This window comes from Poromitra crassiceps, assembly GCF_964638095.1.
Source record: "Poromitra crassiceps genome assembly, chromosome: 1".
In the NCBI taxonomy this organism is placed as follows: Eukaryota; Metazoa; Chordata; class Actinopteri; order Beryciformes; family Melamphaidae; genus Poromitra; species Poromitra crassiceps.
Genome location: NC_139623.1, coordinates 18,099,697 through 18,171,785, shown reverse-complemented (window position 1 = coordinate 18,171,785; position 72,089 = coordinate 18,099,697). Strand labels below are relative to the sequence as shown.

Here is a 72,089-nt window from a genome sequence, read left to right as displayed (position 1 = left end):
GCAGTGGTCCGCTAACAGGCAACTAAAAAGGTTTGACTCAAAAGGAGCATCCTGGCTCCTGTTGATTCTGCTTTCTGATTAAGCAACAGCTTTATCACAACATAAAGTGTCAGAAACAAGACTAGGCAAGCCTAGTTAAGCCAGACCCGGACTGCAGCTCAACAGTCACGCATGCGTGTTTCAACAGGGGCGAGTCAGTCAGTCAGTCAGTCGAGCAGGCAGGCAGTCAGGCAGTCAGTCAGACAGTCAGTCAGTGAGATGTTTCTTGGCAGGCCCAGTGTATGTTGCATTGACTGATATAGGTTATTGACGTGTGAATTAATCACACGTCAATAATACCAGTGTGTAAGGACCTTAACACCTGAACGTGGCAATAAGTCTTGTTGTCTGTCCCCCTATTCTGGCGCCAATGAGTGGAGCACCAGGTAACTCCAAATCCTGTTCAGTGTGCAACACTGAGAGCCGTTTACAGGTTTTGGTTTTGGTTTTAAATTGGAATGCAGTGACTGAAAAGCAACTGGTACATTATAAGTCATCAACATTCAGAGCAGGAGTTTCTAACACAATAAAATGTATGATTTGTAGGCTGCATTATGGTTAGATCCGGGGTACACTGCACTTCAAACTTAACTTCGGTGGAAAAAAATTCAAAACCTGAGCAGACGTTTCTGCTCTGGAAAACCTGCATAATAAATAAAGGTAATTATTATTGTATGACTTTGACCTTTTTTCCCTCCTGATTTTTCACCAATTTTCTCCCCAATTGCACTTGGCCAATTTCCCCTGTTGTCCCAGTCGTTGCTCCACCCCCTCTGCCGATCTGGGGAGAGTTGTAGACTAGCACATGCTCCCTCCAATACATGTGCAGTCACCAGCCACTTCTTTTCATTTGACATAATCAGGATCACGCTATTCCCCCCAGTTCACCTCCCCAATGCACATGTACACTGACCGACCAGAGGAGGTGCTAGTGCAGCGACCAGGACTCATATCCCACCAGCTTCCCACCTGCAGACACGGCTTGTCTCTGACAATCTGTAATTGTTGGTGAATTACCTTCTGTCTCCTTTAGCGCTCGCTGTGCTGCTTGTTTCCTTGATCATGGATGTCTGACCAACAAACAAACAAAAAGTCTGCAGAGAGAGAAATAATGTGTGCTGGACTCAAACTGCCTGAAGATAACAGCTTGATATTTATTGGATATTAACAAGCAGCTTACCCATTCCTTTGTGCACAGCAGTCATATACAGCATCTTTGTTTACCCCATTGTTATTCGGGGTAGGAATGTAAATGAAAAAGGAAAAAAAGGAGAACCAATCACTGCCAAATTGCATGCCTTGTCTGGAGAAATCTGATTAATGGTCTCCTAACAAGCGCTCCAAGGAGGCTGTGCCACTCCTGTCATGCAGGAATCCAGTGTCAATGAACAAATCAAGGAGGCTGTGCCACTCCTGTCACCCAGGAATCCAGTGTCAATGAACAAATCAAGGGTGGCTGACCTTTTCAAATATGCTTGTTCATTATGACCAGAGATCTGAAACTCTGTCCTTAATTTTGATGCACACACACTTCTGGCACACAGGCACAAACACATAGAGTAATTATGCATTATCTACATGCACATATTTCTCTTGCACACATCACCAGGTCCCTGACTGGAGTTTTAGAAGGTTTTAGTTCTGCAAACATTTCTCGCAGACAAAGCTGCTATGGAAGCAGAAATAATCTGATTGGTTGAGTACATAAATGCCATGGTCATTAATGAATGAAAAAAAAAGGTTATTGCCATTTATATGCTTTATATTTTGAGTTCCTTCTTTGCCATTCAAGTTTGCCAGTTAACTAGTCTGACTCACTGGAAGCAGGCTGTGGGTCTAAGCTCTGCCATCGATGTCGACCATTTCAGTCAGAGTGAAGGGAAATCCCTTTCCGCTCCCTACATGTCGCTCTCAAATGCCTCCGCCGCTGTGAAACAACACTAGCTAGCAAGCTAGCATTGCTACAAGATTTGGATTGTGCAATAAAGCAGGCCTGCTTGGTACTTTCGGTGCATGGTTGTAAAGATAACAGAGCATTTTCCCCTGCTAGACCACAGTGAGAGTTAGGGTGCTTTCAAACTGGGGACCCGGGAGCGGAGCCGAGCACACTTGTCCATGCCCGGAACAGCGTACCATGACAGGGTCCACTTGAAAAGGTGGTCTGGGGAACGCTTTGGCGTGCCCAGGGACAGAAGACTTGCGAATGTGAACGCCAACCGTACCGAACCATATAGACAACACACGGACGAGGATACACTCTAGGCGTAGTTGACGATGCAAGTGTACTCTGCAAGTGTTCTATTCCCGAGCACAGAAGAAATTTTCTAATGTGAAAGCTGACCAGCGGGGGAGAGGGGAGCAATTGTACTCGGGCACGGAATGGAATTGAAGCAATCGTTCCCAGTGAGAAAGCACCCTAAGAGAGGAGCCAGACTCTCTGCTGTGCTGGTACAGTGCAAAATGGAGATAGTCTGGCAAGCAAGACTACCAGCTAACTTGTGCTCATATAAACTGTTTTTGAGATTTATTTGTGACTCCTTTTAAATATTTGTAGAACTAAAACTCCAATCTGCCAAATGATTGTTGGTTCCATATTGGTATCTCTATCAGGTTTGCATGTATTCATAGTATTCCCATGATGTCACATGCATTTCCTACCAATATGGCGATTTACAAGACACACAGCTCATTGGTTGTTTGTCATTTGATTGTAATTGCCTATAAATTGATTTCAATCACCTGTTAATTTCCTACCATGTTTGATGATGTAACAGAATACTATGAATAGGTGATTCACTATCCACTGCCAGCTGCTTGTTTGAAAAACAACTAAAAGTAATGAAGGAAGTAGTGAAAGTCATCAAGTAGGCACAGTTTCTTGTCTCTTCATTCCCTCAGCATACATCTGGTTATTTATGATCTATCATTCTCCCTGACGGAACACCACTTACTTGATACATTTTGCCTGTGGACAGCAGGGAAGTACATTTCTGCTCAATGCACAACCCAATCACCAGAATGAAAACGCTGACATTTTACCCGTCAAGGGATATGTAGAATATCGACGTAATTTTGAAATGCTGTCAAAAACTCTAAAACGTGGCATTTTACTTCTCTGCAAACCTACAATCTCAACATAAATTTCAAACCTTGCTGCCTTTCCAACATTAAATGCAAATAAAACAACTTTAACAACTTGGTTATGTTTAATGATATGTACGTACCAGTGGTACGTACATACGTATCTAGAAACGTGATATGCAACGTATTTTGGTTCAGAAATGTTCATATTCTACATATCCGTGGATTGCAGAAACGTACAATGCCGACATTGTATTCTGGCAACCAGGCTACAATGCAATCAGTAAAATATTTAAATTACTTGGGTGTCTAAGGACGCTTTCACACCTACCCCATTTGGTCTGGACTTTTAGGTATGAAAACGCCCTAAATTATTGTTAGATATTCATGTATGTATGACATTATTTTATTCCCCATCCTATCTATAGAAGTTTGGCTTCTATCGATATAGAGGAGTGTTTTAGAACACATTCTCACACTCAAGTAACCAAACAGCAGTGTTGGGCAAGTTACTGAAAATTGGCAATTAGTTACAGTTACTAGTTACTTCTCTCAAAAAGTAATTTAATTACTACTTATTAGTTACTAGTTACTTCAAAGTAATTAGTTACTAGGGAAAGTAACTTTTGCGTTAGTTTTAAAAGTCTGCTTCGATTGTTATTAATGCACACATTATGTTAGTGTTGCTGTGCCACAGTGTGGCATTGAACATTCACTTATTGGGGAGGCTTATAGCCTACCCAAGGCCATTAGCCTCTGGGGCTTATAGCCTATCAAGGTCATTAGCCTCTTATCTGGGGCTCTGGCTGCAGCTGCAGCTCTCCCCCCGGACTAGGTCTGAGGATCATAAACCGGATAATCTTCTGAAGTTGTCCGTTATTTTCATGTCCTAAAGTAACTAATAACTAGCCTAGTTACTATTTTAGTAACTGTAACTGAGTTACTAAATTTGCAAAGTAATTAGTTAGATTACTAGTTACTGCAAGAAGTAGTTAAGTTACTTAGTAACTAGTTGCTCCCAACACTGTCAAACAGTAACCCTTGGGCCTTGTCGTCAGTTTTTCCCGTCCGGGGTACCCCTCTCTTGTTATTTTTCAAGTTCAATTCACAATGCAAGCTTTGCTCATGTTGTAGTTTTGGGTGCATTTACAGTACAATTCATCAAATTTCAAATGCAGTTTTCAAAAAATATTTCATCACTTTGTAACTGGCAGACAACTGGTCTACTCTGGTGGCAGCCTATGACCAAAAAAAAAAGCGCCAACCATTTTTGACGCAGCAAGGAATAGCCTACCAGAGTTTGCCCTCCAAGCTTCCACTGCCAGTGCAACAGCTGGATCATCTCTCAGGTCATGTCTACATTCACTGATAATCAGAAGGAAAAATTACGTTTCATTTGAATATTTTAAATAAGACTGAGTATTGAGGCATTCCTTTTGTATTGGGAACTAGGAATTTCCCAGTTGAGTGATGTCACACCCGAGCTGACCGCATTCCATTAAAACCGTCGGGAAACCAGCCAGGGTTAATTACCTCTAGCCAGGATAGCCATTGTTAGCAATAACAGTTAATTAATAAACAACACATTTCACGGTATTTTGAGCATACAAACACTGTAGCAACATGTCCACAGATAGAAGTTAGAAAGTACTGTGTTTATGACTGATTTAATGAGACACAAACAAGACAGAAGTGCTAATAAACAGTACAACTTTCACTACTGTTGAAGTGTGGACCTGCCATCTTGGATTTTGAGGTCGGGCTGGTGAGGCTCCCCCGTGCGTTATTATGGAAGCCACCGCGGTTCCGGCAAAACCACGCCCTGTGCCTGCCTATGCAGCATGTCAAGCGCCGGGATTGGCCAGGAGGGAGTCTTTTGTTCCCTTTTGACAGCTCTTGCCTCTTGAGAGCTCGAATCTCCCACACCACAAACACTGCGCCCCCAGCCCGGCGATTTCATTAATGCATAAATCATAGGCAGCGCAAGGGCATCACGCATGGGACAAAAGCACATAAACAGCTCGACTTGCACTATATGAGATAAGAAAGGCAACATCTGCCCATGAAATAAAATATTAAATTATGATGCATATGTGCTCAAAATAATTATTATAATTATCACTGGTGTGGCCAAATTGAGATGGCGTTGTGGCCGCTGGTAGATGCGTTCCATACCATAACACACAGTCAGTTATTCTGTTGCCCACTGAATGTATTCTGTTACACACTGTTAATGAGTTAATTGTAGCAATATACAAGTTCATATTCTCGCTTGTAGCATACGAATCGGGGGCTGTAACAGAGATCAAAGCGGCTGGATCAGGTGAGCTGGTGCTGCACAATTACGCACAGGGGGGAGACCATGGCTTCAATGCGCAGATTAAATATCATCAAAGTTGCCAATTGATTTGTACTGCCGCCACCCACGGCTCATCCAACGGGCGTTTCTGCACTCCTCCAGTTTGCCCTGGCATGGATTTATTCAGGTGTTTGTTGTTTTTCATCCTTTGGATTTTTAAAAGAAGTTCAGTCATCAAGCCTTATTTCCCTATTGAGTGACAAGCTGCGAGCATTAGACCTCATTGGCGCCTGGCCAATCCGCGCTTGACTGCTGCGTAGGCGGGCACAGGGCGTGGTCCTGCCGGAACCGTGGTGGGTTCCATAATAACGCCTCCCCCGCAGGTGATGTCACTGACCTTTGAACTGTGAGATTCCTAGTTCCCAATACAAATGGAACAGGGCATATTATGTCAGCTCTAGCTTTCAGTCATGCCCACAAGGTTTTAATACCCTCACCATTACAAACCAAGAGAAATTTACTTTTTTTTTCTTTTTTTTTAACCACAGGGCAATCTGCATATTTAGCTTAACTGCTTTACTAAGAATTATTTGAGTGGGTAAGATGACAAAGCCCTTAACCATACAGTCACCTCCAAAATACTCATTCAGAAGGAATGGAAGTCCTCCTCTCCACCTTCTTTTCAGGTGTGGCTGATGGACATGATCTCTGTTGGACAGATGGAGAGACTCAGGTCCCTGAGAACCAACTCGGTTAAAAGGTTCTCAGCTGTCTGGGACCCGTTTTTGGTTAAGAATGACTAGTGACTGAGGTTGGGGGTAACGGATGGCTCGCTCGGCAGGTATCTCATGGACCCCTTGTGTGGGTTCCCATACACATTATCTCTTAGAATAAATACATAAGCACCTTATGCAGCTGGTAGCTCCATGTTGTAATTTTGAATGTTGACGTTTGCATTTTTCCCCTTCATTTCTTTTCCTGTGTCTGAGCCTGTTTGTCCTGTTTGTTTACTGTTCTATAAAAAATTGAAAATAAAAAACATACAACCACCTCTCCTGGGACAGTTAAAGTTATCACTACATAACTCAAGATGATTACATGGATTCTAACTTGACGTAAAATTCAAACTCAACCAATGGGCCTTTGTAGTTTTTGATTCTGACTCCACTAGTGAAAAAACAGGGACTGGTTTGTGAGGAGCTGGTTTGTAGGGGAGGACAAAGGGCTTTGGAGATCCAACTTCACCTATATGTCTGCAGACCCTGCCCTCTGGTGGCGAGAACACAACATTTGAATTTATAGTATTCATATTTATAGCATCCCTGCCTTCCACCCGGTCATTACTACTGTAGGATAGCCCCCTTGCCCTCTGTAACCCCTTAGGGAAATGGACGGATGAACTGATAGTAATCCCAAGAGAGGAAATTCATCTGTCTATCAGATGTATTATGGATTAAACATCTACTGTCGCTGGCATGCTTCAGTTTCACATTTAAGGAAACGTATCCCCCTCTCAACAGGAACGGTGGATCTCCATTTCACTGAAATCACAATAATAACTTATTAATGATTATAATAATAAAATAAGTAGAGACATTAGTAGGCCTACAGTATAGTTAAATACACATAACCTAATATAGTTCACATAAATGTTTTATTCTTCTTACAAGGCAGGTATAGTATGTAGTTGATAGCATCTGCCAGCCTTTTGAGATAACAATAATCTACTAAGCTACTGATAGAAGATTTTGTGATAGCATTTTGACAATGATTAGATTTCTTTCATAAAATCCCTAAATCAATTGGATGACTTGCTCTCTGTCCAGTATAAAATCTGTATATGCAAAGTAGCCTAATTAAAACATTTCTCTATTTAGAGGGTTGCCCTATCCTCACACTAATTTACAATGACAATTTAAACTATTGGGAATAGGTGAGATTAGGGTATCATATAGAAGCTCATGGAATAACAACAAAAGAGGTATACAGGTGATACTCTTGTTACAACCATTTTACTGGTGCAAATGTGTAAAAGCCAAGGTATAATAATGTGGATTGGATCAATGAAAGAATCGGTATTACAAATCGAGGACATATACCATAGGCCTACCTATTTTTGTAACTACCAGGTAGGCTACCTATTCTGTTGTTATACATATAGCTATTTTTGGAACTACCGGGTATTTTGTTGTTACAGGGTACGTATGACCTATGAGAAATAATCATTTAAATTTAGGAGAACTTATAGGCCTACTGTAGTTGTTCTTTAACATAGCCTATGTTATGTTAAGCATAGGGGGCTGTGGGCCTATAAGCAATGTTAATTCATACTACATGTAATTATAGGGTAACTACAGGGGCGCAGGCTGTATTCTAAAGCAATGTTAAGTCCCTCCTACTTACATGGTTAGTTAAAAAATAACTACAGTATAAGTTATCTTTTAATTCCTCTCAAAACTCTAGGTTCTATGTCAGTCTGCCGCACACACATGTAATAATTGTTAGAACTGCCCAGGCTGGCCAGTTCTGCAGGCTTGGGTACTCTCCAATGTGCTGAAACCCTGTCCAATGCTGTGCATAACCCACGGCGGGTTTTGAGAACTGTCCGAGGTGCCGTCCACCGTGGGGCAGAATATGCGCCAAGTTTCCGAAGACCCAAAGGCTCTCCAGGCGGGAGTCAGCAGCCTATAGGAGATGGGTAGCCATCAGTCTGCAAATTATCTGTGATTTCATACACCTGTTGTTTACCGGCGCATTGAACTTGTTGATCCACCGACTGTCAGTGCCGAGTCTTGATTCTGATACTTGCTGCAAACACCACGGATCCTCACCACCTCCATGTCTCCAGCAGTGGAACCCCCGTGCCAACCCCAGTCTGTTTCATTGACCAATTGACTTTTTGTTGTTGCAAGTGGCCTGTCCCCAGAGTTAGCCTGGAGGCTTTCTGTTTGTTTTTGAACTCTGTTCAAACACTCCAAACCCTGAAGCTTGTCAGGATTTTGAAAACTCTGGATTCACCCTGTTTGACTCTGAACAGTAAAGCTTGTTTTCTGTCTTGGGATTCGGGAATTGAATTGGTAACTGGAACCCTCAGAGAGACACACTGGTCCACTCCTTCTCCAACCCTGACCGCTCCACTTGGCTGTCACTTAAAGGCAACTACCGATGTGGACGGTGTGCACAATGTAACAATACTGCTGATTGTAAGTTCTTTACACATCCACTGACTGGTAAAAAATGTCAACATAAAAACTTCATCAACTGCAACTCCACCAAAGTGGTATATATGCTAACATGCCCTTGTGGCAAAGCATGTTGGGCAAACAAAAATATGTCTGAAACAATGCATCTCTGAACACAAAACTGCAATCCGCACAGGAAATGTAGAATATGCTATGACAAAGCATTATCTTGAAGCAAACCATGGCTCTCCATCCACCCCAGGTTTGTTGGAATAGAACACGTCACTGCTGCACCTAGAGGGGGAAACCTCCCCAAACTCTTGTCCCAAAGAGAGATGTTTTGGATCCATCAATTGAATAACATGCAACCTAATAATAATAATAATTCATTTATTTTATATAGCGCTTTTTCCAGACCCAAAGACGCTTAACAGAGAACAAGAGACAAGCAACAGGGAACAGAAACAGACTAAGGGACTCAATGATGACTTTTCATAATAAATGGATAGGTGGCTTGGGTATAGTTTCTATTTCTGGTTCTCCTGTTTCTTTGGATTGTCTTTGGGACCCATACAGCTTGCTGCTGTTGATATTTTGCCTATACTCTACAGCTCTTTGTCAATTCCTGGTCTGAGCACATTGTCCTTGATTTATTATTGTATTTTCTACAGTTCCATACAGGAACAGCTGTCTGTATGACTTGATGTTGACTCAAGTGTCCCTGAATTTCAGAACTCTTGTGAAACCTGATTTTCCTAGAATATAGCCTAATCTCACTATTATACAAATGTACCGTCTTTATGCAACTTTTCATGAACTTTTCACTGTTATGAAAACCTTTTTCTATTAAGTGCTATATTTCTGTTGTATTGATTTTAAACAAGTACCTCCCCCTACGCAGGTGGGGATGATTGTTTTAGCTGCATTATAGCCTACTGTAAAAAGAGGCTGATACCATCATTCTGTATGATGCTCTGATGAAGGCACACGTCGAAACGCGTTGAAAAACCCTGAATAATTGTTTTTTAATTTGAGCAAAGTCTTGCATTTTAATTTTTGGAGTGCTGCTATTTCCACTCATGGAGTGATTTTCTACAAGTATCTTCTGTAGCTGAGCACCCACAGCCAAGCAGGCAATTGAGGAAGCGCACCTGTTCTGCATCCCAACCTGAATCTGGAATCGTATTTGTGTTTATCATTTTGAGTCAGTAAAGACTTTAAAACACTGCACTTTTTTGTCTCAGTCTACTGCATCCTTGGGTACAGCCTTTACACAGCTACTACAACAATAGGTAGCTAGGCCGACCTGAATAACTACAAATTATCTTTTAATTCCTCCTGAAATTCTAGGTTCTAGTTCAGTCTGCTGCACACATTCTGTATAAATACCCGATAGTTCAAAAATAACTAGTAGGCCTACAGTATAAATTCACCTAAATTCCTCACAAACTTAAATTAAGATGATTTGTCATGGGTCATACTACCCAACAACAGAATAGATACCGGTAGTTACGGTATAACAACAGAATAGGTACCCAGTAGTTACAAAAAGTCTAAGTTAAGTCCTCAATTTGTTACTCCCTTATTCCATAAATTCAGATTTTGACAGGTCCCTAATTACATATGAACACCGGTGTTCATATGTAGTTACATGGTACCGGACCTGTAAAATGGAGTGAGTCTATTCAACTGTAGTGCATATGTAGTTACATGGTACCAGACCTGTAAGAAGCTATGGCCTGGGACAGAGATTGCTAAAATCCAGTGGTGGATTAGAACCAGTGAACTTATTATTGAAAGCACGCAGCTTTAACCACTCAGCCACAAGAGCTTTCCGACTTTTATAGTGGAGTTTGAGAGGATAACTGTATGCCAGTCAGATGTAGTTGTCGTCACTTCGTAGCTTTGTTATTATACACAGAGACTTTGGAAAAAATATTTATACTTTGTTAGTTGTAGATATGAGTTTGTCCAGAATTCCCATACTAAAGAATTAAAATAAAATAAAAGTATTGTAGGTATAGAGGTTGTTGGGGACCCAGTCAAAGCCCCTCAAAGACCCCTGTGGTCACCAGACCCCTAGATCATCTCTCCTCAAAGTTTACCCCCCCCCCCCCCCCATCTATAAATCTCCCCGATGTCCCCCATAAGGGGGGAACTACCCCCAATTTAAAAATAAATGTTAGGCCCTGTGCGGGGGGAGGTTCACAATGACAAAGCTATGAAGTGACAACTACATCTGGCTGACATACAGCTATCCTCTCAATAATAATAATAATAATGCATTTATTTTATATAGCGCTTTTCAAGACTCAAAGACGCTTAACAGTAAAACAAGAAACAAGCAACAGGCAGCAGACACAGGCAACAGATACAGGCAACAGGCAACAGATACAGGGGACAGGTACAGATAACAGTGACGGTTCAGGGCAAGGTTGTATGGAGAAGCAGAGGAGAGGAAGAGAACAGGAGGGAGGGGCAGGTGGGGGGGGGCGGAGGGTGATGGTTTGGAGGAGGTGGTCAGGGGTAGGGGAGGTTGTAAGCTTGGGAGAACAGATCGGGTTTTGAAAGTGGGGAGTGAGGGAGAGTCTCGGACGGTCTGGGGGAGGGAGTTCCAAAGTCGGGGTGCGGCGCGGGAGAAAGCACGGTCACCAAAGGTTTTGAGTCTGGATGGGGGGACGGTGAGGGTGGCAGTAGAAGAGGATCGGAGTGTACGTGAGGGGCGATGGGGGATGAGGAGGTCAGTCAGGTAAGGGGGGGCTAGGCTGTGGAGGGCTTTGAAGGTGAGGAGGAGTAGTTTGAAGTCGATGCGTTGCTTGACGGGGAGCCAGTGGAGAGAGTGGAGGACAGGGGTGATGTGATCGCAGGACCGGGTGTGAGTGAGCAGGCGGGTGGCTGAGTTTTGGACCATCTGGAGTCTATGGAGGGAACGGGAGGTGATGCCGGTGAGGAGGGAGTTGCAACTCCGGTGTCAGAGTTGGAAAGCCCTTGTGGCTGAATTGTTAACGCTGCGTGCTTTGTGATCAGAAGTTCAGTGATTCGAATCCACCACTGGGTTTTAGCAATCTCTGTCCCACGCCGTAGCTCCTTTACAGGTCTGGTACCATGTAACTAATTACTGGATTACTGTGTAATTACATTGGTGTTCATGTCTAATAGTTATGTAGTAGTTCATATATAACTACATGTAACTACATATGAACTATTTGTAATTAGACATGAACATCAATGTTAATTACATTGGTGTTCATATGTAGTTATGTAATTATGGACCTGTAAAATAAAGGGTTACTTACAAGGGTAAATTGCACATTCCCTCAATATTTCAGTTGTTAGTCTCATGGTGTGTAGTGTTATGATGATGTTGGAGTGGTGGTGATAGGAACTTCAGTTCAGTGATGGCTCTTGGGCCAAAACCATTTTTTAGCCTGAAAGATGGGAGCAGATAGAAGACATGATGATGATAGAGGTGAGTTACATCCTTCAGAATGCTGTTGATCTGAAGGTGTCTTCCAGTGAGGGCAAGGGAAGACTAAATAGTTTCTGGTTTGTTTATGATTCTTTTGAGAGCTTTCCTGTCTGCTGCTGAACAGTTGGCCTACCATACTGTAATACAGTATGTCACACTATTGAGCAGTGGTAGAACATGAACAGCTTCGCTGACAGTTTTTTAAGCCTCTCTCTCTCTCCTTGCTTTCTAGTAGACACTGTCCTATCCAATAAAGGTGAAAATGTAAAAAAATAAATAAGAGGAAAAAAGGAATCTGAGTCATTAGATTATATTAGGGATGTGCATCTCCATGACTGAGGCCCACTGATACGCATCTGATCTCAATGCATTGCCAAGGATCTGATAAATTAAAGATACATGAAGCAACGACCAATGCGATTTGACATGATTTGTTTCAACACAATGCGATGCAAAAGAATGACGCTATACAATTCAATATGATACAGTTTGAGTTTAATTCTTAAGCAGCAAAAACTGATGCAAAGAAGTTGTATCCCAAATTGTATCCGATGCACTTTTTTAACTGGTGCAATTGCAGCTTGAACTTTTATGCCGGTTCACTGATGCAAATCGATCAATATTACAATCCCTATTGCATACAGTGGAGACAGACAGTAATGTCACCCAATAAACCCATAAGAATTGTGAGATATCCTGAGCCTTGAACTGCCAGGATACCCTGATGCTGCCCTGGCATATTAGTTCCTGTGTTCCTTAGTTTCCCTCTAGCCATTACAATTGATGGACCATTATTCTCAATAAAAACTAGAACGACCGCAACGCAGACTTATGCCTCCGCTGTTAGTTAATTCTTGAGTCCAAATTGCCATTTGAGGCAAATTGGTAGAAATTCCGTCAAGGCGCTACTGAGATGTTGCGTTACAGAGCTTGGAAATTGAGGTGTGTGAGGTCACAGTGACCTTGAACTTTGACCACCAAAATGTAATCAGTTCATCCTTGAGTCCAAGTGGACGTTTGAGCCAAATCAGAAGAAATTCTATCAAGCCGTTCTTGAGATATTGCGTTAACCAACTTGGGAATGGCGTTCGTGAGGTCACAGTGACCTTGAAGTTTGACCACCAAAATGTAATCAGTTCATCCTTGAGGCCAAGTTAATGTTTGAGGCAAATTTGATGAAATTCCGTCAAGGCATTCCTGAGATATGGCGTTAACAAGCTTGAAAATGGCGTTGAAAAGGTCACAGTGACCTTGACCTTTGATCACCAATATTTAATCCTTTCATCCTTGCGCCCAAGTCGACGTTTGAGCCAAATTGGCAGAAATTCCATAAAGCCGTTCTTGAGATATCGCTTTAACGAACTTGGGAATGGCATTCGTGAGGTCACAGTGATGTTGGCCTTTGACCTTTGACCACCAAAATCTAATCAGTTCATGCTTGAGTCCAAGTCGATGTTTGAGACAAGTTTGATTAAATTCCGTCACGGCATTCCTGAGATATCGCGTTAACAAGCTTGAAAATGACGTTCGAGAGGTCACAGTGACGTTGGCCTTTGACCTTTGACCACCAAAATCGAATCAGTTCATCCTTGGGTCCAAGTCGATGTTTGAGGCAAATTTGATGAAATTCCGTCAAGGCATTCGTGAGATATCGCGTTAACAAGCTGGAAAATGGCGTTCAAGAGGTCACAGTGACCTTAACCTTTGACCACCAAAATCTAATCAGTTCATCCTTGAGTCCAAGTCAATGTTTGAGACAAGTTTGATTAAATTCCGTCAAGGCATTCCTGAGATATCGCGTTAACAAGCTGGAAAATGGCATTTGAGAGGTCACAGTGACCTTGACCACCAAAATCTAATCAGTTCATCCTTGAGTCCAAGTCGATGTTTGAGACAAGTTTGATGAAATTCCGTCAAGGCATTCCTGAGATATCGCGTTAACAAGCTTGAAAATGGCGTTCGAGAGGTCACAGTGACCTTGACCTTTGACCACCAAAATCTAATCAGATGATGATTTCTAAGTCGATGTTTGAGGCAAATTTGATGAAATTCTGTGAAGGCGTTCCCTCAGATATCGCATTAACAAACATCGTACGGACGGACATGCGTACGTACGGACGGACGGACAACCCGGATCCATAATGCCTCCGGCCTGGCTATCGCCGGCGGAGGCATAAAAAGTAAGTAATGATGAAATGAAGGGAACTGCATTCATGACAAACAGGCACAAAGTGATGATGGTGAACTTCAGAGGACAGTTTATTTCAACTCCATATCATTACAGCAGTTCCACTGGAACGGAGAAAAGGGTTTGGATGGCGTCCTAGGTCACATTAAAACTGTGGTGCTATGTACAGGGAGCAGAATGCAGCTGGATAGTGCAGAAGGCACAGAAGTGGCTGAATACTTGCCTCTAAGCGCTGCTAAAACAGAAAGGAAAACAAGGTGGAATGGCCACCTTGCATTGGAGACTGCTAACGCCTACTGTCAAGCCAAGAGTACAATGTGATATTATGTGACATTGTTTGACAGGAGTATGGCTCCCATGTTACTACTGCAGTCCTTGGTGACATACTATACTGTATTAGTTTAGATACTATGACAGCAAGCATCTAGTTCATTCAAAATATATTTCTCTACATTTAGACTGTGAACAAACCTGGTATACTCGAGGTGAATGTACCTCAGCTGAGCAGAATTGTTTTTCAGGGCCATGTGCGTTTGTTGAAACTGGCAGACAGGGAGGGATAAAAGTCGAGGATTATTTTTTCGTAAAGCCAATATGTTGTGCAATATGTGATATCGTATGCGAAACTATGAAGACACATTTATGATCAATAGTCAAAGCAAATTTCAAATAAACTGCATAATGTTAAGGCAATTTGGAATTGGGAGGTGCAATTTTAAACAGAGGAAATCAAATCAAATACGGAGGGATAGGTAGCAGGTATGTCGGTCACTGACATTGACGATGAGTTTGGCACATCTTCAAGTCCCCTTCATTCACAGACAACCCCCCCCCCTAAACAAAACAAAAAAAACTATCCGACCTGCTGTGAGCTGCCTGATCTTCCAAGAAAGCAATTGTCCTCGACTGTACTGTACTCGACAGTGAAAGCACAAGACCTAAGAGAGAGTGATGACATAAAAGCGACAACAGATTCATACTCAAGTATGATAAACATCTGAATTAGGAAGACTTCACATAACCATAGAATTATTCAATGTTGGAAGAGGGTAAAAAAAAAAGATCAAGGTAAGGTATTGGGTCCCTCGGGACCTAAACCCAAGACTTTTGACTCATAAAGAACTTAAATAAAATCAAACAAGAATGTACAATCTGTTTGAAGAAATTCAAGAAATTATTTTTTTGCCACAAAAAAGCTAAACCCTATAAATGTGCTATTCTAACTCATAATTCAATTCAAGTAAAGGCTTTCAAACTGAAAAAACAACTCAAAACTACATCCAATTTCAAACCACTTGGAATTCTTACATTTGATTTTTTTTTTAAATAAAGGTTGCATCTCGGCTTTAGATTACGCTGCTTTTAAAAAGTACATTCAATAGGTACATCAATTATGGAACAAATGTAAAACACGGAGGCAAGTAAAATGCATCAAGAGTAGCTATTGAAAAAAAAGTCTCACGTAATAGACAGTAAAGGTGGGCTCAGACAAGTTTTTTATTCCCTGTAGTGGGCAGTTACTCCGCCTTTTTTTTTTTTTACTTCCTCAAGAGCGTACGGGAGATTGAGTTTCAATCACTATACGTTCTCTGGGCACAGAATGTGCTTTTTAAACAAGCTAAGAAGACAACTTTAACAGAATTGCGTCTAGACAACACAGTGTGTAATGGTCAATGATTCCAAATTCTGACACCCAATGAACAAATCTGAACCAAATCAAATCAGAGTAATAGACTGTGTTGTCTCTTCTATGGTGAAGTGATACGAGTTGTATGTGTACATTTGGAATATATGATTGTCAGAGTCGGCAATGCTCTCAAATTATGATCCACCATGGGAGAAGCATGAATTTTATACTTGAGGCAAAAGAGTTAGAGAATTAGCACAACTGAATGAGAGTGCCAACAATTTGTGTGAAAATGTGCAAACCTCTGCAGGGAGAGAGTGAGGGCAGGAGCCAGCCAGGGCAATCCAGGGTTCACAATAAGTGAAGCATCATTTGAGTAAGCGATGCTTAATGTTTTCCTTCTGTCAAGATTTCAGAAAACCAAAGTCTAAGGCCGCCTTTCATTCCGGCATTTACCAAATTATCTTACATTCCCACACCAAATGCACAAAGTTGTGAGGTTTTTTTGTGAGTTGAGTTTTTGCACATTTTGCTGTACAATAACACAATTTTTGAATTGTTTTTTTTGTATTTTAATTAGTAACAACTGAACCAATGCAGCTGGACAGTATACTTTGCCACACCAGAATTACACATTCACCTGTTTTAGTGTAGATCTCGCACAACCAAAATCCAAAAATAAACAGCACAAAATGTGCAAGAATTCAAGCGGTGCAGTCAATTATACAAACACGTGCAATTGCTATTGGTTTACTTAAAATAAAAGCAGAAGTACTGCGAAAATGCAATTACTCAAGAGCCATTTGACATTTACATCATTAGGACAAGGAAATCACAAGTTTGATTTCAAGCCACAGGCTAATCTTACTGGAAGAGAGAAAATGAATAGGATGGATGTGGAAGGAGGGACTGGCCCGTTAATGTCAGAAAGAGAGACAGTTATCTCCCACCTATTTTCACAGCAAGTCCATTGTAGGTAAGATCATGTCTTGTTTCATCCAGGTGCAAAACAAAATGTAGAAGCTACAAACATAAAACTGCTGCAGGCAGGGCGGTTGACAGCAGGTGAATGATGAAGACACAGAGGGAGAAGATAATCAAAGGCAGAAAACATCTTCAGTGTGACGACATCCACTTGTCGAGATTTTCTTTCAAACTCACCATAGGAGCATAGGCTCATTTAACGGCCCTGAAAATGGGCTTCAGACAATGGGCCTCATTTCTCTTACTGTCTGGGCTGTATATGCTGCTGTTCTCTTAATGACATTTATCTTACTGTCTGGGCTATATATGCTGTTGTTCCCTTAATGTGCAAAGTGCAGCCATGCTAAAACCTAATGGCGCTTTTACTAACACTAGCCATTCGATTCCTCGCTGCCTCGCCCACCGCGCATACGCAGCGCCTGCTCTATGACATCACAGATGACATCATCACTGAACTTATATAGCCTCAGCCAGGAACATCACTGATGACATCACATCATTAGGTAATTAGGGCAATCAGGTCACCCACACGGGTGCTCTTTACACCCCTGAAAGTTTCAGCCCGATCGCACGTAAAACGGCATAGCTGTGGCCGGCGGACAAACATTGAAACCAACATTGCCCACTTGCTCCAATATAGATTGCTGGCACATTGAAAAACATTGTCGTTACCTTGATGCTCTCAGCTGTTATTGGAGCTCTGGACATTTGACATAGCTGGTGGGCAGTTCCCAGATTGTGAGCCAGCAAGAATTTATGGTTAATTATGATGATGATATGAAATTAATGTGGCCTAAATCCTAAGTAAAGAACCATGAATGAGTTCAGTAGTGCTGGTAATACTTAGGCCTACTGTACAGTGGTTTGTATAAACAGTCGGCCATGCAGCGCATAAAAACATTTAATTGCAGCTTCTCCACTGAATTTGGTTAAGGACTTATCAGATATGATGAGACCGTAATTACACACTCAAAGAGAGCTACTTTTCAAGAAACGTATACACCTTAATTCTTTCTGACAGAACTTTGAGGATTAGATTATTGGTTCTAGTGTAGAGAAAAGTTTTACATTCATCTCTCTTCCCTGTTTAGACGGCAATGACAAATGCATACAGAAGATTTCATCAACCAGTCGCAATGATCCCAAGTTTTCAAGCACATTGCAGTTCAGTCAAACATTTACGTTACTAAAGACTAAACTACATGCTTTGTTCACTAGGGGGGTTGGGGGGCACATTTACAGTCAAATCCTAGAAAACCTTTACTAAATGCCACTAAATGCTTTGTGTGACCCATTTTCTCAGTGGGTTCAAAAGACGATTTGTATCTTGCTTGGTAAATGAAGCCCATTGACTGCTGGAAAGTGGGTGTACAGTTCTTGGATCTGGCCTTTATGCTCTGATGATATACTGCATGTTCTGAGATGGCACAAAGGGACTCAGGCAAAAAAAAAGAAAAAAAAGTACTGAATATCAGAGTTTCTACAACTATTTACAACATAGATACAGGCACTTATATATCTTTGGTTGGAGAAACCCAACATTGCAAGAGAAATGCATTCACAGAGCTTTTGTGTCCCTTATTGTATTTCCGGGGTTCACTAGGCAACTGGTATGTATATTTTTTATTTCGTCGAGGTTGTCCATGTTAAAGTTAAGTTCTGACATAACTGATGTCTTTTTAACCCTCTGACAACACCACCTGAAAAAGAGAAGAAATGGGTTCAGCTGTAGCTTACCAACGAAAAATATGGATCAAACAACAATTCAGAAATATCTTAGTGTCTATCAAACAAATGAATATTACTACTACAGCATAATGACAGTCAAAGCCATTAAAAAGAAGTTTACAGAAACCAGTTTTAAAAGACACAGATATTGCTTATCATAGCTATTTCCTCATGAAAGTTGTTAGAGAGTTCTGGGGCTCTGATTGATTATCGTGTCATCTGGGTTTTCATCCAATCTCGACTCTGGAATAGTCAAGTTTTGTATTTTAGATATGACCGCCGATAAAGACTTCTGCACATAGCGAGTTAAATTCTGTCATTGTTATGAGTTAAAAAACTCATAAAGTAATTTTAGACATTCAACACAGTGAGGTTTGTACCGAAAAACCTGCACATGTATAATCGCTTCGTTCTCGACCCAGCAGACCACTCAAACTATCCGGTCTCCCAGATTCAGCCAGTGAGTCAGAACTCACCGGTATAGATTTGAGCTCGCCCATTTGACTGTGGCTGTGACAAAATGGAAAAGATGTGTTTGTCTTGTGTTATAGCAATAAAACCCAAAAGGTCGGTCTGTAGTCTACTTTGCTCATGGGTACAATGGTGATGATGAGTATTGTCAGTAGCACTAAAGAACTAATAAGCCAGTGTTTTCCCTAGAAAGATTTTCAGGCCTGGAGGGATTTCGAAACGTCCCCCGACCGCAACAGTGGGGGCCCTCGCTGCCGATGCTAAACTTTTAGCTAACCTGTTAGCATCTATGTTCACAATGGCATCCCAAGTATCATCATACTATTATGGGATGCGATGTGAACCATTGGATCATGGGATGTGCGTTTCCCAGGCAACGACACACGTTGACACGTTTTGGAACAGCGCCGCACACTGGCACGATGCTCCTAAAAGCAAAATGCTTCTTGTTTTGAATGATTTGGCATCTTCTATTACCGTCAACACTAGTATTGTAATAATATGCCATAAAGGTTTATTGACATTTTGGGGAGAGCAGGGAAAAACAAATCTGGCCTGGCGGGGGCGTTGTTGGCCTGGCGGGCACGCCAGGCCTGTAGAATGGTAGGGGAAACACTGAATAAGCACACTAACGAATTGTCTTCACAGGTATTATATTTCTATATACCCGTTAACAGCAATTGTGCACTGTCTGAAAAGTTTTGTTTACACACATAAGAATAATAAAAGATCAACTAGCTTTCTGGTTAACACAAGAGATTAGCATAGCAACCAATCAGCAAGCCAATACAGCTAGTTGTGCATTATGGGAATTATCAGTATGATTGCTTGACTGAAACTGTCATACATCATCCCTCAAGGTTACACAGATTGGGAAGATCTTTTTAACAGCTGGAAATGTCAAGACTCTGTTGGGACTTGGTACATTGTCCTTTAATTGAAGTTTACTGGCACCAGATACATCAGTGTATTCAAGCGGTCACCGGTGCTGATCTGGACTTATGTTCAAGACTATGGGTGCATTCCGATCAGCTAGTAGTTCCCAGTGAAGAGGACGGCACAGGGTATTCAGCTGTATTACTTAACATGGCTGAATACCCTGTAGAGTCCACTTCACTGGGAACTACTAGCCAATCAGAACACACCCCATATAATATATATATACACACACACACACACTAGGTGATCCCTTCAAAGTGTTCCACTACGATGTCTCAGACTGGATCCAGACCGGTATTGCGGTGAGGCGACATAATCATTAAGGTTTTTTTGTTGTTGTACCAAAGCGGGGCTTATTTTATGGAGAACAAGACTCTTTCAGCTTGAGGGGCAGGATGGAAAAATACACATTAAAGAGGGGCAAGTACTTAGTAGTCTACATATGAGTAGCAAAACTAAGCTGAGGGGAAATATACAGTAGCCAACATTAAAGCACACAGGTGTTGCACTTCATATGCTGCAATGAGCTGTAAGGTATGAATAGTGAAATAAGGACCCCTTGGTATTTGTTGTTTTTGTATTATTTGATTATTTTTGTCTTTAATGTGATTATGTGCTCATTACTGCATGTATGTATATTTCTTGGAAAAGCTTTAATAAACTTACAGTCATAAACAATGTGTCGCTGTAGGTGTCTGCCGTACCTTCTCTTGGCAGAAGTCGGGGTTGGTGTGCCGTACTTTGCCGGGCCGGCCCTTGATGACTGCATAGCAGAACATGGTGATGACCATGACAAACAGGAAGTAACTAGTATGCATCAGGTGTAGGTTGATGAGGGAACGGTCATCCTGGTAAGAGGAGAGATAAATTGCTTGAGATAAAGCTTGTGTAAGAGGACATCAATTCTATCAATGTTGTTCCAGTTCCTAATGGTAGGTCATAGATGACGATAAAGGTGATAGATTACTCGACGCCTCTTTACTTTTAAGAGCTTTTGAATGCCAATTTAAATCAAATTGAAGACAAATGTTACCCCTAAATTAAGCTCCAAGTCTTAAAAGAAAGAAAGAAAATAAGATAAAAAGTAATACTGTCTGGTGTATGAGTGCATCCTGTATTTCCGTATGCCAGGCTAAGCTCCCTAAGCACTGCACATAGAATAGCAAAAAGCATTAAACACAACAAATGCACACACTCATATGGCTCTTAAAGCACCTAATACATTCATGCGGTGTCTTGTCATAGACGCGTGGTCAATGGGTCAGCATGGGGGAAATCCTCCCGTTCTCCCCATTCAGCATAGTTAGCATTTAGCTGCTAGCCCAGCCCAGGCAGACAGGATCGGGGATTCAACCACCGCAGTAAACGCACATCTAAACAGACATCTATGTATGTGCTCTTGAATCCCCAACCCTGTAGTGTGTAGCCGCAGCGGCAGCAGCTTCCTTTGGTGAGTCAGCCCATTGAGATATATGGGGGGTTTTCCCCCACCGCCCAGTCTCGCGCGCCAGCCGTAACATTATGTGGGCGTTCCCACACAGACCGACTGTATCTATTCACCTTATGTTCCAACACAGGAGTCAGCCAGTTACTTCCTATTGTGTTTACACTTCCTGTGACAGTACAGTACTAGTGACCCGGTAAAACAGAAAGTGTTTTGAACAGGAAGTCATAACACAATTGGGTCAAGTGGGCGGGGCTACATAAGGTGAATAAGGGAAACATGAACTTCAAGTGTCTTGGGGTTATGGGGTTCCATGAGCCTAAAGTGCTCCAATGTCCTTATGAATCAATTCTGCAATCTGAAACTTGACTAACACCACTTCCCAATCTTAGGTGGTGTTCAAGTGGGTTGTGAAGGGGGTTAACTGAAACAGACACAACATATGTTTTCAAATGCTTTTTCCCGCCCAATATCTAATTTTCAGTTTTCAGAACATAAAAAAAACCTTGAACATAGGGAAAGAGAAAGAGAGAAAAACAAACATACAAATATGTCAACATTTCAATGTTAGAACATGGTCCTACCAGCCGCGAGAGGTGTCTATGTGCTTCGAAGAGATGTTGTGTATGGGATCCCAGGCAAGGGGTGCATGAAAAACCAGCCGAGCAAGTCTCAAGCCCAATTTATGCTTTGTCTGTCGACACTTTTGAAACCATCGCCGACAGAAATGAGGACTTGAGTCGACACTTTCAAGTGTTGGCGAGAGGTGTCTGCTACCTGGTGAAATTTCTAGTGTCGCTGACTACGTCACAGAGTGTCGCGCAAGTATGATTGGCTATATAGACGGCACGCGCTTGACTTCCTTGTTTTGGTTTTCGCTGAAATTAAATTAATGAACGTGTCCCCGCTATTTTTATCAGTATGTCCTTGATGTATGACTTCGTGAAAATCACAAAGAACACTGTGACAAACAAAGACAGAGAGAGAAGAGGTGAGTTGTGTGGTTGTGTGTGTCGTTACATCTTGCCTCCGACATGCTTTCACTGACAGCATTCCCTCTCTTGGCTGTCTGCACTAGTTCTCTGTCTATTCACCTTATGTAGCCACGCCCAATTGATCCGGTTGTGTGGTCGTGTCAAAACTTCCGGCTAAAAATAAAATAAAATAAAATGGCTGGCTGCTCCAATATCATCTAACTCTGAATTAACTAATAATTTAGCCAATTGTATGTAACATACCAAATAAAAGCAAACGGCAATGTCTAAGAATGCAACGCCATGTAACTGGCTCGTTAAGTCTCGCATTCCAGGGAATTACGTTAACGTCTGCGGGTCTTATTGACGTAAGTGGCTCGAGCGCTCGGAGGAGAGAAAACCATCTGAAGCTTTCTTTGTTGGAGTCCAGGTATGTTTTACAAGAAAGTGGTCATCATTGTCGACGATAACGTTATCTGACCTGGCTAACAGTGGATACTCGCTTGCTTGCCGTGTACCGGCTCAAAGTAGTAGGCTACGTTCTTTATTTTATCCCCTGCACTGTCCGCTCCAAAAACAACTCTTATTTTGCGCCGTGACCGCCGGAAGTGTTAAAGGGGGACTAACCCCCTAGATATGTATTAGAACAGTGATTTGAAAATACCTATGGAAAAAACCAAGAAATGACATATACTCTTGTCTATACTAGACTCTTTGGCTGTGTTAAGTCAAGATTTTTTTTCGGAAATCGACGCCATTACAGTTTGCCTACTGCCTCAAAAATAATTTATTTGAGAGGGGCAATATCTTTATAAATATCAACAACTAGCCAACGCTGGTGGCCTGTATGGAAACAGAAAATCCTGAAATGGTTGATAGTTATATCAATTTGGCCATTCAGTGGCGAACTAGAAATTTAATTATTTTTGTCCCATTTTGTCCCATGTGTGTGTGCGTGGCTTGTCTAAACTTACGTTAAGAGCCTCGCTGCTCGCAGCACACAGCACACAGTGAGGACAAACCTCTCGCTCTGGGGTAACACAATGCGAGATTTCTCCACGTAATTCCCTCGTCTAACTAGAGATAAACCGCGCAATGAAATCCGTTTTTAATTTGCGTTTTGGGGCTTTTCGTGATTCTTGTTGAAAGTTACAACACCTCTGATTTTTCCTCTCAGGGCGCAGGAGGCAGCGCAGAGCTCTTCTCCTCCTCACACTGTTCCCATGCGAATCCCCCCGAGCAGCACACACACACAGACAGAGCCAGTCGCTCTGCTCTGCTGACTTGATTTCCAGAAAAGTTGGCGTTGCTTGTACACAGTGATGATATTATATTAGCCGATATGTTTAGAGAAGCTTTGTCACATTGTCACGTCGTAGTATAGCGTTATATTTTACATGTCCGCTAAACTGCGACGAGATTTGTTTGCTGAAATGTCAGACTGTTGAAAGCCCCCGCCTCTCACTGCTGCTGTGTGCTGCTGCCGCGCGCCCCCGCGGGTGCATGAGAGAGCAGACTGGCCGAGAGAAAGTGCTTCCAAGTCGGACTGATAGCCGCGGAAATGTCAGACTGTGCTCTCTGTGCTCTGAGCACAGAGCTGCTGCTGCTGCTGCTGCTGCTGCTGCGCGCGCGCGCCCGGAGCTTGGTGCTAGTGCATGAGGTTACAGTACGACTCTCTCCCGCCTGCTCCCGCCTGGCTGGGCTGGAGACAGTGCTTCCAACTCGGACTGATAATATAAACATCATCATTCGAGCTTATCCAGGTAAGATATTAATAAAGTAGTGACACATTCAGCGGGAAACTAACTATAATTAAGACATGTGCCAACTTTGACAACGTTTGGTTCAGTATTTTAAGAGCAAACTTCAATAAGAATAGGCTTGGAGTTCTGAGGAGCCGAAAGGGTACAGGGGGGGTAGGGGAGTAATTATCTTGAAATCCCATAGTCTTTGGGGGCACTGTGACGTCAGTGTGCCCCTAATCTCCCATTCATTTGAGAAAAAAAAAAAAACAGTGTTCGACCCTTAGAGGGCGCTTATGCCAGTTATGCTGCTGAAAAATGATACAAATGGTAAAATGGCAACAGTTTGGTGTCAAATGTGGAAATTCTGACCAGAATTCTTCACACATCACCCCCAAATCATATATATTGGTTAAAAGCTGAAAAAAAGTGTTTTGGAGGTTAGTTACACTTTAACAGGACCCGGAAGAATTTGGCCCACTGTAAGGTCTGAACATAAGGTGAATAGCGTTCGAGTGTCACGTGACCGTTGAGCCGAGGAGAGAAGCATAATGCAGCAACATGTGCGACACTTTATTTATTGTCGGCGACCATGTGCTGAGCGACACTTTCCAATAAGTACAAATTAGGCTTCAGCCGTCGGCCCTAACCTCGTCAAGGTAGGCCAAAAACGGGTCCCAGATAACTGAAAATCTGAAGTGAGTTGGTCCACAGGGACCTGAGTCTTTCCATTCGTATAACGGATCTCATGTCCGGCAAACAACGGCTGAAAAGAAGGAGGAGAGGGGGACTTCCATTACTGCGGAATGAGTTTCTTGGCAACAGTTGTCCCCTGTGTCAGAGACTGTTACACAGCTGTAGGAAAGTTCAGAGAGGACTCCGAGCAGCCAAAGATGGCGAGTTCTGCCTTCGGCTGAGGGGTTATTTTGTAGGCCTTAGAGTACAAGTCAAATATTTGCCCAGAAACCAGTCAGTCAGTCTAATATTTTGGTCTGAAGGGCAGAACCAGAAGGTTTTCAAATGCTTTACATGCTTACTGTACATTCAGTGGCCTTGTGGCTTGTGAATCGCCCATGTATATTGATGGGCGATACATGCGGTACGGAAAAATTACGCACCTGTTCTATTTTTGTGGGATCCCGCATACGTCTGACAGATTACACGAGTTTGGGTCTGTTCACAGCCGTACCGGAGCCATACCACATCTGTTCCGGAGGCGGTGTACATTAGCCCTAATCCTGGGAAAGACTGCTGCCATCAGTATAGAACCAAGAATAAATGGCTTTCAGAATGGCTTTGTATTTGGCAGCATTTACCTCATCTTGTAAGAGCCTGACTGAGTGACCCCATACCGTGTCTGGAAAATACAATTGAATAGCTCCCATATATCATGCTCTCAAGTTTGGGTTCACCTTGACTTTCTGCATATTTTGTTGTATGACAAACACACAAAAAAACAGATTTTTTTCTCTAAAGGAAAATGTGCAGGTATGAAATTCAAAAGGGCCACAATCTGAGCAAAAGTACACACTAGGAATGTTAATGATTACTCGACAATTGGTAATTGCAATTTGTTCGATCAAGCATATAAATGATCCTACTATAAAATGAGGAAAAGTCTGTCATGTCTGCATCGATTTTTCCCCTCAATAGGTTGGCCACAATCAAATCTAAAACTGCACATAAGCATTGGCATACGCAGGGACTGACAAAGCTGATTTTTCCATTTTTCAATTGTACTTGGCCAATTCCCCCTGCTGTCCCGGTCGTTGCTCCATGCCCTCTGCCAATCTGGGGAGAGACGTAGACAGCACATGCTTCCTTGAATACATGTGCAGTTGCCAGCTGCTTCTTTTCACCCGACAGCGAGGAGTTTCACCGGCAGGACGTAGCACGTGGGAGGATCACGCTATTCCCCCCGATTAATTGGTCGTTAACGTGACTGACAGGCGATTAAGGAAATTGATTAAAATTTGCATTCCGCATACACACCTGTAATCATATGCACAAAATGAGATTGCTGTCAATCATATTGATCTTGAAGTAAAAGTTACTATGGTTACAGACATTATTTACAGCTGCTCAAGTGTGGACCACACACATTCACTCAATTCAGTTGTCACTACCAAATTCTGGCAGTGTGTACGTAGCCTTAGTGACATTAAACAGTTATAAAAGTAGCCGGAGAGACAAAGGTGGGTAGAGGGCTAAATAGCCGGCAGCTGGCGCTTGGGGAACCCCCTGAATGGGACTGTAAGGCATAGGGGGGACTTAAGGGTATATGGGGTGTACTTTCAGTCGAACTTTTCTTGCCTAGCGTGCCTCTCCAATACAATCTAATACTTTGTAAGTCAGCTGAGACATTGCACATCAGAAACTCCACTGAATAAAGACTCTGGACTAACCAATATTCCCCCAGAAAATGAGTTCAGAAGGTTGTGACTCACATCAGGTACGATGACAGTAAGCTTTGGGTTGAGTGCGTGGTACACCTTGCCGATGGCTCCTTTATAACACCAGAAGGGGTTGTAGTCCTGACTGTACTTGGTATCGGAGTCGCGGGCCGTGGTGAACAGCTTGTACCAAGATGTGGCATTGGTGTATGTCTCCGGCACACAGTGGGGCGGCTGCCTACAAACCACAAGATGTATTCCATCACAATAGGGTGAGGAGAATATATGAGGTTAATATTTCTGGATTATGTCACTCAATTACATTTCCCCTTTTATCCATAAATTGTTCTATCAATTCAATACGAGTCAACGTTATACTCTTGTTGGGGTCCACGGGACTTTAAGAGTGCGTTCACTGCAAGCACTCAGTTTATTCTCGCTCTGGAGCGTTTCCACACAAAGATGAAACGATGGTTCTTGGTCTTCTTCCAAACAAACAGGAGTGAGTACGTAATCTGAACTAGTATGGGAAATGACTGCAAAACCCCAGACTTTATGGGTATAAGAAGATTAATTTTCTGATAATAATATTGAGCATTCTATAAGCCTTGATTCACATATTCAGATATTTTTTTTATGTGTTCATACCTCGTAAGAGGCCCAGTGATGAGTACATCTTGCTTAGCTAAAGTTATAGGGTCTGGAATCGTACATGTTTTTTCACTGTCCCTGCTCAATAGTCGGCTTTCCATCCACCTGTTTTTATGCAAATGTTCATTTTTTTTGCGTATAAAAAACCTGAGTGGAAACGCTGCAAAATTAGAAAAAATAATGCAAAAAAAAGTATTTACGCTTGTTGACGTATTGATAAATGGTAAATGCGATAAATGCAGTGGAAACAGATTAAGCGAATCTTCCATTGTCTCTCCATTCAAAAACCATGCAGTTTGACGTTGCCTTGCACACTGCAAAACATGACATGTCAGCATAGCCTACACCAGGGGTATTAAATTAGAATTCAAAGAGGTCCAGTTAGAGAAAATTTCCTCAAGCAAGGGTTGACAACATCGCAACGTCTAACTTTTGTGACTATTCAGTGCCATATATAGAAATAGCCTAATAGTTCTATCAACATCTGCATGTAGTCAACAACTGACTGTTAAATCAAATAAAGTAATTCAATATTTCAACAATGTTTATTTTCAGAAAAAATACATTTTCAAATACAATTTTCTTTTATTTTCAGTTTTCACGTTTAACTGGTATTACGTGCTTTAAAGGAGAATTTCGGTTTTTTACACCACGGTCCTCATTTCCAGTTTAGAATATGATGTTTTACTCACCGAAATAGTTTTGCGTCATTCGGATGCCCAGGGAAGATTTTGAGCTCCGAGTACACTCTTCAAACAGGCTAGAACCGCTAGAACGTGAGCCCACGGGGCATTCTGCACGGCAGTGCACGCGCTCTCTAAATGACACTTTTTCTGTCAGATCACGGTTCATTATGGTTGTAAATATAATTATCTAGCTAATAGCTACAAGCTAGGCTAACAACAACACCGGAGTCAGCGTTGATCTGCCCCGGTGGGGTTACAGTGCGTATCGTCCCCCTTCTGTGGTTTCTCTGAAGAAGTGGTTTCACAGAGGGGGACGATACGCACTGTAACCCCACCGGGGCAGATCAACGCTGACTCCGGTGTTGTTGTTAGCCTAGCTTGTAGCTATTAGCTAGATAATTATATTTACAACCATAATGAACCGTGATCTGACAGAAAAAGTGTCATTTAGAGAGCGCGTGCACTGCCGTGCAGAATGCCCCGTGGGCTCACGTTCTAGCGGTTCTAGCCTGTTTGAAGAGTGTACTCGGAGCTCAAAATCTTCCCTGGGCATCCGAATGACGCAAAACTATTTCGGTGAGTAAAACATCATATTCTAAACTGGAAATGAGGACCGTGGTGTAAAAAACCGAAATTCTCCTTTAATAGTAAATACACGTTATTTTCTCTTTCAAGTAAAATAAGGGCTGCATTGAAAAAGACATAGCAAAGAGCTTAATTTTAGAAAAATGAAATAAAAAGTGTACTGTAAGTTCCCTTTTTCTTCATTTAGTTAACTGCACTTGACATTTTAACAGTCTCAACCAAAACTATCTGAGCACATTTTAACAATTCCCCCACTTTCTCTTGTTCAATGAGAGAAGTGTAGCCCAGCTGGCCCAGCCTGGTAGAACCATCCTGATAACGTTATCTCACTATCAGTGGGCAGGAGTACTTGCCTTGACAGACAACTTCTTCAGGCAATCAGTGTCTCGACGAAAACATATTTTCCGGCGATAAACTGGTGCATAGTGTTTAATTGTTGCTATTGAGTCTATTTCTGCAAGAACTGCACTTATTGCTGTGTTTTCCTCATTGATCTTTCTGGAAATGGGAGACGCCATTATTGTTCTTGTAGCAGCTGATTGGCTGAGTAGCACCACATGGGTTGCCAGTGGTACTGATTGGCTGAGTAGCATAACATGCGATTATCAATGCATGCAATTGGTCTGTGATGTCTGTGAGGCTGGTGAACTACAAGATACAAGATACTTTATTAGTGCCACACAACAGTGTTGGTGGTAATTGTTTGGTACAGTATGGTAACTCAGTTCCAGTGCATATGAGAGACAAAACAAACACAACACTATACAACTCACACAGAAAACATACAAGCAAGAGAGGTCCAGATTGGGGGGGGGGGAGGGTTAGCAGGGGGAGTTGAGTGTTCTGACTGCTGTTGGAAAGAAGCTGTTATTGAAGCGGGTGGTTTTGGTGGGTATGGCTCTGTAGCGCCTTCCAGACGGGAGGAGCTGGAAGAGGTGGTGGGCTGGGTGGGAGGTGTCACTGATTATTTTTTCTGCCCGATTGGATGTGCGTTTTTTGAATACTGAGTTGACTGAGGGGAGGTCACGCCTGATGATTTTGGAGACTTTCGTGACAATACGGTCAATTTTCTATTTGGAGTGACTGTCTAGACTACCATACCATACAGCAGCGATACTCAACTTGCTTTGCCCGGGGGCCACTTTTGCAAAATGACAGGAGACCAGCGGCCAGCTAATAAACAAACATTAATATAAGTTTTTCTGGAGCGGATTGTAGGTTTTTGGGGTGCCAGTCAGAGTTTGGTCTGACAATTTTGGGCACACAGGATAGATAGGTTAAGTTAAATTAAGTTAGATAAGTACATATAAGTGCCTGGGTGGCGAGCAGGCAGCGATATTTGACAATTTAGCTGGAGCTCAGTCAAACTTTATTTAACATTAGTTTTCATTGTGAAATAAGAAAATGGTCAGGGGGCCACTCTGCACCCTATTGTGGGCCACATCTGGCACCTGGGCTGCAAGTTGAGTATCACTGCCATACAGTGAGGGATGATGTGAGGATGCTTTGTATAATGGCTGTGTAAAAGTGGACCAGTAGTAGTTTGATCTTGTTGATCACGATCTCCTTAACACATTGAATGCCAGCCATGTTTTCATTCCTGTAGGTAAGTTGTGCCAGGGGTGTTTTTGACGATTCTGGCTCATTTTAGAACAGCCGAGGATTCTTTTCTGTTAAGAATTCATGAACACCAATCATCTAAAAATAACTAATAGAATGTGTGCTTTCTCTGTCTAAAAGAGTTAGTTTGCAGAGTTAGTAGTTATGTAGATATTAGCCGTTGAGTACAGCATGGTTTCAGCGTCTGGAAATTTATTCAGAGATAAATGGCTTTTTGTGAAACAGTCACTTTAACCATTCATTTTTGGCATCAGTAAGACCGTCAGACATTCTAAACAATAGTTTTGAACAGTAATTTCCTCCATAACAACAGGAAACACCCCTCTCATTCAAACTCCTCCCTCCGTGTGTCTTCTCCTCCTTCCTCCTAACAGCGGGCGTGTCAGAAGCGCGTTGTGCTGCCTGCCTGTCTGTCTGCGTGCCTGCCTGCCTGCTTGCCTGCGTGCGGGGACGAGTCTGAAATGGATTACTGTAAAATCGCCAAGCCATTTCCTTGAATGGCTTGCTCCCGCGGTGTGTGTGTGTGTGTGTGTGTGTGTGTGTGTGTGTGTGTGTGTGTGTGTGTGTGTGTTCGCGCGTTGCTCCGCGGCTCTGGGGGGGAGGGGATCTCTGTCCGTTCTGTGTGTGTGTCTCCGGGCTCCTGACTGTAAAATCGCCAAGCCATTTCCGCGGGAGGCGGCTGCTTTTGGTGTACGGGTCCCGTGGCTGTGGCTTCTCTCTGTATCTGTCGCCACTTAGTGGTCGGTAAAATAGATTACACACATGCTCTTGCTCCTATAGTTATCTCGAAGATGTAAAAGGGGTTGATTGATGTCCCACCGTCAAAAAAACATGTAAGACGAGTTAGGTCGTCCTTGGCACTTAAGCGCTGGATTATGTAAGACGAGTTAGGTCGTCTCTGGCACTTAATGTGTTAAATATAAGCTTCACCAAATAGGGGTTAATGGAAAGTTCCATCAAGCTATTACCTCAATATACAAACAACCTGTTGCATGTGTGAAAGTGAACGATTATTTTACAGAATGGCTTTCTACTCCCTCTGGTGTCAAACAAGGGGATGTTTTGTCTCCAACTCTATTCGCCGTTTTCATTAATGATTTGGCCAGAGAGATAAAGCAACTGGGGAAAGGGGTATTATGTGATCAGGTAATTGTAAACATCCTTCTTTATGCGGACGATATTATTTTGCTCTCAGAAAGGGAAGAAGATTTACAAATGATGCTGATATGTGTTAATGAGTGGTGTAAGAAATGGAGACTGTGTTTTAATCAAAAGAAATCACAAGTAATGCACTTTAGAAGTCCAGGGAAAGAGAGAAGTTGTTTTCAGTTCTGTATTGGTGACAAACAACTCGAGTTTACAGATAAGTATAAATACCTTGGTTTGTTTTTTGATGAATACATGTCGTTTTTCCATGGTGTTTCTGTTCTAGCAGACTCAGCAAGCAGGGCACTGGGAGGTATTATAGGTAAGACTAAAATGTTGAGAGATATGGGCTACTCTACTTATTCGAAATTGTATCAAACCTGTGTATGTCCTGTCTTAGATTATGTTTCGGGGGTTTGGGGTTTCAAAAGGTTTCAGTTGAATGAACGAGTTCAGAATCGAGCAATCAGATTCTATCTGGGACTTCATAAATATGCCCCCATTTTGGCAGCTAATGGAGATATGGGGTGGGACTCCTGTGAAATTAGGTGGAAGGCCAGTATGGTGGGTCTTTGGAACAGGCTGCTGGGTTTACCACCCAACAGGGTGGCTAGTCATATTTTCTTTTGGGATTTGTTTGTTGATGGGGAATGGGTCTCTGAACTGTATGACTTACTACAGGAATGTGGTCTGGAAGACCATTATTTCCAAACAAAAACTGTGAATGTGGAGGAGTTTAAAAATCGAATCCGGGTTAAATGTCTACAATCCTGGGCTGAAGAAATTTGGCAAAAGCCAAAATTAAGAACATATTGTTTATTTAAAAAAGATTATAAATGTGAAAAATATGTTTTGTATAATTTGTCAAAAAGTCAGAGATCACTCTGTGCACAGATAAGATGTGGCATCCTACCATTACATATTGAAACAGGAAGATACAGAGGGGTAGCTGAGGAGGATAGAATATGTGAATATTGTGAGTTGAATGAGGTGGAAAATGAAATTCATTTCATTTTATATTGTCCTTTGTATCATGACTTGAGAGAAACAATGTTTAAAAGAGTCCATACTCCTGAGCTAAATATGATAGATAGTGAGAACGGAGTAATACTCGAATTTCTTTTTGATAATATTTTTGCATTCTCTGAATTTCTTTCTAAAGCATGGGACAGGAGGAGAAGGTTGACGTATAACTGATAAAGTAGAGTTTATTTTCTATTTATTTTTTCGTTTTATTTTCGTATTCAGTGCAGGTATGTATGAATGTATATGTATGTATATGTATAGGCATATTATGTCTGCATGTATATATACTCTCTAATTTGGGCTGCACTGAAAGCTTCTGGTTGGGTAACATACCAGAATGTTATGTTTTGTTAAATATTGAATGTTGATGTGTCTGATAATCCCATGTGGGATGGGTCATGTAATTGTCCTGACACGAAAATAAAATATTCATTCATTCATTCATTCATTCATTCATTCAGTAGCTGTTTTTTGACATGGTATTTGTTCAGTTGTCTAAGGAAATACAGTCTTTGTTGGGCCTTTTTGATGATATGGGTGGTGTTCGTGGTCCATTTGAGAGTGTTGCTGATGTAGGTGCCAATAAACTTGAAAGAGTCTGTCATGTTATTTAAAATATTTTATCTATAAAGGCCATGTTAGGCCATGTTTGTACCTGACATGTTTCGACTGCTGTTTCTGCAGTCTTCATCAGAGGTGTCACGTGATGTTGGTGTGACATCATCTATGGCGTGGTTATATTGAGTTTTTTCTCATCCCACCTGAAGTGGTGGGATGACCGTGTCCCCTGGCGTGGGCCGGGGGGCGCCCCCTGCCGTCTGATGGTCCATCCGACGGCAGGGGGCGGCGTTGCAGGACTGTGTCCCAGGTGTGGGATAGCAGGTAAGCTCCCTCATCCCAGTTGACAGTCTTTGGGGCACGCTTCCTGAAACATGTCAGGTACAAACATTGCCTAACTGGCCTTTATAGATGAAATATTTTAAATAATATATACAAGTAGGCTAAATTAACCTCTTTAGTAGAGTCTGTCATGGTTATGGGTTGGTCAGAAATGTGAACCAGGGATTTGGTGTTTGTTTTTTTCCTGAACTCTACAGCTATTTCCAGTGTTTTTGATGTGTTTAGTGAGAGGTTGTTGGTCTTGCACCAGTCAGCAATCTGGTTTATCGCTTGGTGGTAGTGGGTCTCGTTATTGTTCTTGATGAGTCCGATGATAGTGGTATCATCCGCGTACTTGAGGATTTTGACTGAGCTGTGATGGGATATGAGCAGGTGTGTGTATATGGAGAAGAATGGAGGGGATAGCACGCATCCTTGTGGAGCACCGGTGCTAAGGGTCAGAGGGCGTGATGTGATGTTGTTAACCTTGTATCCAGTAACACAGAGCTGGGTTAATGTTCAAGTCTTGAAGCCTAGTGAAAAGTGTGCGAGGGTTGATGGTGTTGAAAGCAGAACTGAAGTCTATCAACAGGATGCGGGCGTAGGTGTTTGTAGAATCCAGATGTTGCAGGGTGAAGTAAAGAGCCACATTTATAGCATCCTCAACTGATCTGTTAGCCCTATAGGCAAACTGGTGAGGGTCCATCAGAGGGGATAAGCAGGATTTCAGGTGGGAGAGAACTAGACGCTCAAACACTTTCATAGCCCAAGTACCGTGAAGTCTAGAAACACTGCGCCAGTTAAAATTTAAACGCTCCGTCAAACTTTAATAATTCAATGATTTATCAGTTATATGTCTGGGTCCGGAGCTGGACCGCAGTCTGCCATTTGGTGATGCCTGGCCTACACTAAATAGGGTTACACTTGTACTGTAAATAAGCAGCACAATTTTTAGACCGCCCGCCGTGGTGTTTCAACAAAAGAAGACTGGGATTAACGTTAATGGCTACTCACTTTTAGAACTGAAATTTTATTCACTTACTAACTGCTCCGTGGATTATATGTAACGTTATGCTTGCCGAGTTGAAGAGCGGCACCTGGTAATCCAGAAATTGCATTTTATGGTCTATGTACATTTGTAGATCATCAAGAAACTTTAAATTAATAACAATAGATGTGTTTAATAGAGCTTGGTCGTTGCCTGCCTGCAAGATGATGACGGCACGTATCGGGTCTAGCAGCAGATCAGCAGAGGCAGACAGCCTCAAACAAGAGGTGATTGACAGCTCTATATTCGGGTAATAGCAGTGGATGGAAACACGCATTATTTCGCATTTTCTTTTGCAGATTTTCTGAAACTTCGGTTAAAATGTGCGATACCCAACTATTGGCTGGTAAAATCTCCAATCCTGTGGAATGACAGGTTGGCAAAACTGCCAAAACCTTAAAGGATGGCTTTACCGGTAATCAATCCACTTTGTACCATTAATAATCTCGGTAATATAAGCACATGGGCAGTGTTTACGTTCTCTCTGTTTTCCTCACGGAGATCTTCCATTTCCTCCTCTGACAAAGCGCTTCGTTGTGACGCATTTAACGTCACAACGCGTCACAGCGGAATCTCTGCTGGAGAGGCAGAATCTGCTGCGAGGGTGGCTGTAATTGTTTATTTTTTAAGTATGCGCACACAGGGCTCGACGCTTACCATTTTCCCAAGGAGCACATGTGCTACTGAGTTGAAAAAGTTAGGAGCACATAAATAATTTTAGTAGCACAATTAAAATTTGATACAGAACAATATAGCATGTATTCGATATGATTCTATTAATCTTTGATACGTGACAATTAAGTTTAATTAAATTCAAAGTATTATCATGATGCAACATGCATTTATTTCCTACCAGAAGGGCTCAATACAGCTCATTGGCTATTGTTCTGTTGAAAACCATAGCTGTGTAACCTTATCAGATAGCTGATATCAGATAGCGTTAGATGGTCTATCTAATAACAGACAGCATAACGTTAGCCAGATTGTCAAGAGGTCTTTTTAAAGACGTTAGCGAGTGGCATGCTAACGCTTGCGTTGCTAACGCAAACATTAGCTGCTAAATAACTAGCAACTAGCGATGTCCTTCATACAAGCCAGCTAACGCTAGGCGCTAGCCATACAAATCCATCGTCTGACACATTTTAATCCCATCTGTTTATGTGACTCTCGTCTTGCCAGCCAGTAACTGGCTAAAGCGTATCATTATAGAGTAGACACTTTTATGGCTGTCCGCTGTCAGTCTTTCGTCTAAACAGCCAGCCGACTGACTGACTCAGCAGAGCTGAGCCAGAGCCCTTCCTGCTTTTTTCAACGGACACCATTGGTTCTGCGCAGTGCTGCCTTCACTACACACTGCAACAACATTGAAACGGAGCGTGGCATTAAAAATGAATTGAACGGTTGAATTCTGTATTCGCACACGTGCCCCTTATTGCATTTTACAATTCGCACTGTTCTATTTTTAGTAGCAAATGCGATCAAAATGATTGCACTGTCGAGCCCTGTGCACATATCCACGGAGAATCGCATGGAGAGCCTTAACAAGCCTTAATGACTTGCAGCTGGTGCGGGCGGAGTTTCTGCAGGCAGCAGGAGCATTTTTCTCCGTGAGGTAAACAGAGAGAGAAGGTAAAACACTGCCCATGTGCTTATATTACCGAGATTATATATAAGGTATGTATTAGATGATGTAGACTCAAACCTGTGACTGGACACTATTGATACAGTATTATGGCAAAGTGTTGTTTTAAATTGAATGTGTGTGCTTGGTGAGGAGAACCTTACTGCAGGGGAAGGTGATACTGCGCTGCGATATTGACAGCAAGCTGAAGTTTGATCTGAATACTGACATGCTGTGGAAGAAAGGTCAGCAGCGCCTTTTCTGCCTTAGGAAGCTAGCCAAATTTCAGGTCGAGAAAACCCTCATGAAAATGTTTTATAGTGCTTTTGTGGAGTCTGTAATTTCCTTTTCCATCATCTGCTGGTATGGTAATCTTTGTATAAAAGACAAGAACTCCCTGGGGAGAATAGTGAAGGTGGCTTCAAAAATAGCCGGAACCCAGTTCAGAAGCCTGGACCAGATCTGTAACAATCAGGTGCTGAAAAAAGCTGTGTCCATCCGATCAGATGATGCCCACCCTCTGAGGTTTGAATATGAGCTGCTTCCTTCCGGGCTGCGCCTTCGTGCCCCCATAGTTAAAAAGAACAGATACAAAAATTCCTTTGTGCCTGTCTCTATCAGAGCGATGAATGCTGCTGGGGTACAAATGTAATGTTTCCCCATCTGCTGTTGCTGTTATTTTATTTATTTTATCCTTTTATCTTTATTTATTCTTAGGGGTACAGTACAGTATATCTGTATTATATACTTTCTCTGCCCTTTGGTCTGGACCGTGGTTTTGCTTTATGATTTGATACAATGATACATTGTAGCTCTTTCTTGCAATATAAATGTGCCAAGAGTGAAGGCAGTCACTAGCCACACTGCACTTTGCTACTATGCACTTTATATCTCTACTGTGCACTTTAGATCGTTGCTACTGTTGTCATTTGCACTTTAACTGTTGTGTTGCACTTTAAACTGCTGCTCTAGACTGTTTTTATAATGTTTTTATTGTCTTATTTGTTTTTATGTATGTACTTTGTACTACGCTTTTTGCAACCCAAATTGCCCTTTTGGGACACTTAATAAATCTTGAATCTTGCCATTCAGACTGGTTACAGGACCCTTTTGGCTTATAGTTCCTCAGGTGAACAGTTTTAGCAATGCCCCTCTTAAACTATTGTGGTGTTCCCATCTGAAAAGGGCACAGAGGATAGGGGCAATCCAACTCACTGATTAGAAACTCATGCACCTACCGTTACATTGGTGGGTGGGTTCTTAAAGAAGTGAAATATTTTGGCTGGTATAATTTTAAATAATAAATAAAATTGTAAAGTAATCAAGGGACCAAAAAAGTGAGCTAATCTGCATTACGGCCGGGACACACATCTTGCGTCTGCTGTGCGTCTGCGTGGCGTCTGCGTGGCGTTACCTGTTGATTTTCATTTCGGCGCCCATGTTAACAGGTTACAGCAGCCCTACCACCGGCATCAGACACGCGTCTCAGGCGCGTGTCTTGCGAGGCATGAGACGCGCGTCATCTAGAGAATAGAAGCCTATTTTTTCCTTTTACCGCGCACGTGTCTCTAGCGTGTCTCTACACAAATAGACACAAAAAGACATTAAAATGATATTTTACAGGGGCAGCCACAGCCAATCAAGGCTAGTTTTGATTTGAGATGGGAGGATGAGCTGAGCTCACGGCTGCAGTTCTCCTGCCCTCTGAAAACCACATAGGCTACAACTGGCTTCGTTCCTCCCCTCCCCACCACACACACACACACACAGACACACACACACACAAATCATACTGCCTCGATTCTGAAGTGAGCCCAAGCGATCTTCAGTTAAAATCACCATTGTATTGTTTATAGCAAATTTAATAAAAGGTAAACTCTATAGGAAGAGAGTTGGCAGACAGACAGCAGCGCAGCAGCTGCACGCAGCAGCCACGCTGCCTGTGTGGATGCTGCGGGCGTGCCAGCCGCAGCCACCACGCCACGCACACGCACTAGGTAGGTACACGCAAGATGTGTGTCCCGGCCGATAATGGTGCTAATAAGAGGGATACATACTGCCAATTAGGCTAATGCCTGCTCATTACATATACAACTGACTTCAAATAAATGCCTGGTCTCAAACCCTGGGCAATTATCATTATTGTGGCAAATAATCCCCTGGTCCAAGAAAACTGCTCATTGTTTCCTCTCAATGTAAACATTTTGGCTTATACGAGAACTGATATTAACATTGCAACATTGGACCGATGCAGATATGTAAAAAAAAAAAGACTAACATCGGCCGATACCGATATGATTGCCGATATATCATGCATCTCTATTAACAAGGCTATTATCTGTAATTTTACGGTATGCTATAATGGACATATTTTTTACAGGTACAAATGGGCAGCTATGTGTGAAGATGAGTGCAGATACAGTAGCTGTGGGTGAAATAAAATGACTGAGCTGAAAATGACATTGGATGAATTTGAAAATGGATCCAGACCAGATCAATAATGGGGTTTCTAAATGGGTGTTAGACGTCGCTACTAGAACAACATTCAGAAAGTAAACCATTCTTGTGTCACAAATATCCTATAGCTGCCAAATGAATATCAATACCGTACCAGTATAATGCAAATGATAGTGTGAAACCTAAAATCAATGCCCATTTCTAAAATGTCAGAGTAATGTAATGTGTGTCCCTATGAGTCAGGGAGGCAGTCCAACTCACACTGTGACGGGGAAGATATTGCTGGCCGCTGTGATGGTCATACAAGTGCTGAACACCACCTGCTCACAGCGGCCATGCAGCACACAGTCGTCCGAGTTCCAAGATACAGGCAGGGTGAAAGTGATGTTCATTTCCTCATGGGCTTCCCGGCCTACACACAAAACACAAACGGTTTAGTAAATTGTTGCAGCTTCAAGCTGACTTCTGTTTTGAAGTATCCACATATTTTTAGGAAATCAATCCACCCATATGAACAGGGCTGGCTTATGCCCATTCAAACTCTGCATAAAGCAGCGAGATGGAGAGGTGACTTAAATATGCACATTCTCATAATGCTTTTGTTGACAAGGGAGTAACTGCTCCAGATTGCAAGATGGGAAGGAAAAAAGGTAAGAAGAAAGACATCTATACCTCCTAAGGCTAGTACAAAACTACAGGTGTTAAAGAGGAGTGCCATTTTTGTCTATATTTTGTTGAATATTGGTATCACAGATTGTGCTCAATATGTCAGCCCGACCAAAGACTTGAATACATGTATGTGTTGCTGAGCAAGAAGAGAGCATGTTGTATTTCTTCATTATTTTAGGTAGGACACAAATTGATAGGCGGCGACACCACTTGTTTTGTTTTCTGTTTGCCACAGAAAAATCCATATTGCCATTGCTTCAGAAATGGGCCTATTCAGTGATTATGTACAGTGAGCAGCAGCAAATACGACCATGCAAAAGACAACAGACCCTAATAACTTTCGATTTGATAAAGTATTAAACAGTTGTGGAATGCAGACAAATGTATAAACACACAGGCAATAAAATAAAACTGTTTAATATGTATAAGTGGGTTTTGTGTAAAATAAATAAGTAAATAAATAAATAAATGTTTGGTGCTAAAGCCTGCTCTGCACACTATTATTTTTCTTCTGTTATTCAACTATCATAAAAAACATATATATTTTGTTGTTTCCAAGATTCAAATGAAGATGTAATGAAGGGTCTAGCGTTCTTTTGGTTTAAACATGTTTCTCTGTGTTGCACATTTTGTGCGGTCTTTGGTGCTAAATGTCTACAGTAGAACACATTTGAATCAACTGTTGGAAGGGAAATTCTTTCAGTCTGATCTTGAGCTTTAATTCTCTGTGCTGTTATTCATTTAGGCCATGCAAATTTTTGAGATGTAAAATGGTGCTGTGAGCTTTACATGCAGCACTTCCGGTTTGTCCTGACCCTGACTGCCTTTGAAACAGCAATTAATTAATCTGGGAGTGGCACGGATAAAATCTCGCCCAAGGGGGAGAAAGGGAGGAAAAAACATCCAGAGGAGGATTGAAACAATATATGGCCACCGACCAAAACCATTAAACCCAGTCTCTCAAGCTATCAAAACTGTGAGTACACCAATCCTAAAAAGACACTCTGATCTGGCAAATCTGACCAAAATAAAGACCATAGTAAATGAGACCCAGCCCTCCCTCCCTATTTTCTTTCTGACCAATCCGAGATCATTGGTCAATAAACTTGATGAATTCCAGACTAGGGTTGTGCGATGTCAGGAATTTATCCATCGTGATTATTTTACAGTGAAACATCGTTTTGCACGATGCCATCGTCATTGGGGTGGGGGTTGGGGGAATAATTAATTATTTATTAAGTCGCTGCGTTGCTGTAATGCGTTCACGTTAACAGGACAGCTGAGCCTGAGCTCTACATGATACCAGCGGGCTTGAATACTGCTCTGTGCTACAGCACAGAGCCACGCGACTGAAGTGGGCATCAGCTGTCACTATAGCAATTTGAACGGCGCAAAACTAACGTTAACGTTACTCACCAACAACGTGTGTGTGTTGAATTTAACTAGCTGGCAGAAAACCGACTGAATTACTGGCTGATATAACGTTAGATTCGCCTGGCTCTGGCTGAGCCAGGCGACTCAAGCAGTACTGCTGTAACAGCTAGCAGTAGCCTAGCTGCTGCTGCTGCTGCTCTATTTCTCTCTCAAATCTCTCCAGTCTCCTCAACCCTCTCTTATTAGGTTCAAAAGCCCACGCGAATCTAACGTTATATCCGCCAGTAATTCTGTCACTTTTCTGCCAGCTAGTTAAATTCAACACACACACGTTGTTGGTCAGGATCTGACTGTAACGTTAACGCTAGCCTGCGCAGTTCAATATTGCTAGTGTTTCACTTTCACTTTCACTTTTGAAACAGGTGAGTTAAATTCACATTTGAAGACTTGTACTCACTGTGGGTTGAAAACAGGAAAGAACGTGAGGTTTCTTCTTTCTCTTAAAAGTTTTCACAACAAAAGAACTGACTTCTCGTGCGCGGGGGACGCCCCGGCGACATTAAACAAGCACACCCAGTGCAGAGAAGCAGTAGAGCGGAGGAGGGGGAGGGGAGGCTTGTCTGAGTCTGAACTGGGGTCGCGCGTTTAATGCTGCCGGCGCATCCCCCACGCGTCACGGTAAGTTGACTTGGTATGTTTTATTATTAAAACGGCACAAATTTAATTCGAACAGATAATTAATCACGATGATCCGATGTAGAAGGCTCAGAGGTCGATGGGGGGTCGGCCAATCACGATGGTCGATGCCATCATCCATCGTGCCAACCCTATTCCAGACAGTACTTCTAGACAATAAAGTGGACATAGCAGCTGTCACAGAAACATGGTTCAGCAACAAGATACCACCTGAAATGTTGAACATTGATGGATTTAAGCTATACTCCAAGAGTCGCACCCAAACAACTGGAGGAGGAGTGGCAGTCTACATCCGCAACTACATTCCTTCCCGACCATTACCCATTATCAATGTCCCTGACCATCTGGAGTGCATGTGGTTATGGGTAAGACCACAACGCCTCCAGCGCCCACTATCAGCCATAGCAATCTGTGTTGTGTATGCCCCCCAAAAAACACCTCACGCTGTTGATTTGATAGATCACCTGGTCATGGCATCCGACACACTGCGGACCACCTACCCCAATATTGGCATTGTCATCCTGGGTGACCTAAACCACGTAAACACCCAAGCGCTCTGTCGGGGCAGCAGTTTCTCCCAGGTTGTCTCCAAGGGTACCAGGGGAAATGCTGTGTTGGATGTTATCTTAACTGATCTATCATCATCCTACCTTAAACCAACAATACTGCCCCCAATTGGCCAAAGTGACCACAACTCTGTGCTCTGGACCCCCAAAACCAAACTGAGACCAAAAAAGAGCAAGAAGGTGGAGTACCGCCCCCTAGGGGTGACCGCCCTCACAGACTTTGGCAGATGGATCACTCACCATCCATGGGAGGAGGTGTATGAGGCTCGCTCTACTCAATGTAAGGTGACTGCCTTCTATTCTACTATGACAACAGCCATAGACCTATAATGTATCTCCCAACCAAAACCACAAAAGTACATCCCACTGATAAACCGTGGACCACACCCCAGATTAAAAATCTTATTGCTCTCAGGCAGAAATATTTTATAAATGACAGATCATCTAACACTTGGAGATTCTAAAGAGCACGTGTCCAAAAAGAAATCAAACAATCAAAAAAGAACTTTTATCCATCCAATGTAGAACAGTTGAAGAGAGACAATCCTAGAAATTGGCATAGAAACATCCAGGCCATGTGTGGCACAAAAAAATCTGAATGCCTGATCAAGGCCCCTAACTGTGACCCAGGAGACAGCAAGGCAATAGCTGAAGCCATTAATCTGAAATTTGCACTTGTCTCTCAATCCCTGCCTCCTTTGGATACGACAAGCCTACCTGCATTTCTACCGGCCCCCAGCAAACTTCCCACCATCCAAGTCTGGGATGTGTTGCACAAACTACAGGCCATCAACTGCAGCAAAGCCCCAGGCCCTGATTTTATCCCCCCTAAAATTCTCAAGGAATTTGCTGTGGAGCTCTGTTCCCCAATGACTGATATTCTGAACTCCTCCTTCCAGGAAGCATCAGTACCAAGGGAATGGAAAGAGGCTATTGTTGTGCCAGTGCCTAAATCTCAGCCCCCCACGTTTGAGGAACTAAGGCCAATCTCCCTCACCCCTCAGCTTTCCAAACTTGCTGAAAGTTATGTGGCTGACTGGATATGGCAGGACATCGAAGGTCATCTTGACCCCCAACAATATGGATGTAGAAAATGGAGGTCTACAACAGATGCCCTAACTAGTCTCATGGACTTCCTTCACAGATCTACAGATAAAGTAAAAACCTGCTGTACGCTGGCCGTCACTGACTTCTCTAAAGCCTTTGATAAGGTTAATCACAACATTGCCGCCAACTGCCTGATTGAACTGGGAGTTAGGCCGGAGCTTATTCCCTGGGTCCTAGATTTCATGATTGATCGCCGACAGCAGGTGAGATACCAGGGCTGTCTGTCCTCATGGCTCCACCTGACCTGTGGAGTGGCACAGGGGACTAAGCTAGGTCCAGTCATCTTCCTGGCTGTGATTGACAGTGCTCTGCGCTCCTATGTAGCCAGGTGGAAGTATGTGGATGATATGACCATCGCAGAACAGCGCCACTTCACTCAGCCCTCCTCCCTGCAATCTGTCATGGACGAGCTGTCCTCCTGGGTTTCAAACCAGGATATGCAGCTAAACCCTAGTAAATGTAAAGTTGTCCATGTAAATTTTTCCCGCCATCCACTCCCCCCAGCTCCCCTGGTTCTGAATGACCACCATCTAGAAGTGGTGCCGTCAGTCAAGGTCCTTGGCCTATGGATCCAAGATAACTTAAAATGGTACCAGCAGGTCAACCAAATGCTTTCCACTGCCAACCGTAAGCTGCATGTCTTGCGTAGACTTAAACGCTTTGGTGTAGGCAGAGCTGATCTAGTGACCATTTTCAAAACATACATCCGACACACCATAGAATATAGTTCTCCAGTGTGGCACTCCTCCCTATCAGCTTTCAAATCCATGCAGTTGGAGAAAATCCAAAAAAGAGCCTGTCGCATTATTCTGGGCCGGGAGTACGAACACTACCAGCCCTCCCTCAGTATCCGCGGCATCTGCCGATTCTCGGAGAGAAGAGAAGAACTGTGTCGGAGTTACGCTCACCATGTCCAAAACTCCCACCTGAGAGAACTCCTGCCCCCCTCCAATGGCTCTGTCTCTGGCCGCAGCACAAGACAGGCCAGTATGCTCCAATCTGTGAGAACAAGAACTGAGCACTATAGGAACTCCACCATCCCCTACCTGAGCAGACTTATAAATGAAAAGTAACAATTTTATATTCTAACCCCTTTTTTTAATGATGTTTTGTGTTTGTGTGGTTTAACATTTATAATGTAAAGGACATGAAATTCATCTAGTGTGAACTCGATGCAATATGTTCTTGAATAAACTACTACTACTACCCTCCATTATTCACAACAATTGCACATTTTATTAAAATTATTAACTGATGATACTGGAATAATTATTGGATAACCAATTAAATTATTTTAAAAAGGAATATCCAGGCACTTCACACCACAATGATTATTGACAAGTCAAATCAGTGGTTTTCAATCTTAGGGTCTAAGTGGGGTCGCCTGGAATTCATACACACACACACACACACACATATATATATATATATATATATTTTTTTTTTACACACCACACACAAGTTAAAGCCCCAATAAGCATTTTTTTCAAACAACAACATATTATTTTCTGGCAAGAGACTCACCTCTCTTCTAAAGAGCATGAGAAACTGAAAAACATGGGATTTAAAAACACATTTTATTCTTCCTATAGAAAGGGACATGCCAGAGGTGTAGCAATATTAATCTCAAATAAAGTGACTTTCCAGCTCTCATCGCAGGTTGTGGACACGGAGGGACGGTATGTCCTGGTAAAAGGATTCCTCGATCATAAACAAGTAACACTCCTTAATGTCTACAGACCTCCCGGAAATGACAAAATGTTTATTAAAAAAATATTTGACATAATAACTGCAGAGTCCGCCGGTGTCCTGATCTGTGGAGGGGACTGGAATGTCCAACTACAACCCACCCTTGATTCGACTAACTTGATGAAAAAGACAAACACTGAGACATTGACAGTTAAAAAACTACTCAGAGAGGCCGGGATGATTGACATATGGAGGGAACTCCATCCAATGGAAAAGCAGTACACTTTTTTCTCCCACCCCCATGCTGTTCATTCAAGACTGGACTATTTTTTCATGTTCAACACAGAGAGACATAGAATCATAGACTGTGATATAGGAGTTAAGGACATATCGGACCATGCAGGTGTATATTTAACCCTACATTTGGACAACAAAGCTAAAGAAACGACATGGAGACTCAATACTAGCCTCATTAATGACCCTCTGTTCAAGGAGTTCATTAAGGTGGAATTTAAAAACTACTTGGATCAGAACACTACTGAGGGAATTTCTCCTAGTACTTTATGGGATGCTGCTAAAGCAGTAATCAGAGGAAAAATTATAATGTGGTCATCGATAAAGAAAAAGGAAAAACAAAAACATTTAAAGGACTTACTGGAGGAACTAAAAATTTTAGAAACCAGACATATGGAACTCAATGACCCCCTCTTGCTGAGGCAAATAATTATAACTAAACAAAAAATAAACAAAATATATGACAAACAGGTGGAAATTAAGGTGAAATTTATTAAACAAAGGTATTACGAGAACGGTCCAAGAGCAAAGAAATTATTAGCTTGGCGGATACGTAGACAACAGGCCGAGAGATCCATTTACAAAGTTAAAGACCCCCATACTGGCACGATGTGTTACAAATTAGAAGAAATACAACAATCTTTTGAAAAATATTATAAAGACCTATACACACAACCCGAAGGCGCTAATCCCTCATCCATTACTAAATTTCTTGACTCACTTGATTTACCATCAATCGGGATCGAAGGAAATGAAACAATGACACGCATGATAACACAAATGGAGATAGAAAATGCCATTGCAAGACTCAAAACAAGCAAAATGGCAGGAATGGACGGATATCCGGCGGAGTGGTATAAGACATTTAGTGACTTAATAACACCTACACTCTTGACGTGCTTCAACTACACGCTTAAGGGGGGAGAGATACCCATCTCTTGGAAACAAGCAATGATATCGGTAATTCCTAAAACTGGCAAAGACAAGACAGAATGTAGCTCCTATAGGCCGATATCAGTACTAAATATAGATTATAGACTATATGCCTCAATACTAATGAAAAGGCTTGAGAACATAATTCCAAATCTAATTGATGAAGACCAGACTGGATTCGTTAAAAACAGACAGACACAAGATAATGTGAGACGCACTTTACACCTGGTTGAACATATGAGCAATGGTATTGAAAAATCTATTGTTCTCAGCCTTGATGCCGAAAAGGCGTTTGACTCAGTCAGATGGGAGTACCTGTATTTAGTATTGCAACGTTTTGGCTTCAACAGTGACGTAATTGAATGTCTGAAGTGTCTATATCACTCTCCCTCCGCCAGGGTTAAAATAAACGGAAGTCTTGCCAGAACGGTCATGCTTGAAAGGGGGTGTCGCCAGGGGTGTCCCTTAAGCCCCGCCCTCTTCGCACTATTTATCGAACCCCTCGCACAAGCAATTAGAGAAGATGTGGAAATAACAGGGATATTGGTCGGAGGAAAGGAATACAAAATATGCTTATATGCAGACGACGTTCTGTTGACCCTCACCAACCCAGACACAAGTCTACCTAAACTAATGTCCCGTCTAAAAGATTTTGGTCAATACTCAGGGTACAAATTGAACATGCAAAAAACACAAACATTCACATACAATTACTCTCCACACATAGAAATACAGAGACTATGTCATTTTAAATGGGAAAACAACACCATTAAATACTTAGGGGTCGTAATACCAAAAGACCTGTCCACCATCTACAAAGTTAATTTCCCCCCTATTACAAAGGAGATCTGCATTGATTTAAAAAGATGGGCCCTATTACCACTGGACATGCATAATCGAATAGATACAGTCAAAATGAACATTCTACCACGACTGCTCTTCCTTTTCCAATCACTCCCAATAGAAATACCCCCTCACCAGTTTAACGACTGGAGGAGAATGATCTCGGCATTCATATGGAGAGGTCAAAAGCCCAGGATTAAATTTAACACCTTACAGTTGTCCAAAGAAAAAGGGGGATTATCTCTCCCATGTCTAGAAGACTATTATAAGGCGGCTCAACTGAGATATTTGATTAATTGGTGCAACCCACTTTATAGCGCAAAATGGAAAGACTTGGATCAGAGTCAGTTACCTATACCGATTCAAGCACTGATAGGAGATAGAACTCTTTATTTAACTCACTCGATGAATCTGAATGATTGGACAAAAACTCCCTTGGATACTTGGTTTAAAGAATGCCGCAAACTAAAATTAGATAGGAATGCACGAATGCTCCGATGGGTGTTTCATGATAGGGATTTTAAACCTGCTCAGTTGGATGGGAGGTTTGGGCAATGGACTACTAGGGGTATTACGGCATACTGTTCCATTTCCTCCAGCAGTGGACTGGACAGCTTCCAACAGCTCTCAGACAAGTATGGTTTAGAAAAACAGGATCTTTACAGATACTTTCAGGTCAGGCACCACTTTGACAGAAATGTTAGAATTACCCAGGAAACTGAAATGAACTTGATTGAGTTACTCATTGAAGCTTATAAGTCCAACCCTCAGAAAAAACTGGTTGCCAGAATCTACTCATGTTTACAATCTTCCAAGACTCACTCCACAATGTATGTTAAATCAAAATGGGAAAAAGAAGCGAATATGTCTCTTACAGAGGAGGAGTGGTTTAATATATGTAAAACACAGGTACACACGTCAAGTTCGGGTCAATGGAGAGAATTTGTATGGAAAAATTTGATCAGGTTTTTTATCACCCCAAAGATAAAACAGAGACAGATTGGCAACACAGATCATGGTCACTGCTGGAGGAAATGTAACAACACCATGGCCGACCACTTTCATACTTTTTGGGACTGTGCTGTAATTCAACCATACTGGCTGGGAGTAGTAGCTGAGATAAACACAATAATGGGCCTAAGGCTTAACCACGATTTTAGTACAATTTACTTATGCAATATACCACACAAGCTCAATTCACATGATAGATACCTTCTCCACATACTGCTCGCAGCCAGTAAAAAAGCTATAACGAGGAAGTGGTTGAATGTAGAACCTCCAACGAGATCAGAGTGGATAGGGCTGGTAAAGGAAATTTATAAAATGGAAAGTCTGACCTTTTCTTTGAGATTATGCATGGACAAATTTGTCAACCACTGGATGAGATGGTCTCTGTATCTGGGTAGTTCAAAGGACCTCTGTGAGGGGTAACCTACAGGTGATCCAATCACTCTGTATACTGTGTTTTTGGTTTTGTTTTGTTTTATTTTTCCTCTCCCATTCTCTCCATGTGATAATCCCCATGGGATGTGATTATTGTCTCATATGCAACCCACAACAACTCTGTAAACTAGATGTGAAGAAGATGGATGTGCTCCTTCAAGATCTGTTATTATTTTATTTTATTTGAATTTGTAACAGTTCCTTCCACTGATGTCTGTCTTTGTTATGTGCACTTTACCTGTATGTCTGTTCTTTTGCACTTGCAAATGGAAAAACTGAATAAAAACAAAGTATAAAAAAAAAAAAAAAAGCATTTTTTTCAACTTAACATAACAGATTTTTAGTCATTGGAGATGGTACAGTGACTTATAACAGAGAGAATGTCACCTCTATTGGTCACACACCGCCCTCCAAAGGCCTCTCCTGGGACTAAGCAATTTCATGCCTGCGTCCCGGAGTCAGCCTGGAGGCACATACTGCGCATGTGCTGTACAGCTGAAGCGCTGTGTTCAGTAAAACAAGGAAGTAACTCGGTGCGGATTTGCTACGAAGATGACGTTTCACGTAACTATGGATTATTATTTCATCACGTGGTGAGTACCCGATGTCACAACATGTACATAGAGCTTTCTCGCGCTGTTTTGTCGATACTGATGCTATTGCACCCAGAGGGCACAGTTTCCCCAATAGCAAAACTTGGAAAAGTTGCTGAATGGGGCTTTAATACTACCAAAGTATGATAAGGGTCACTTGCCTTGTTTTGTTTGTTGTTGTTTTTTGTTTTGTTTAGAGTTTAAAGTGATAATCTCTAAGATTTCAGTTTTGTTCTCTTGGGTGACACCTATGGCGATGAGTGGTAATTACAGGTGAGATCCAAACAGTGTTGCATTATGTGACATTACTATGTCACATAATGTCACTATATACTGCAAAGGCTTCCATCAAAGGACCATAGCCTCAATCAACATTGTATGTGACTCTTATTATTTATTTATTTTATTTAGATGAAAATCTTTGAGATTATAACTTTAAATCAGGATTCTGAGAATAAAGTCAGAAGAATTTTGAAATTAAAGTCAGAATTCTCAGATTAAAGTCAGAATTCTGCGGGGGAAAAGAAGCATACTATGTGACATCACTGATGCTGTCACTGATGATATTATCGATGGTGTACCAGAATTTGAATGTCTCGGGTCCCTAGATTTTTGTTACCTCATAGTAGGGTCACAACTACAGATGTGCGGGCTGCAGTTATAACCGCGCTGACCGCGGATGGCGGGGCAGATCATAAAAATAGACATTCTGATTAATAGCGGATGGGTTTGCGAGCGGGTGAAATGATGTATCATTAATGAGGAACATTAATATTAATTATCTAGTCTATAGAGACACTGCATAAAATAGGCCACGCCCATCACGGGGGAAAAGCTCCGTTCATTTCCACACACCAGCGTCATTTTCCTTGAATTAAACATAGCTAAAAGTTGTTGTGTGGTGGGGCTGCGCAGACAACAAATGTAAAAAATCGCCAGTTAAAGTTTTTTTGTACTCCTGAGCAAAACAAGGAAGCCATTGAGAATTGGCGAGAAGAAAAATGTGGATCTAGCTGTCAAGGAAGTAAGTTGGAGTGTTCATCTTCCGTATATACAATCTTTTTGTGCAACACGCAACCATGCACGTGACATAGGAGAACGCCAGGATTGGAGGGGGGGTTTCTGTTTTCCCCCGTCTTGGGCGTGGCTTCTGAATGATGACGCGTTACGCAGTGTCTCTTATCGTATTTTAAGCTTCATTTTTCGTCAGGCACATGTTAGCCGCCTATTGTTAGATGGCAAGGACCCCCAAAGGACTAGGGCTGGCACGGGTCACGGATAATCCGTGAGCGTAGTACAGATAATCCGTGACCCGTACGGATCAGCCCCCACGGTCCGGAACGCGGTTCGGAACGTCCGTAGTCCGCGGACAGGCATCATCATGGCGAGCGCATGAGCTTCCTCATCCCTTCTCCCTGCTGTAAAGTCTCTCTGAAGGCTGTGGCTAGTGGCTACTAAAGACAGCATCACAACAAACTTATTTCAACACCTCTGAAAAAGCACAGGAATGCGAGCAGCGTGTTGCGGGCTGCACAAGATAACGAGAGCCACAACACAGACCCACACACTTTTCACGAACACTTTATCACCGGACGGTGAAATGTTGCCTTTAGGACACATAACAACAAAACAACACGTGGGGCCACCGAGTAGCTTAACGTTAGCTGCAACGTTATGTTTCCAGACTCACCCTGTCTGTACCCGTGTCAAGTGACTGCAGGTTAGCAAGCAACAGCCAGGAAGTTAGGCATAGCATCGCCACGCTAAAACAGGAAGTTGGGTTGTTCTGCCTTCAGAGTAAAGGCATTGTCACTTATGAGAAAAAAATATTTTTTGAGCTGTGCAGGGAAACAAATGGTTAGAGAAGTATAATAGTATTAAAAAATCGAATCAAAATCGAAAATCTAATTTTGAGAGAACAAATCTGAGATTTTATTTTATCTTTATTTTTTTGCTGATCCGAAAAATCTGTGATCCGTGGCTCAAAATCTGTCACGCGATCCGAACCGTGGGTTTTCTGATCCGTGCCAGCCCTACGAAGGACCCAAGGCAGTAGTAAACAAATAGCCACGCGTCAACGTGATGGGATGTCTTCTTTCTTACTCCTTATATGGTCAATGATGTCACCAGAACGTCAAACAGGAGTCTCCACTGAAGACACGTTGGAAGAGAAGACGCGCTAGTATTATTTCCCCATACAGGTCAATCCAGTCTTGATCTAAACTTAAAGCTATAGCGTTAGCCTAGTATGCTACAAGGGCAAGTGCTGGACTGGATTATAATACAGCATGGAAGTTTATTTGGAGTCGATTGCAGCGATCGCACCGACGGCAGCAGAAACAGTTAGTTCATCTACCCAAATTGCTCATTTTAGCGTTGTGAAATGTCGGGTGCGCAGCGGGAGCAGATCTATAAATAGTACGAAATAATTTGCTCGGATTTATGGCGGGCGGATGGTTCATGCATCATGGATTAGGGTGGTATAAAAGCTCATCCGTGCATCTCTAGTCACAAGCCAAAAAAGGTTGGGAACCCCCCTCAGTTAAATTCTGGCCACCTATACTGGGCAAAGACAAAGGCAACAATAGTAGGCCAGGCAGTTAATGAGGGGCAGCAACAACACATGTCAGCTGCCCCTAAGCCTTTCAATTTAGGAGCCAAAACTTGGCAATTTGTTTTTTGTTTTTTACCATCATGCACCCCCCAAAATCTTTCCACATATCAAAATGTGAGATTTAAAAAACACGCTCTTATTTCTGGTTCCACGATACAAAAGTGAAACTTGTTGAATATATTTAGCGGATGGAATTCTGTGGCATTCCCTTTCTACAGCACTTTGCTCTGCTCAGCCTTCTGAAACCTATAGAAGAGAACAGGCTAGTGTTGCACAACGCTGCCACTGTTCCCTGGCCATGTCCAGCTCAAGCCACCATGCAAAGAGGAAGTTGAAACCCATTAATAAAAGGACACACTCCTATCCTGAAAAGGAGTGACATACCTCTGTACAACAAGCATGCAAAAACAGTCCAGGTCATTAACATACAGACATAATGGACTGTGTACATTTCTCATTTGACAGAAACTGTAGTTGGATTAATTTAGTTAGTAACTCATTAGTTACTCATTAACACTAACAACAAACTATATTTTCGTAACACTAATGTGTTTTTAAATCTACACTCTACAGTCAAACAAAACAGAATCATACTTGCAACTAATAGAGTACACTCCATATGCAGGGTCCCCACAGTAAAATTCCATCACTCATAAGTAACTAAGTTGGAACATTTCCATAACATAATTGCATTTCTTCCTGGTTGGACAATGTTGTTTTCAGCTCAGAGAAGTTTTCAAGGGGTGAACACTATGGTTTCACTGTGGTGAAAAACTAGGGGTATATTTCACGATTCGTTCGAAGGGGCCGGTGCCTGCCAATCGCACAGTTGAATAGTCGCAAAATGTGGTTATGAAACAAGGATCATTCCATTCCGGCCATATGGGCTGCTGAATGTTTGATTTTACAAAGAATTGCTTGGTTTCTCGAATATTCGCCAAATCTGATTCGACTGACAGAATTCTGAGTCAGGTACAGCCCTCTGAAAAAGCAAATCTAAAAACATCATCTAAAAACTCTCGTAATGGACAAGCCCGTCTTTTATTGTCACACGAACACCACAATACATGCATGCGGCCACAACACACTCATGCTGACGGTGGCTGGTGAAAAGTGTCCTCTGCATTTAACCCATCCAGGCATGTCCTTTCCTCCGGGGGGCAGGCCAGGAGCAGTGGTCGCTTTCTCGTACAGCGCCCAGGGACCAACTTCGGATGTTGTCGTCACTGGTCGGATGACGATGACGATCTGATCTTCTGCATGTTTTTGGTGGGGGGGGGGGGGGTTATATACGGAGGAACCCCCTGGGGGAGCACGGGGAGAACATGCAAACTCCACACAGAGAGAAAGGCCCTTACGATGAGATACCCCACCTGGGCAGTAGGCACTGAAGATATGGGGGGGAACACATCCACAGCGCCCACAGTGTTCCAGGCGAGAATCGAACTCAGGACCTTCTGACTGTGAGGCGACAGCTCTACCACTGAGCCACCGTGCCCCTACATACTTACTGTACATACATTCATATACACTCTATATATTCTGTTATATTCCTATAGACTCAGCTCTGTCTTAATCCGTTTCACTACTGTAAGACTGAGAATATTACTATTTAAATATTTTCATAACGTTAGGTGGTGCTGTTGGAAGCCTTGCATCGGAGAGCCAATTATGAGTGTTGTGGGCGGGCCTGCTTTCTGGGAGCAGTGACGCTCATGCAGAACCGGTGCTGTCGCGTTTGCGGAGAAACATATTCATCACTTAGAAACAAACATAACCTGTTAATAGGACGTGTTAGAGGTCTTTCCCCCAGCGATATGCCCGACTCCCGAGGCTAACGTTACAGAGCCTGCTGTCTGATGACTTCACAGCGCTTCACAGTAGCAAGCGGGCCACTTCCGGGTAGGACAAATTATTGTAAAATAAACAACAACATGTATAAACTCTCTTTGCAGCACATCAGTGTCTTGCTCTATATTGGAACTATGAAACATTGCATTGCCGCTACCAAATAAAATTCTAATAATAAATGTAGGCGTGTCTGCTGCCGGCCGTTCTCGCCGGGCTCAATGAACCAGATTTGGAACTGTAAATTCCCAGACGTTTGGTGGTTAGGTGGCGCTGCTCACCAAACGTCTGGAAACCGAGACTAATATTCCTATAATTTGATGCATTAGTAAAATTCACAGATGTTCTCTGACTTCCCCAGAAAATTTAAGAAATCTCCTGTCTCTCAGAATTCCATGATATTCCAGGAATTCCATAACGACCACCTGAACTTATCCCATTGAACTTAAACTTAGAAAACTCTCGGAAGCCTCACAATCAGGCGGGGCACGGTGGCTCAGTGGTAGAGCTGTCGCCTCGCAGTCAGAAGGTCCTGAGTTCGATTCTCGCCTGGGACACTGTGGGCGCTGTGGTTGTGTTCCCCCCCATATCTTCAGTGCCTACTGCCCAGGTGGGGTATCTCGTCGTAAGGGCCTTTCTGTCTGTGTGGAGTTTGCATGTTCTCCCCGTGCTCCCCCAGGGGGGTTCCTCCGTATATAACCCCCCCCCATTAAAAACATGCAGAAGATCAGATCGTCATCGTCATCCGACCAGTGACGACAACATCCGAAGTCGGTCCCCGGGCGCTGTACGAGAAAGCGACCACTGCTCCTGGCCTGCCCCCCGGAGGAAAGGACAAAGCCAGGATGGGTTAAATGCAGAGGACAAATTTCACCGGCCACCGTCAGCATGTGTGTGTTGTGGCCCTCCGTGCATGTGTTGATTGTAATCGTGTGACAATAAAGACAGGCTTGTCCGTCTGAATCTGAATCGTGAGTGAAATTTAGTGCAGTATATAGAGAAAGCCGGTAACCTACCAGTCAGACCGACTTGCTGCCCAAGCACTGTGGCATACAGGTGGGTGATATTGCGTGAGTAGCCCCCAAACGGGCGCTGGGGGTCCAGCGTGAGGGTGATGGGGACTGAGATGTTGATGGGACCCGAGTCCTCCAGCAGCAGGGGAGCCTGGGTGCTGGAGCGAGCCTGGCCGCTGGTCACCACCATGCTCTCTGGCGTGGTCGACTCGTTCAGCCCGTGCTTTAGCGTCTCATTCTCCGACACGCAAAGGTCCAGCTCGTTGAAGCGCAGCAGGAAGGTGTTCCAGTCCTGAGGGAGGGTTAGTGTGCAATGTGTTAGAAGGGAGAACGGATTGTAAACAAAACATCTACAGCCCCATTTACATGGCATTAACATGTCATGTATTTACATGGTCTATGTATGATTTAGCTGGATTACATTTGCACCTGACATTACAAGGACTATTTGAGCATGTTTGGGGTTTTGTTTGTTTGTTTTTTGCTGCATTCCCAGTGCTTTCCTGTCTAAAGATTATGAGGTACTCCCAGTAAAGAAGGAACAAAGCAGCAAATTAATGCTGTAATTGTATAAGATCAATTTTCACTTTCCTGTTCTTTTTATGTATGTTGGCTTGACTGTTCTGTGAGACCTTGTGAGGGCTGGGTAAGATATTTGATATTTTTGAGAAGAAAAAGCATCAACTGGGGACAGTGCACCGGAAACTTTAAGCGCCATTTTCTTTTTTAGAAACCGGAATTAAGGTGGCATGGCCCATCTCATCTCAACTCGGCCTTCTCAGTGCTCCTGAATGCCTGCAGACCTTCTGTTTACATGACAATGGCGTTATTGGGGCCTGAAAACACAAAAAAGTGAAACCAGGTTCCAGAGTGCATTTTTTTATAACGCTCCCCTTAGCCTCACCGTGTAAAGTGGCAAAACGCAATTCTTGTGAAAACTGTGACAACATGGCTCCACTTCATGCATGTAAGAGTGGACAATGGAAGACAATAGGAGCATTCACCTATCAATATAGCCCATATCACCACCCATATCCTCCTAGCCACTAATCCTACCATCCTCTCAAATCCCGACTCTCTAGCAACTTCCTATGTCCCCCAACACCACAGATATCCACTTAGCCAATATTTCTACCCCCCCCCTCAATCCTGACTCTCTAGCACCTTCCTACTACTAGGGCTGGGTAAAAAAAAATCGATTCTCCGATTTTTTATCCATTTTTATTTTAATCCTTTGATATCGATTCATATGTCCAAAGATCGATTTTTTTTTATTAAAAGAAGAAAAGAAAAAAAAAGTTTTATTTTTTTATTTTTATAAAAATAGGCTATATAATATTATAGGCTGTGTGTGGTAGTTGAAACAGTTTCAAGTTGACGTTTATGTTTGTAGTTAAAACAAAAACATAAATACTGTATAGGTACATACAGTACAACAGAAAAGGCTGTTATTTACCCTTTGTCGCCACCTGGTGAGTAAATATATAAGTAACTAAAACCATTAAAATTGACAACCGGTCTGCGACCTATGGGCAACTTTTTTTCCCATGTATCTACCGGTCCTTGGTGCAAAAAAGGTTGGGAACACCTGTGTTAGATAACTGGACAGTCATGTAATTCAGGTTACAGCTCAAAAAACATGTTTTAGTATCACTAACCAAATCGATATTGAAATTAATCGAATCGAATCGGGATTAATCAATTCGGAACCTTGTGAATCAGAATCTAATCGATTCTTGAAATTTGAACCAATACCCAGCCCTAATAGCTACAGCCATTTCCCCACTAAACGTCCATGAGTGACTGACTGATTAACTGTCCATCTCATGACCCCGGCGGGACCGCTGGTCCAGCGCCGCAATAAAAATCTGTTACTATCGGCACCCATTTTAGTTGTGCATGTGTCCCGTTTAGATCAGTGTGCAAAAGTTCATTTCTGTGACTGTACTAGTTGCCATATGTAGATTGGAGACATTGCATTTACCCTTTGTCGTTAACTCATTGAGTGCCATGGACGTCTTTCGACGTCCAATTAAATAGTGACGTAGAGTGCCAAGGACGTCTTTCGACGTCCAATGCGTTTTTTGACGGTGGGACATCGATCAAAGCCTTCTGCATCTCCTGTACAAATATTGTAGCTATTGGAGGTCTATAACCTATTTTACAAACCCATTAGGTGGCGACAGTGCTCTCCAGATTAGAGACAGGTCCTGAGAAACAGGAGGAAAAAGCCGTGATCAAAGAGAAACCGATGCATGCTGCAGCCAGAGCCATATAGATTGCTCTGTCTGGAGCTGACGTTGGCTGCGAACATGAGTCAATCCGCGCACACAACTGAGCCCCTCTGTCTCTGTCTGTCTGTCTGTATAGTTTCTCCACACGATTAGCCACCAGAAAAGCAGCACCCGACACCAAACCATTCAGCAGTCCGGTTTGGCTCTTCTCTATCGCGCTGGGAGCCGCCCGGCACACACAAACGGAGCACTCCGAAAATAGAGTGGGTGCGTGAGGCTGTGTAGTGTGGGGAGGAGTTTGCAGCTGAGGTGGGGAGGGGGGGAGAGGGGGGTGGGGCACGCAGGGCATCACACAACTACACCACGTCACTACATCAGAAAATATTATCTTCAGACTCAGTGAATGTGCTTGAAATGCTGCATTTCACAAAAGGCGGAATATCTCAGCTAATAATTTGAAAAGGCTGTATTTGCTCAAAACGACCTATCTTCTCCGGCTCATAACTAAAGAACGGAAAATGGTATCAATAAACTTTTTTTTGCTGATGATACAATAGAGCCAGTTCGTTCTTTGTGCGTGTTCGGTGTTTACATAGTAATATCACACAATATTCTGTGGGCCTCGAGAAATCACTGAAAACGCTCTGAAAACTCTGGCACTGGGAGCGTCCGTTCTCCAAAAGTGGCTGGCACTCAATGAGTTAATGTGGCCAAATGTGTCTCGGTAATCAAATCCTCAATAGGTCTTGTGTGCATTTACACCTGGATTTGACTCATTTTTCATCCAATGTTTCTCCACCCAGTCCTCAAGTCCGCAACTTTTAACTCCAATTCTACTCTTGCATGCCTCATCCAATTAAAGTGTCATGAGAATGTGTGGCCCTTAATTTAAATTGAATGAGGTGTGTAAGAGTAGAGCTGGAGCTACATGTTTCAGGACAGGGGGTCCGTGAGGAGTCAGTGGGTTGAGAACCACTGCAAACCAATTACAGTCTAATTACCCAGGATGCATATTCACACCAGGTGGAAAGGGGGCCAATGTGCAGCTCTCATTCTTGGTTATCGTGTAGTTGTTCAACAAGTGGCAGCTGACGTAATTTAACTTTGTGTGTGCATGATCCAAAACTGACAATTTGCACACAAGATTAATGAGGAGCATCATCTTAGTACTACTAGCCATTACTACTACACTGCACTATTATGGTATGTTTAGAAAAAGCTTCAAATGAATACAGAAATATAAGAAAAATACCTATATCTAAAGGATAGCTTGAGTTCAGTTCTTTAAGTGTAATCAGATGGTTATTTAGCCTGACAGTCTGTGAGTATGAACCAGGTTAAACTAGAACAGGCCGAATGAATGAAAATCATAGGGCGAGGGCGATATTTTTCCAAATTTGAGGCAAATGAATCCTTGTGGCAGAAAGCAATTCACAATTTTGTCCCTTTTAAAACTACCTACAACCTTTATTCCTCACCTCGGTCAACTCTGGGGACTTGATCTCCTTAATCTTGAAGAAATAACCAATGGTCAGGAAGGCGATGGCCACAGCACTGACACTGACCATAAATATGACCAGCGGTGGGCGGTTGTTGATGTAATTTCTCAGGTTCTCTATAGGATTCAACAGGTACACCTGCATACAGACAGATACATGTTAAACTGGCATTCAACTGAAATTGGATAATTTCAAGGATAAGCTGTGAATATGAATCACTCTAAAAGTTGATGGTGGAAGTTCCTTTTGAATTTGCAATGTTGTGTTGAATCAGAGTTCAATCAAAGTGGGCAATTAGGATTAGTATCCTGGACGATAATTTACAAATTAAATTATGCAATTTCTTTCTTTTTAAAACAGCAGACACATAATATTATATCTAGCTATAGTGACATGATTATTAAAAGACATTTAACTATCTACATAAAATGTCTGAGAGATTACAAGGAATATTTCAAGGGAACAGCATGTTTGAGATAGGTGAGGTATTGAAAGATAAAATTATAGATATTATATGCATCAAGGACAGATATTTTCAGCAAAATTAGTTATTGAGTTGGACAGTGGTGTGGCATTTTAATGAGAAATCTTATCACCAATACCATAAGTGGCTTTTAAAACCACCAAGTAAATTTGTCGAGTAAAGCAGGTGCTTTCAAGATCCCAAAATGGCACTGATGTAGAATGTGCACTATGCAATGAGATTCAATTGAAGAGTTCATTTGCAAAAACAGGTAAACACCATTCTTAAAATGAACAAACATCTGTTTGATACTCCCTGGAGTGCACATAGAAAACATTATTGAGGTGATTTTTGTGAAAATTATCAGATGAATATGTTTGAGTTATGATTGATAATAAAAATGTCCCAAAAATAAATTAATTGGAGTATAAATACATCAATATATAAAATAAAATGACAAAAAATCCAAACGGAGTTACATGTTTTTGCAAATGAACTTTATTGTTGTTCATTATTTATTTATTTATGAATTGCTATTTGGAACATTTTAGTAAGACTTGAAACATCTGTTGACTGGAATACATTTCTTGAATTGAGACCGTGAGATTTGTGACAAATTTGGTACTATGTCAGAAAAACATACTGATTTCTTTTCTATTGACATTATATTCACATTTGCTGATGGACACAAAAATAACCCACATAAAGAGCAATTTCAATGGGAAACTAGGACACAGGCTGTCCAAACCCAAAGTGTACCAACCATTTCAAGTATTGCACCAAATGTGGTTATTTAAAGTTTGCCAATCTTAGCCTAGGCCTAAGAAAACTGTCTACACTCAGCTCCTGTCAAAACTCACCCTAATGTATGGTGTTGAAAGAAGACAACTTGTTCATATGAATGGTTAATAAATATATGGGTGTGTGGCATTCAAATAATCTCACTCTGCCATCTCTTGTATTCTATTGTATGGAGAGAAAGTCTGGCCAAAATAGTGTTGGAGTTGAGTCGAGACCACCAAAACCGAGACCGAGTCAAGACCAAGCCCGAGGGGGGACAAGAGTCACGAGACCGAGACCAGACCAATGCAAGACCATTTTCAAGACCATATGAAGTAATGATGGCTTAACCTTACACCATTGCTCTGCTAACAATGAAAGAAATGATTAATTCAGAATTTTAGTCAAACTAGGCATCTTGCTCGCTCGATTCCTCGCTGCACCTCGCCGAGCTGGCCCGGCAGCTTGCATACGCAGATCGCCCGTTACGCAGCCTCACCCTGGCTGCTCCTTGATGGCATACTTCAGGGATTCTGGATCACCTGTCCTGGAGCTGGCAACATACAGCTGTCCATGGCTGAAGATGGGGGTCTGAAGCCAGACTCCCACTTCTTTCAGTTTCTGCCCCTGGGACTTGATTTTGCTCTTATGACATCACTGATGACATCATCAGTGGGACACTTATGACATCACTGATGATGTCACCACTGCTTTTATGACATCACTGATGAAATCACAACCTCTTATGGCATCACTGATGATGTCACAATGCCTCTGACATCACTGATGACATCATCACTGGGACTTTGTGTGTGTGTGTCTCTTGTCTGTGTGTGAGATGTCACAATGCCTCTGACATCACTGATGACGTCACAATTTATGACATGACTGATGATATCATCACTGGGACTGTGTTTGTCCGTCTCTTGTGTGTGTGTGTGTGTGTGTGTGTGTGTGAGTGAATTTATGACATCACTGATGTCGTCATCATCAGTGGGACAGACAGAGCCCTAGCTCCCTTTTATATATAATAATAATAATTAGATAGACAGAGATAGATACAAATGGCTGTACAGTATATACTCAGTGACAGAAGGCAATCCTTTGATCTGAAACACTGCAATTCCATATCACTGACCTTCAGAACGGCTCAACACAGTAGGCAGAATGAAATGTAAAAACACACTGCTGCTAAATTAATGTATAATAACCTGTATGATAATACAGTATATGATCTGTATTTGGGAGTATGCTTTTAATTAACAGAAGCATTAGTCTATAGTGGTTATGTTGAGAGAGAGAGAGGGAGAGAGAGAATATTTTAACCTGTTGCTCTGTTCTGCAGTAGAAACTAATTCACACAATGGAAAACATGGTTCTTCCTGGGTCAGAATGAGCCTTGTGGTCCCGACATGAGCCCGAGACAAAATGCGGACTTGGTCTTGAGTCCAAGACCGGTCTCGAGTAGTCCAACACTAGGCCAAAGTTAATATTATCACAAACACACTAACTGGGAACAGAGCATTATTATTTTAAGACCCTTTACGAATTGAGCAGCCACTCTTCAAGTGAGCATAGCCTAGCCTTAGAGCCATTTCACAGGAACCGTTTTCAGGTGTTAGCGAGTAAAAGCTCCGTGGTACTAGCAGCAATAAAACTTCCTGTTCAGTGAGCTAGCAACAATAAGACTTCCGGTTGCCTTCAAAGTAAAAGCAACGTAATATATGTTTTTAAAATAGACTGAAAAAGTGTTAGTTTGCACATTAAAACAATAAACTAAGCATTTCAACGAAGCTATACAATACCAATTATGTTTCTGTATAACAATAACTGTTTTAATAACATTGAGAACATTCTTCTCAGTATCTAAATGGGTAAATGCTGTTCACTGGACTTCACAGCCTTTACAAATTGGACAGGTGCGTGTTGAAAGTGGCAGCTTGCCATACATACACACACGCTCAGGAAGACCTCTATGATATCACACTGTCAGCTAACCTCGGGAGGAGTAAAAAAAAACATGGCAGGCTGTCAAACCCACCCAGAGGTCACTCATATTGACATTTTTGTACAAATATTGGACACTGTACACCCATGTCGAAAGTGGCAGCACATGATATATGCACACACTCAGAAAGACCTCCTCTATCACATCACATGCCATGTTTTTTTTACTCGTCCCGAGCTTAGCTGAGACTGTGATGTGATAGATGTCTTTCTGAGCGTGTGCATATATCATTGGGCTGCCACTTTCGACACAGGGGTCTACAGTGTCCAATATTTGTACAAAAATGTCAATATGAGTGACCTCTGGGTGGGTTTGACGGCCTGCCATGTTTTTTTTTACTCCTCCCGAGGTTAGCTGACAGTGTGATATCATAGAGGTCTTCCTGAGCGTGTGCATGTTTGGCAAGCTGCCACTTTCAACATGCACCCGTCCAGTGTCCAATTTGTAAAGGCTGTGCAGTCCAGTGAACAGCATTTACCCATTTAGATACTGAGAAGAATGTTCTCAATGTTATTAAAACAGTTATTGTTATACAGAAACATAATTTGTATTGTATAGCTTCGTTTCAATGCGTAGTTTATTGTTTTAATGTTCAAATTTATCATTTTTCAATGGCTTCTGTGCTCTAGGCTTGTGCAAAAAGGTTCTTTTACTCTGAAAAATGGTCACCAGAAGTGCTTATTGTTGCTCACAAAACGCTGGTTTGAGTAAAGCAGGTGAACCAATAGCATTAATGATGGTTCCTTTCCATCTAGATGTTCCAGACAGTGCCAGTGCCCCTATTAATGTCATTGTTTACACCTGTTTATCACCTCAAAACGGTTGCTGTGAAAAGGACCCATAAGGTTAAATAGCGTTATGCTACATCAAATCATGCAGCTTACACACCACTCTGTGGGGGTCTGGCAATATCGGTCAATCAATTCCAAAAGTTTACATGATTGTTGCTTGGTGGATAAGCTAGCACGTCAACGGCAACAACTGCAAAATATAGAATGGACGTCTAGCTCTCTCTACATCCATAATGGACAACGGCCAGGTGAAGTTCAACCCTGTAGCACAAGCTATAAGCTAGCGTAGCTAACGTTAAACTAGAACATTTGACAAATAACGATAGTTAACGAACGCTAGAACATGCAGTATGTTCTCACCATTTTCTCTGTCTGACGGGTCGGGTGCTAGCTGACAGATTTGCTGGCCACAATTGGTATCAGTGTTGCTAGCAAGCTAGCCTCGGCGCTGCTAAGCTAGCCTTTGCTGCTAGCTTGCTTACTTTCCCCAAGCTAGTCGCTCCTGAAATAAACAGTTGAAAAACATATGTCGGTGTTTGGTAGGGACAGCGATGCTTTCGGCGTAAAACAACCACGGATACTCCTTCCCATCCTTTGATTTGTCGTTTACCGCTAAACTCAGTGTACTACAGCCTGAAATAACGTAAATAATGTTGTCTACTCTGCCCGCACTGCGAAGAACAGGCATCGCTTTTCTCGTGATTTCGGTAGAATGTGCGCCCGAAATCGGCCGTGCGTGCATCAGGCATATCCGCACGTACGCAATTCGCGTAGCGCTTTCGAGCCACTGAACACTGTGTTTTCACCACCATTTCTTGATTCTTCTTCTTCTTCTTCTTCTTCTTCTGTTTGGTTTTACGGCGGTTGTCATCCAACATGTTGCATTACCGCCTCCTTCTGGACTAATCCATCCAATGTTCCCCTTACAGTCTATCAGTCCAGTTTATCTAAAAAAACTGACAACTAGTTTCTTCCCCTCCACTACTCCCACACATCCCATTATACCTTTCACACTGGCCTCTATTTGTCCCAGTCTCTGCAGTCCAGTCATCATTGTCACCCTCTCTGCTTCATATCTCCTGCATGAGATCAGAACATGCTCCACCGTCTCCCTTACTTGACACTGACTACAATGCCCAGTTGGATGCTTCCTATTATACTAAAGTGTTCCATTTAAATTGCTGTGACCAATTATCAATCTACTATTGGCCCATTTCCACCGCTGGTATCAACGCGGCCCCGCCCAGCTCGTCTCGCTTTTTTGTCTCATTCCACCGATCAAAAACGGGGACAGCCCGGGTTGTATTGGGGTCGAGTCGTGCTACTTTTCGTACCTGCCTCGTCGAGGTTCTATTCTGTGAACCCGGGTTCATACGGTGACGTGAAAACATTGTAGACGACTGATTGGACAGGCAGAATCGTGTTTACTCTGTCTATCCTACTGACTGTCAATGCAATGCTGCATACCAGTTTAGTGGGGCTTACCTTCTCTTCTGTTATGCTTTTCCATCAGTTTTTTGTGTTGCTGCCTTCGCCTCTGGTGAAATAAAATCGTGGCGGTGGTTTCAATTGTCCAAAAGTCCGCAGCTCAGGAAGCGCTTGTAGTTGAGTGCTGCGTCGGCTCCGCTAGGCCGCAGGCGGGGCTCTGGTGAAGCCGCGGTCTTGCCAGGTGAGAGGCCGCCGGGGTAGAGGCTTCACTCTAGCGCAACCCCCGTCCCTCGCGCCCGTCCCTCGCTCAGCGCATGTGAGTTTTGACTAACAACAAAGTGATATCCATTCTCCTGGCCGATTGTCACATTTGCCCATGTAAACTGTAGGACATTTAGATGCACCAGTATTTCATAAACAGTTTAAAAGTTCTGTGTATGGATTTAATTGTAACGTTATGTTATAGCCTACTTCGGAATATGGGCGGAGGGCAGATATGCGGTCGCTATGACGACCAGGTGTGGGCGGGGGCAGATGACCAGCGGTGGAAGCAAAACGTCCATCGGGTTGAAACAAGTAGAGCCGAGTGGTGACGGGCTGTGCAGGGCTGTAAAATGTGGTGGAAATGAGCCATAAGACTCTCTGTTCACTCATATTAGCCCCACTATTCCCCACCACTCCCACTTTATTTTGTATAACATGCAGATGTCTCCCTTTTATTGCCCTATCCCACTGCTGTTGCCACTGTTTAACTATTTCCCTCCATACTATGCTCTTCCCCTATGATTTTGAAAGTTTGATGTCAATGTCCACCTGTTCTCTCCTGATCGCCTCCTTTGCTGCCTTGTCTGCTTTCTCATTACCTGAGATTCCTACATGCGCTGGCACCCAGATGCACTTTATAGTTTTCCCCTGCCTATCTAACCTTGAATTAGCAAACAACAGTTCGTAAACTAAATCTTGATGATTTTCCCTGCTCCAGTTTTAATGCTTGATAATGCTGCCACCGAGTCACTACAAATGATTACTTTATTTTCCACCCCTTCCTCCACCCACTCTAACGCTAACAAAATCCATCCAAACTTAAATGCTTTGGAGATGGAGGATTCTCGAGAGCTGCACCCCGACTTTGGAACTCCCTCCCTCAGCCTGTCAGAGACTCACCTTCACTCCCCAGAGTCCCCACTTTTAAATCTCGACTCAAAACCTACCTGTTCTCCCAAGCTTATAACCTCCCCTACCCTTAACCACCCCTTCCTACCTCGCCTCCTCTCTTTTTCCACTTCCCTCTCTTCTGTCTGGCCCCTGTCCCTCTCACACATTCCCTCCTTCCCCTCTGTTTCCATATATCCCTGAGTGATGTGTTAATTGTTAATTGGTAATGCAAGCCTTGGTAAATGGTAATCTCTATAAGATGGTCGTCAATGGCCTGGCCAAATTCTGCTCCTTTTCTGCATTAATTGGCAGTCGCCACATTTGGAGGAGGCACTGTTTCCTTTATCCATAGACTCAGACTACAGTAGATACATTTTTCATTTTGAAATTTCCCATTGTTTGTGCATTTATTATTGTTTGTGTTCAAGGATTTCTTGTCTAAATGTGAACACAAATAAAGATATTAAAGTGTGTGTGATTTATTTTTATCGACTACTACTGAATGTTCGTGTTATTCCAAATGTAGTAGTAGGTGAGAAAAAATAGACAATGTGCTTGTAAAAATCCAGTTCCAGGCCAGCAGAGCTTGTTTATGGACTTTTTTGACAGGTCATTTCTATTCTGTAATCCTATTTAAAGCAAAAATTTTGCTCCAACCCCTCCATTCGTATGCCATATTTCCGACAGTCCTTGAAGGTAGCAGAAGCCTTCATTCCCATGTATGAAAATGTGTAAACACACCAAACGCTCTCTCACCCTCTAAAGGTCCCATCATGCTCGAGCGACGCTCCGCGAGGTGGAGCTCCACGAGTCATGTGCGGACCTCGTGCTGGGGCAGATGATTTTATGCTTTTTTAGTCAGAACGGCAGCCAAGTAAGTGATCAGCATGTTACATTGTACAATGGTAATAGTGAGAACAGCCCGTGAAAAGTCGCAATGAAACGCTATTATGTGCAGTATAGTCGGGCCCTCAGATTTTGAGATACCCCTACCTGAGGTAGAACAAAACACAACAATGATTTTTCTTATCTTTAGGGTCTCCCATTAATGAAATTGATTGTTGTCAAATTTGATCTTTGGGGAAAAAATGTTTTTTTGGTTGTTCTTTAGAACTACCCCAAACCCTGAAAAAGAGCCAAATTAGGCCATTCCAAATAGGGGAAAGGTGACAAAAAAGCCTATAACTTGAGAATGCTCACTCTTTTCCTCATCAGATTTGCTGAGGTATGAACCAGTTGGCTGCCCTACATCACCAAATAGTCAGATAATTATTTACCTAAAAAAGAATAGTGAATTATAGTCCTGTAAACATAGCTTTAGTTTAGCCGGAAATTGCACTTTTTGGTGATAGAAACATAGGACTCCATCACGTTTCTCTCATTTACCAGAAAAACAGAAATCCCCCAAAATATACCATTACTGAATTGAGTAACGCTTTAGAATACAGCCCGCAAATAAGCATGTAGTTATAGTATAACTACGGGGTACAAGGAGTGTAGTTATAGTATAACTACGGGGTACAAGGAGTGAATTTAGACTTTAACTAGAGGGTAACAAGATCTGTACTTATAGTATAACTACGGGGTACAAGGAGTGTAGTTATAGCATAACTACGGGGTACAAGGAGTGAATTTAAACTTTAACTAGAGGGTAACAAGATATGTAGTTATAGTATAGCTACGGGGTACAAGGAGTGTAGTTATAGTATAACTATGGGGTACAAGGAGTGAATTTAGACTTTAACTAGAGGGTAACAAGATCTGTACTTATAGTATAACTACGGGGTAGAAGGAGTGTAGTTATAGTATAACTACGGGGTACAAGGAGTGTAGTTATAGTATAACTACGGGGTACAAGAAGTGTAGTTATAGTATAACTATGGGGTACAAGGACTGTAGTTAAAGTATAACTACGGGGTTTAAGGAGTGTAGTTATAGTATAACTACGGGGTTTAATGAGTGTAGTTAATAGTATAACTACGGGGTTTAAGGAGTGTAGTTATAGTAGGGGGGTTTAAGGAGTGTAGTTATAGTATAACTACGGGTTTAAGGAGTGTAGTTATAGTATAACTACGGGGTACAAGGAGTGTAGTTATAGAATAACTAAGGGGTACAAGGAGTGTAGTTATAGTATAACTATGGGGTACAAGGAGTATAGTTATAGTATAACTACGGGGTACAAGGAGTGTAGTTATAGTATAACTACGGGGTACAAGGACCGTAGTTATAGTATAACTACAGGGTTTAAGGAGTGTAGTTATAGTATAACTACGGGGTTTAAGGAGTGTAGTTATAGTATAACTACGGGGTTTAAGGAGTGTAGTTATAGTATAACTACAGGGTTTAAGGAGTGTAGTTATAGTATAACTACGGGGTACAAGGAGTGTAGGTATAGTATAACTACGGGGTACAAGGAGTGTAGTTATAGTATAACTACGGGGTACAAGGAGTGTAGTTATAGTATAACTACGGGGTACAAGGACTGTAGTTATAGTATAACTACGGGGTACAAGGAGTGTAGTTATAGTATAACTACAGGGTTTAAGGAGTGTAGTTATAGTATAATTACGGGGTTTAAGGAGTGTAGTTATAGTATAACTACAGGGTTTAAGGAGTGTAGTTATAGTATAACTACAGGGTTTAAGGAATGTAGTTATAGTATAACTATGGGGTTTAAGGAGTGTAGTTATAGTATAACTACGGGGTTTAAGGAGTGTAGTTATAGGATAACTACGGGGTACAAGGAGTGTAGTTATAGTAGGGGGGTTTAAGGAGTGTAGTTATAGTATAACTACGGGGTTTAAGGAGTGTAGTTATAGTATAACTACGGGGTTTAAGGAGTGTAGTTATAGTATAACTACGGGGTACAAGGAGTGTAGTCATAGTATAACTACGGGGTACAAGGAGTGTAGTTATAGTATAACTACGGGGTACCAGGGGTGTAGTTATAGTATAACTACGGGGTACAAGGAGTGTAGTTATAGTATAACTACGGGGTTTAAGGAGTGTAGTTATAGTATAACTACGGGGTTTAAGGAGTGTAGTTATAGTATAACTACGGGGTACAAGGAGTGTAGCTACCCTGTCCTTAGACCCCTTATCTCTGTATGAAAATGTATCTCTAAGTCATAACAGGCACACATACTCAACTAGACATGCTACTGCAGGAGGTTTTACACTTCCAGTAGTTAGAACAAATGCGATGAAAAGAACTGTCATGTTTAGAGGTATGCAGGAATGGAACACCCTTCCCACATATATTACACAAAAGAAAAGCAAAAAACATTTTAAATTCTTGGTAAAACAGCACTTACTACTGTGATAATGCTATGTATGTGTGTATGTATGTGTATGTATATATATATATGTATATATATATATATATATATATATATATATATATATATATATATATGTGTGTATGTGTGTATGTATGTATGTGTATACATGTGTATATAGAGCATATTGAAGCATGTACATAGCTAATATATATGGTGATGGTAATAGTTATATGTATAATTATATATATAAGATATGGTAATGGTATGTATATAGGTAATATGTGATGTAGTCTTATGTATATTCTACACATCTGTAATGGTTTCTGACTATGCAATATCATGAAAGGTACAGTATGTATGTATGTATGTATGTATGTAATATCTGAAGTTGTACCGTTTGTACAGAATGTATTTTTATACAGAATGTAAATTTTGTATGTGATATCTTGAAACTATGCAAGTTGTTTGACCCCAGGAAGAATAGCTGCAGCTGTGCTGTAGCTAATGGGGATCTTAAATAAAGACAAAGACAAAGACAAACCCTGTAGTTATACTATAACTACACTCCTTAAACCCCGTAGTTATACTATAACTACACTCCTTAAACCCTGTAGTTATACTATATCTACACTCCTTGTACCCCGTAGATATACTATAACTACAGATCTTGTTCCCCTGTAGTTACAGTCTAAATTCACTCCTTGTACCCCGTAGTTACACTATGAGTAGAGTGTGGTACCCCGTAATTAGCCTATAAGTACAGAATTGGTCCCCTGCTTTAGAATACAGCCCGCGACCCTGTAGTTACCCTGTAAGTACAGTGTGGTACCCCGTAATTAGCCTATAAGTACAGAATTGGTCCCCTGCTTTAGAATACAGCCCGCGACCCTGTAGTTACCCTGTAAGTACAGTGTGGTACCCCGTAATTAGCCTAGGCCTAAAAAAAAATAAAGTTTGGTTCCTGTTGGTTGTCAGCTGAGGTGATGGGTCGGTAGGGATTTTTCTTTTTTTTTTCTTTTTTTTCCAGTGGCAGCAAGGGATAGATAGGAAATATATATATTTTTTTATTTTCCTTAAAATTACAGCAGCGATGGATACTTTTTTCATAACCTACAAGTACTCTACCACTGTGCTCTACACAGGTTTTTATATGAACAAAATATTTAAGTCAATATGAATGCTTTCATATCAAACATGTTTGATATTTAGGACTGAAAATCTGCGCGAATACATCATTCTGCTGCTGCGCAAGCCTCCCGTCATTATCGTTAATTGACGCGGCGCCGCACTGCAGGCATCAGATAGGCTACCAAATACCAACAGCACAGAACCATTAGTATTTTGGGGAAAATGTCACTAATTTATATCACAATGAATGACCAATGAATAAAAAGTTGTTATAACGTAGTTTCAAAGCCCCGCCAGTCAGAGGCTGTTAATCTCCTACCTGTCTATCAGGCAGTGTGGGGGGAAAAGGCATTACTGCTATGAAGCAATCCAGTTTATCCAAACTTTTGCCGATCTCATCATGACATGCAGCAGGGGGATATATTTTGGTAGCCGATGTGTTTGTGTCCTCACTTGTCACTTGTCCAGACAATCTTGCTAATAGAGTCGCGTTGTTTACATGCTTGTTAAACTGCAGTGAGATTCATTTGTTTGGGGAGCATATGCAAGACGCTCCAAAATCGAAACAGGTTCAGAGTATGGCCGGTCGTCAAAGTGATTATCCTCCCGATAATCTTAATAATATCCTGTAGTGGCTGGGTTTACCCAGGCTACACTAGTGCTGCATGGGCAGAGAAGCGACACAAAGCACATGTCCGTCATGCTCCCTGCCATTTTCGTTTTAAAGTATCCGTAGCGAAAAGCACCTTCGCGCAGTGGTAAACCCCGCCCCTTAGCGCCACCGTCAAATCAACAAGCTCATAAAATAAATTTGGGTCGCACGTAAATTGACAGGGTCGGTTGGAAACCAGACCGGAACTTTATTTTTTTTTAGGCCCTATAAGTACAGAATCGGTCCCCTGCTTCAGAATACAGCCCGCGCCCCTGTAGTTACCCTGTAAGTACGTTATACTATAACTACACTTCTTGTACCCCGTAGTTATACTATAACTACACTCCTTGTACCCCGTAGTTATACCATAACTACACTCCTTGTACCCCGTAGTTATACTATAACTACACTCCTTCTACCCCGTAGTTATACAGTACAGATCTTGTTACCCTCTAGTTACAGTCTAAATTCACTCCTTGTTCCCCGTAGTTATACTATAACTACAGTGTGGTACCCCATAGTTATACTATAAGTAGAGATCTTGTTGCCCTCTAGTTAAAGTCTAAATTCACTCCTTGTACCCCGTAGTTATACTATAACTACACTCCTTGTACCCCGTAGTTATACTATAACTACACTCCTTGTACCCCGTAGTTATAGTATAACTACTAGGCATGGGTCGATTTCCGGTTTTACCGGTTCGGTTCGGTGTACGAGCCCAAACCGGTTTGATCACGTGCGAACCGAAAAACCTTTTTTTTTTTTTTTTTTTTGCCAGTCCATTCTGATTGCACTATTGTTCATATTAGCCTCTTCTCAAGTTGCACTAGTATGCAAAAGTCTTATTTTGTTTATTATGTTGATGTTTGAAGAAAAGTTAAGCTGAATAGTTATGAGAAATAAATACAGGGTGTGTTTGTTACACAGGTGTCCTGCTTCTTTTTATTCAGTATCATTGCTGGTTGACAATACCAGCTTAGAGGTGTATTATCGCTATCAGGTGGACTGAAGTTGCACTACAGACAGTTATGGGCCACACTCGGGAGCCCTGCTTACATTTTTTTTTTTTTTTTTTTTTTTATTACAAAGAAAATCGGTATACCGGCAATATCGAACCGGTTTTAAAATTTTCAAACCGACCCAGCCCTAATAACTACATGCTTATTTGCGGGCTGTATTCTAAAGCGTTACCCTGAATTGTCTAGGGTGCTATAGACGGGTTTCTTGTATACAAACATTAGTGGGTGCGTGCGCACGCAGGGACAGAGGATGAGAGAAACGCATCGAGCTGATCGCCCATTGGTTCAACACAGGTGCATCACAAACCCACAGTGAAGTGTAGAAACTTCAATTTTATATCTATTCCAAGCTGTCACTTCATATTTTACATAAATACCACCTGTAATGCCCACATTAAAATAAAAATAAGTAATCTGAAGGGCTGGGTCATTTGAGCAGTTTGTGTAGGTGGTGCTAATGCATGTTTTAATTTGCTTACAAACCGCTGTTAAACAAAACTGGCGTTCTTTTTGTTTGGCCTGGTTCAGTCCCACTTTGCCCGCCAGTGACGGATGCACCAGATCCAACTGAGTCCTGATCCTCCGGTTCATGAGCAGCTCCGGTCGTGGTCTGAGGGGTCGATCGGTACTTGAACAGGAACCTGGATAGCTTTGTCTCCACACTACCCTCCCCCATCTTCTTGATTCCTTCCTTAAACACTCACCCAGCACGCTCAGCACAGCCATTAGATGCCGGGTGATATGGTGCGGTTGTGACATGCTTTATGTCATTCTTCAAAAAGTGCTCAAACTCCGCACTCACCAAGCTAGGCCCATTATCACTGACCAACACTGCTGGGATCCCATGGGTGGCAAAGATGCTTCTCAGCTTCTCTACTGTAGCCGAGGAAGTTATAGACGGCATTCAATCCACTTTGAGTAGGCGATCAGAATTGTTTTTCCAAATACTGGCCCGCAAAAATCCAGATGCAGTCTCATCCATGGTTGGTCGGCCACTCCCACGGATGTAGTGGTGCTGCGGCCGGAGTGGCTTGGTTTGACTGACACGTGTGGCATTTGCGCACTGCTGACTCCAAATCTGCATCCATGTTTGGCCACCACACGTAGCTGCGGGCCAATGTTTTCATTCTTGAGACCCCCGGATGAGCCCCGTGAAGCTCTGCAATCATGGTCTGTCTCCCCGGCGGTGGTATTATTACCCTTCTGCCCCACAGAATGCACCCCTCCTCCACGCTCAGTTCATTTTGCCGCCTCATGTACGGCTGCACCTCTGGATCTGTGCACTCTCGGGGCCAGGAACCCTGCAGCACCCACTGATGCACTCTGGACAAGACGCGGTCCCGACGCGTCCACTCCCGGATCTGTTTCACCTGCAGTGGTGTTCCATTCATGTGCTCCATGAGCATCACCACCTCCCCTTCACGTGGCGATGGGGGTCCCATGTTTTGAGCCCTCCTTATACTCCAGTGTTTAGAATACATACTACAGCATGCGCTGGGACGCGTCATCAGTGATGTTAACTGGGGTCGTAAGGTGTTTCGGGTCTGTCGAACATCATACACCCTCGCCCAGTAGACCCGAGGCCGATTAATACCCCGCCCTGCGTCCCAGAAGCAGCCGCTCACGGATCAGCCTTCCTACTCTGTCTGCAACATTGCCCACGGAAGAGTTGATCACGCCCAATCCGCTG

General features: G+C 42.3%; 1 protein-coding gene across 4 annotated transcripts; it reads right to left on the bottom strand.

The window, feature by feature from the left end:
• Positions 1-14,257: 14,257 nt before the first annotated feature.
• tmem248 (transmembrane protein 248) lies at positions 14,258-62,396 on the bottom strand. Of its 4 annotated transcripts, none has more exons than XM_083644130.1 (7): positions 62,097-62,396; positions 57,674-57,832; positions 53,965-54,253; positions 38,541-38,691; positions 26,615-26,798; positions 20,674-20,855; positions 14,258-15,196 (listed from the first exon to the last, which is right to left on the bottom strand). In XM_083644130.1, the coding sequence occupies exons 1-6, from the start codon at positions 62,097-62,099 to the stop codon at positions 20,676-20,678; spliced, it is 966 nt and encodes a 321-aa protein (XP_083500256.1). In that variant the 5' UTR covers positions 62,100-62,396; the 3' UTR covers positions 14,258-15,196; positions 20,674-20,675. The 4 variants fall into 4 exon arrangements, with proteins under 4 accessions (XP_083500256.1, XP_083500255.1, XP_083500257.1 ...); XM_083644129.1 differs by lacking the exon at positions 14,258-15,196 and adding an exon at positions 16,124-18,569; XM_083644131.1 differs by lacking the exon at positions 14,258-15,196 and adding an exon at positions 16,124-18,569 and having other exon boundaries at positions 20,712-20,855.
• Between the last annotated feature and the right edge of the window lie 9,693 nt (positions 62,397-72,089).

Bases quoted from the DNA above. Each gene is read 5' to 3' on its own strand.
- tmem248 (XM_083644130.1), bottom strand. The intron at 54,254-57,673 runs GTGAGGAATAAA...ACCCTCCCTCAG, and splicing joins AGTCCCCAGAGTTGACCGAG to GACTGGAACACCTTCCTGCT. The intron at 20,856-26,614 runs GTGAGTCACAAC...TCCTCTTACCAG, and splicing joins TTACTGTCATCGTACCTGAT to GATGACCGTTCCCTCATCAA.